The following is a 68,295-nucleotide window of genomic DNA, read 5'->3' as shown; positions in this document are numbered from 1 at the left end:
TTTATATATAGTATTTCTATACATCTAAAGTTTATACACCTAAAGTTTATAGACCCAAAGTTTATAAGTCAAAAGTTTACATACCCAATTCAAATTTGAATTTGAATTATATCCGATTCAAATTTGAATTTGAATTCAAATATTTTTTATATATAGTATTTTATACATCTAAAGTTTATACACCTAAAGTTTATAGAACCAAAGTTTATAAGTCAAAGTTTACATACCCGATTCAAATTTGAATTTGACTCCGCCCCTCACCAGCGACGTCCATTGCCGCCCGGAGCATGCCCCATATCATATCGCCAGTTGCTGTGGACGCTGCGCCCCCACGCGCGTCCTCCCTCGTCCAACTAAGGTTGTCGCTATCCTTTGCCTAGAGGACAATATTTTGGGACGAAGGGAGTAGCTCTTTGTTGCGGCGAAGTTTGATTGCTTACTCGCTTTTGAATCAAGAAAGCTAGCCGCCAATGGCGCAAGACGAGCGACATGCGAGGGAGCAAAACGACGGCGTCACCAACAAGGTGAACGACTCCTTGCTCCAAGAGAGATGGAGGGGATGACGTGTAGGGCCCACCTAATGTACATAAGGGCATTTTGGATGATATAAAAAAAATGCAGTGGCCTACATTTGAGACCAACTACGTTTAGAGTGTAGAAAATGTCGTCTCATATTTCAAAAGAATTGTAATGACATGGTTACTATCTATAAATAGGTGAATAATAATAGCATTTTTATGATATAGAGTAGCAAATTTACAATGGCATGGATCGTGAGGCCCCCGGTCCAAATTCAGTACTGTCATATTAGTGTATTACAATGCCACGGAGCACATCTATTACTTCCACTACTAATACTGAATATTAAGTATTGTCATATGCAAGAAAAATATTATCAGGGCCTAGACTTTTTTCAATATTAAAAGATGAGCGACCAAGCAACTTCAACGCTCATCTGGCAAAATCCAACATCAAGTGTGTCATGACTCCGTCCACATCTTACCGGGATAAACTCTTTATAAGAACATCTCATATTCTCACCACCACTCTGCCTTGCATGAACACCAACAGTCAGAACTCCGCCATTTCCTTCAACTGCAACTACACTGCGGGAGAAATTAATGGCTCCATCATGGGAGATAGCCACCATTTCTTCTCCAGAGTCCAGCAATATGACATCTTCCTTGATACTAGCAGTATGTGCAATGAACTTTCCACAGAAATCAGTTGAACCCCTAGTAATCCTGACCTTGATTGTAGCCTCCAATGCCAAAGGAATGTGTGCATACTTGAACTCCAATGTGCTGCGTGCTCCTGATAACATCATACTGCGGAGTGAGCCACATCTGAGTCTCTGAGCAATGCAGTTATACCCAAATGCTTCAGCGCTCAAGATCTTATCTTTGGAGGGACTTGTCCCCTTGACTCTTAGCTCAATTTCAAATTCAATAGGGTCAATCAATTGGACTGCACGGCTTGGACCAGTGAGAACCAGAGATGAATCCTACACACACTGATGACATTACTAAATATAAGAATAATAGTAATGATACGCAATCCACCACTTAGCTCTGCATGAAAACAATTGGAAAGGAATGGTAGCAACGATGTAACATAGCAAATATTTCCAAATTTATTGGATAAGATGAAACTAGCTAGACTGAAGGTGAACAAACGTGCATAACTCTATCGCGTTCTGTGTCCTAAGTTCCACTCAACAAAACAATATGAATGGCACATTTGAACTGTCAAAACAAAATAAAAACATGAGCATATAATTATGAATAGAAAAACATATGCGAGCCTGACAGCATGCTATGCATAACTCAACTTGGAATTTCTATTTTCCCTTTGCTCAAGAACACATTGATACGGCATAGGAAAATAAGCATATATATGATCTACATTAATATTTAATATATGTATTGACAACTTCATCTTTATTGCTTGAATCTTTAATGACCAGCACTCACAAATTAATATTGCACTGTTGTCACAGAAGTGTAGTATTAATACAATCATTATTCATTAACACTTTTTTTCAGGAGCTTTTCATAAAGAATATTCATAGTATGTCAAAATATCACAACAAATTGTAGTTTATTGTTGGGTAAACTGTACTCTTGGTGCTACCTTTTTTCCTCTACCCTAAAACATCTCAAAGAATTTCCTTTCTATCATCAATGGTGGATCACCATTGCATCTCCTTAGGCTCTTGGAAATTGGCATTAATAATGTTCAATATTCAACAATCCCATTAAATCATGATGGCTATTGCAATAAAGAAACGAAGATGGCTATGAGATAACAAATATTATATGTCTGCCAAACCTGAAACACAATTGATCACTTGCTGTTACTGTGACCTGCTTACAACCTTTCAGGTGTGTTCTCGCAGTGTTAATTACCCTTAAATATTTGCAAAATGTTTTCCCTTAGGCTCAAGCTGTACTGCAAGGAGATGAATCCATGCATGATTCGTCTTGCTGCAGTTAGGACAGTTGTACTACCGAGAGAGTAGCATCTCTTTTGACCATAGGAAAGTTCTTGACCCTCACTTTACCATTCACGCATTCATGAGGGGTGTGTTTAAATATCCTACTGGAATGATTGGCAAAAGAATACAGTTCTTGCAGACAAACTGAAGCAAGGAGCACAGATGTTGCAAGAAAAGATAGCCTCTGCAAGTTCATATGGGGAAAAACGCTAGTTTCTATGAATTAAATCAGAGTGGGGAAGTGCCCTTGCATGTGCTATCAATTGATGATTTGGTAGCCTTTTATTTTGAAGTACTAATTCAGCGCCTGCACACCGAATGTTTCTGTAGTTGTTTCTGTTAGCAACACACATGTTTGTGGTGCCCCTTATATATCATGAGAATTTGCTAAGCTCTGGTGTGTAGGGGAGTTTGAGATTGGAAAATTTGCTTGATTATGTTATCACAGGTTTTATGTTTTGCCTTTGGTAAAAAAGAAATGCCATTACATGATTCTAAATCATGAGCATTTGAATATTTCGGGTTGTTTACTAATATGCTTCTGTGATACAACTAGTACCAGACTATCACATATAATTTGTGAAATGGAACCATGATGTGCATATAAGTTTGGACTGTTCTAATCTGTTTAAGTAAACTAAAGAATACACCAGGGGTACAACTAGTTCAGACACATCCAATTTCTTAACGGAACTGCAGCAGACATCTCTAGATTGCAGTGCAGTGAAAAAGTACTGCACTAGTGCACCACAATTGTGAAATTGCAAAACTAACTAGCTGCCTGTATAAAAGTCAAAAGACTGATGACTTTGCGCTGTTATTTCCATGAAGCATAGAGGTACCTTTGCAGTGAGAGTCTGGCAGTAGTTCCTGGTGCGCTCAAAGATATAGTTGCGATTCCGGTCCAGCGATTCCGGTCCAGCGAGTCACGGACAGAGATGAGGCCAAACACATCTATTGGTCAGCTTAGAATACCTTTCAGCTCAGTCACCTCAAAAGAAAAAACCTCTAGTAAATCTTGGAGCTTTGCGAACGGGGGCACCGGTTCCTCCGTGTACCGCATGGGACCAAACTCAGCTGCATCCATCCAATAAACCACATCAATCAGTCAAGCATTACCATTTCTTTTTCCTTTGCAACATACCAAAGAGATGAGCCATTATATCACATTGATAGAAATTCATGTGAAAAATAGCAATCCCAACATTTTCCATGTTCATGTTTCCATCCCCCACAATTGTGCACCCCAGGCTCCCGCCTACCATAATCAGCGAGCGAGCATGTCGATTTGAGATGAAAACTAAAAACCTAACAAGAGCATGAGCGAATTCGTATTTACCATAAAATCATCTGTAAAACAAAACAAAAAAAAAGAAGCTTCCTCACTTCTTTTGGCGATGTCGCCGGAAACGTCGGACCACAGATCCGTCCAGTAGCGGCGGTAGCGGGAGAGGTCGGTGAGCAGCTCTTCCTCCTCCTCGCTGCCATCGCGTGGCCTCTTCGACTCCTCCTCCTCCTGCCCCGGCGCCGATCTCTTGTGGCAAGTCGTCGCCTCCCCCTCCCCCGCCGCCATCCCCCTCCGGCTTTGCCCTAGCCTGAACTTTCTCGGAGCGAGGAAATTTTTTTTTTTTTGGGTCGGGGTTACGATTCGTGGATGGGCTATTATTGTGCGCTTGGGCCGGGCTCCCTTCCTGTTCTTCCTCCCCTTTCGTTGACTTCTTCTCTAACTTCTGTCCTGGTGTGTGGGTTAACTGCCTTGGTGGACCTATAAGAATATGCAAATTTTGCTATAGGATATTAAAAAAATATGTAATTAGCTGTGGGATATTGCAAAACGTGAATTTGACCGAGGACACTCTAAAAGTGTGGTACTTTGCTGCAATACATTGGACGCATTAAAATATAATATCCATTAAATTGATGAGAGAGAAACCACATAAAATGATTGTTTTGCCCTTATCTTCTTCCCCGTTCTCTCAGGCCATTCGCGGCCTCCACCACCTGCAGGCCATCCCTGCTTCTATACCTTTGGACCTAAACCTCGCCGTCATGTGCAGATACTCGAGCGCGAAGAGAACTTTGGCGGCGTAAAACCTGGAGGGCGCGACGGGGAAGCGGCTATCAAGCAAGCGGTGGCAGAGCGAGTGGAGGTCGCCACCAGGGTAGAACTCCAGCTTGCCCTTCTTGGCGAGTGTGGCAACGGTCCACCACCTTCATGGCATACTCACACGACGACAGGTCAACAGCGATAGCGGGCTGCCGCCATGTTCCCCGTCAAGGCGGAGGAGGTAGACGGTCCGATATCCCCGGCGCCCACGCAGCGAACGAGGGTGAAGTCCCGCAGGCCAAGCGGCGCGGCGGCAGAGCCGATGGGCGCCCAGGCGACGCCAGCCACGCGGTGCGAGCGCGATGGGGAGGAGGAGGGCATGGAGGTGGCGACCGAGTCGAGCGAGAACGTGGACCAGCGGCGAGCGACGCTCGTCGTGCTGCTGCTGCTGCTGCTGCTGCTGCTGCTGCTACTACTACTACTGACGCAGATGCAGTAGGCGGGCGTATGTGGAGCGCGTAACGGAGATGGCGAGGGTGGAGCTGGAGCTCGCCAAGGAGTGCGGAAGGTAGTGGTGGAGGGCACGCAGAGGAGTGCCCGTTGTTGGTATTTCTTAACCTTACAGATAAAATCCGTAAGCGCACGAAAAATATCGATGTAACACTTCACCCGGGAGTAGTCTCAGGTATCGATTTCCACAGTGAACGTGTGTGTCAGCTCTTCACCAGGTTCTTCCAAAGACACAAAGCTAAGGATAGGCAAAGGATAGAGAGGATTCACCAGTGAGAAACAGTGTCTACGGAAAGCTTAACTTTAATCCTAACGCGATACTTCAGACACTGGCCAGCTCACCGCTCCCAGATATCGCTCTACTACGTACCCGGACAGAGAGGACTTTAGTGATCTTGAGGGCTGTCACCACCTCTACACCCACCTCACACCTACTGTGGGATACGGAGCAAACACCAGAGATCAACTACCTAGACACCGCATCTAAGCAATTACTCCCTCCATCCCAAAATATAAGGCACAGCCATTTTTCTCTCATGTCTCATAATATAAGGCGTGCATGCATACATACATTAACTAGCATCTCTTGGTCTTATAAAATTGATTTGTTTTAAATCTTATATCATCAAACCTCCCAATCACATTGCTTGCATGCATTAAGGTGATCCAACCAAGAAGGTGATTAAATATTTTCTTGGTCTTTGTGTTATGAGTGGTTATGTCTTATATTTTGGGATAGAGGAGTAATAACTTACTTTAATGTTAGCTACACACTAAAGCAATCACTATATTTTACTGGATTACACTGAATGATGATCGCACGCGCTGATTAGGAACTAACCTAAGAGATAATTCTCACCAAGCAAAACTAAATTACTCAAAAGATATTTCTATTAAAATCAGAGTAATTAACAGAGCAAAAGAAATAAGAAGAGTATTACCGACAGCTCCGGAACTCCTCCGACTTCTTCTACTCTACTCTCTCCCTAATCTAGTATACAATAAAGTACAATAGAGCCTCTTATAATTCAACTCAAGCTTGAAGTGTGTGTGTGAAGTGAAGAGGTGAAGTCTTTATATAGGGCAGTTATGACTGTTGGGAGAAGGCGAAATGTCCATTCTACCCTCCAACCGCCATTAGGGAGTCATCTGGACCATCCCTGCCAAGCCCCAGATCAGACTGCTGCGGGAGTGGTTCGACCGAACCCAGGCCTGGCCCAACAGTCCCACTTTTTGGCCTATTGCTCCTCCTCAGGCTCCCTTATCTATTTATTCGAGTGGAAGGCCCATTTGTTGAAGTTTTGTGTAGTTTTTGGTCCACTCGTTGTATGATAGGATTTCACCTCCACTTAAGTCTGATTTTCATCCCAACTTCGGTGGTTTATTACCTGCATGCGCATATACACCAACACTCGTGGAATATATTAGAATTAAACCTAATCACTATGTTGGATGCTTTATTCTTTATGTTTATGCAGGTATTGACGGCATAGAATTGGCATTTAATAGCCACCAATACCCGTGGCGGCGGTGATCGCCGATCGGGGGGGGCAGCAACAGGGACGACCTGCAAGCGGTGGAGGCCGCAAATGGCCCGAGAGATGGGGAAGAAGATAAGGGCAAGACTGTCATTTACATGGTTCCTCTCTCATCAATTCAATTGATATTATATTTTAATGCGTCCAGTGTCCTGTAACAAATTACCACACTTTTAGAGTGGCTTCGGGCAAATTCACATCTTTGCAGCATCCCACAGCTAATTATATATATTTTGGATGTCCTGTAGCAAATTTTACCTTTTTAATTTTTTTTCATATTTTTTTAAAAATAATACAAACGGTGAAACGTTGGATACATGAACCATTGAGACGGAGAGAGTAGTTTTTAATGCATGTAAAATAAGACAGGTAATTAACACATGACTAATGATTAATTGGGTATTAGTTATTATAAATTTAGGAAGTGGAATTATTTGATTTCGTGAGGAAATAAATAATATATATATATATATATATATATTATATATATATGGGGCAGCGCTAAACCGCACCCAGGCTGCGTAATAACTAAAATGCTCCCCTCACAACCTACCCCACCCCACCCCCTACCCCCCACCCCACCCCTGGTCGGCACTCCCACCCCACCTCCCTCTCGTCTGCTCCCACCCCCACTTCCCTCTCGTCTGCCAACCGCCACCCACCCCTTCCGTTCCCACCTTTTTTTTTATTCCCACTGCTTCTCTTCCCTTTTAGTAAATAAATTACTAATCAACATATTAATCTTGCCACGAATTTTCTGTTAGTAAATAAATTACTTATAATCAACATATTAATACTGCCATGAATTTTTCTTCGGTAAATAAATTATTTTCGATGGTTTATTTTTATTTTGTTGGCTGCCACGAAATTTTCTTCAGTAAAATAAATTACTTCTGGTTTATTTTGTTCCCCTCCTTTGTGTTGGCTTCTAGGTAAAGAAATTACTCCCGGTTTATTTTATTCCCCTCCTTGGTGGTTTTGGCTTCTAAGTATAGAAACATATTGATCCATTCCCCTCCTTGGTTTTGGCTTTTATGTAAAGAAATTACTATAGACATAACATATTGAATCTAGCAAGAATTCCGTTCCGATTCTGGTGGTCTTATGTCAGTAGATGAATTACTCTATGCGTAGACATAACTTATATCCCGCCTCCTATCAGTAAATTAATTACTCACAAGTTAGATTTAAAAAATTTTGATCGAGTAAATTAATTTCGGTATTACATCAATGATGTGATCACACGTGCAATGTGGTACATCGGTAGAATAAACAGAACTAATTAAAGATCACAACAGCTCCAGTAAAAAATTCACAACAGCAACACCACTGAAGGATACGGTGATGAAGATTGATGCCAAGACTAATACGACAATATAGATCAAGGCCAATGATCCATCTACGCATGCACGAATCCAACAAGCAAGACAACGCCAATAAAACAAATCAACGTTGAGCCGACGAAGTGCTGCAGATTCTCAAGTCCTCCCTGTCGACAGATATCTGTCACCACGGCTGTCTGGAGAGGCATTCTCATAGCCATCTGGATAAAAAAAAAATGAAGGTTACTTCTAAGTATCACAAATCAGCAAAATAAATATGATTTCACTTAAACCTAGTATTTCATAGCCATAAGATTGCTGTTGTGAATTGCTTTGCCATAAAAGAAAGCAAACATATTTTTTTCCATATAGAAAATAACTCTGAGAATCATCGAGATACTTAATTGAACCAATCTCCCCATCATACAGTTTAATGACCTTGTAAGATGCTAGCAGCAGCACTGCACTAGAAAGGAAAGCACAATCTGAAATTAATCATGCAAAAGGCTGAGATGCAGCATCCACCACCATGACAATGCATCAACAAAACATGAACCTCCATGAGCAAAGCAATACCAAGAAAACAAGAACCGGCACGAAGAAACCCAAGAAGCGAATGGATCCAACGATGATGAGCATATACAAGGACCTCCAGCAGACAATGGATGCGGACACTGGTAACGTGTGCACTACATATCTAACCAAAAAGAACTTTCACTGTAACAGGTTTAGCAATCTCAAGAAGCTCATGGTTCTGATTCAGTGACAGATAAGTAAATTGCTAACAAATCAGCTACTATGTAACATTATATTTGTGTGCAGGCACCAAAAATATAAATAGAAGGACAAATCTCCAAGCCTGAAACTTGACAATGCAGGCACCAAAAATATATATGGGTTGGGAACTAATGCATTATGTCCCATCATCACTCTGTTGTTATGTTGAACCAGGAAATTTCAGCGTACAGCTATCCAATGAATTCTCCATAGTTTGAGGAAGATGTGTACCGTTCGTTGGCAAAAAGTAAGATGCAAAATAAGAAAACTAGAACTATCCAACATCCCGAAGCGATAAATCTTCTTAGGAAAATTGCTCTGTTGAACAAAGCTCACATCTTTCTATTATATGATGAGTCTGGGAGCTCCAAAACCCCAGAATACTAATAACTAGCTCATCGAGCATTTCAAATAGTCTTAACAAAATCTATAACATGTGTCTGTATGGCTCAAAGTCAATAAGAAAACTCATCAACCCGCAGGCAATAATACATGGGAAAAAAAGACCAGGTCAATGCGTACCTGCTCCTGTGGATGTGTGAGGAAGGTTGGCGGCGTGGGCAGCGCCCATCCGGCCATCCCCACAGGCTTGGGCTCTCCTTGGGGTACCAATCAGGGAGCAACAGCTGAACATTCAATATTTATTTCTGACTAAAATTAGCACATGTTAGTAACAATGTGTGGTCAGGTAACATTCAAAAGCCTGATTGTCTAGTAAGTTCGCCATATACATCAGATGAGGAGTAGTAATTTTCAGTTCAGGCTAATACCTAATTAAGTGGGTTATCGTAGATCTCATCCTTCTTTACCCTGCAGGTTCACATCTTGGCGATGGGAATGATTCAACACCACAAGAACCATAGCAACTCAAATGAAGGCAAAAACAAATTTAATCGGTTCTAACTGCTGATGCAAAGCAAATCTGATTCACGGTGACCAAGAGAAGAGGTTAACCTTATATATTCCCTTAGGCAAAAAAGAAATAGAACAGCGCACAGCAAGATTGATTTTGCCATCGCCGCTTCCAGGATCGATTTGGAGGATTTCATTCCACATCATTGGAAGCGCCTCCTCGCCGCTGCCGATTCTTGACACCGCCGCCGTTCAGTTTCTACACCGAGCCACCAGATCCGGTGCCGGAGAGCCACGACAACGGCTTCACGCAGCCACCGGTGTCAGGGAGGGGTACCATCGGCTTCCTTCGTCCACCAACGTCGAGAGCTCCCTGGATTTCGCGGGTCAGGTAACGGAGTCGAAGAAGACGACCAGCGTGGACGACAGAAGCGGAAACGAGTGACGGCGCCGGAAGCACGGGGGGCGGCGGCGGCGACCGTCGCCACCTAGAGCGGAGGAATAGGAGGAGGAAATGGGTGACGGAATACGGGGCTAACCAGTGGCGGTGCTCCTTGGTGCGCGCAAAGGAAGCTGACGCCGGAGGTGGAGGCCCGGTGGGGGCGGTGGAGGTCGAAGCCGTGGCTGAGCGGAACGGGAGTACCGGCGGGGACGGACGAATGCCGGCGACAACCGCGTGAACGGGAGCGAAACCGTCCCCGCCTCCTCGCACGAACATGGACATGCCCGTTCTTGCCGCCTGACCCATTAGATCCAGCACGCCGTCGCCGTCGCCGGGCGCCTCACGCCATTGCCTCTCCTCCTCGTTGCCGCTTTGTGCCTGTGCCGCTGGATCCGAAAAATGTGGATCGAGTTGATGGTAAACAAATTATTGGCTGAGATTGGGGTGGGTTACGCTTACCGGGGGGGGGGGGGGGGGGGGGGGGGGGGGGGGGGGGGGGGGTGGGGTGGGGTGGGGTGGGGGTAGGATGTGAGGGGGAGTATTTTACTTATAATGCACCCCGGGTATATATGTGTGTATATATATATATCTAAAAAAATAAGAGGTGCTTTCATCGTAAAAAAAACCAGACGAAAAAACCAAATTTGTCAAAAAAAAAACCGGGCGGAATAAAAGAAAAAAACAAAACTGTCCGATTAAAAAGGGCGAAAAAACCAAATCTATCCGATCCACAAAAATTCGGATGAAAAAAAAAACCTAAACCTGTCCGACCGAAAAAAATGGGCGAAAAAAAAGAAAAAAAATCGGATCGGTACGAATCCGACACCGGGTAAAAAGGACGAAAATAATAATAAAAAAAAGAATATGTCCGATTCTGTCTAAAAAAATCCAACTCTATATCCGATTCCCCCTTAAAAACAAAAAATAAAGGGAGTAGCTATATTTATGGCACCATATTTTTCACCAAACAATAGTCAGCATGTATTTATATTGTAAGTTCTTAAATTACATATGTAATTATAGTGTAAGTGTCGTGTAAGTGAATGTAAGTGGGGTGTGGTTAGTGTATAAGTACTTCAAAATTCAATATTAATTTGTTTTGGCAAGAAAGTGAATGCCAATAGCGTGCTCAGTTGGTTAGGAGCTCTGTCTGCTACTCGAAGGTCTCCGTTCGACTCTCCGTAACGGCGCCTTAATGTAAATCGTACTGTCACAAAATTGACTATTTTTTTGACAAAAAATTGCTTGCACCTCTCCTCTAGGCGGATTTTTTTAGCAAATCTGAAAATAAAAGACATCTCTCCTCTAGGCGGATTGGAGATCTGTTTGCAAAAACAGAACCTACATGTCGAGAGCATTCTATTTTTATATGATTGCATTCTATTTTTATATGATTTTTATTTTTTGTATATATATATTACATAAAATGAACGGTATAGTAATTTGATAATAAAAACGAGAAAGCTACTCCCTCCGTTAAAAAAAACAACCTAGAAAAAAGAGAAAAAACTAGTGGACGGAATCTCGTGGGGACGGGATACACCCGAGATCCATTTCTTCTCCACCAGATCCGTTTCTCCTCCTCCTTTCTCTCCGATTCTTTCTCTCCATCTTCCACCTCCCTCCCTACTCCCCGGTCATGAGGGTCTCTCCCGGCAAAGGTGGGGGAGGCGGAGGTGGTTGTGGTGGTCTCGTGGGCGCCCTAGAGAAGCGTCCGGTTATGGGGGTGGTGGCGGAGGAGGAGGAGAAGGGAGCCAAGATTGTGAAGAGGGAGAAGGGAGCGACAACGACGTTGGAGACGAGGTGGCCACCATGGAAATAAGTCATTCTTGACTGGTATCAAGAGGTATCATGGCTGATACCAAGTATCATGCCTGGTACCTTAGGGAATCATGGCTGATACCCACAAGTATCAGGCCTGGTACCCAGGTACCAAGGTCTGATACCTAGGTACCAGCTGATACCCAATGTACCAGGTACCAGCCAGAACACTCATAGATACCAGGTGTAAGGAGGGAGGTATCATGGCTAATACCCACAAGTATCAGGCCTGGTACCCAGGTACCAAGGTCTGATACCTAGGTACTAGCTAGTACCCAAGGTACCAGGTACCAGCCAGAACACTCATAGGTACCAGGTGTGAGGAGGGAGGAATCATGGCTGATACCCACAAGTATTAGGCATGGTACCAGGTACCAAGGTCTGATATCTAGATACTAGCCGGTATCCAAGGTACCAGGTACCAGCCAGAACACCCATAGGTACCAGGTGTGAGGAGGGAGCGCATGCCATCGTCGTCGTGCCTGGCCAATGAACCTCTTGCTGCCATCTGCTATCCTCTCATTCCTTCCCCTCCTCAACGTGTTTCCTCCCTTTCCTTCTGTTGATCTGGCTAGCAAGACAAGGAGAAAAGACGTGCAAGCTCAGCTATACAGAGGAAAGAAAGGGGAGGAGTCACTTTAAGTATCCCGTCCTAACAGGATCCTGTCCTCTAGTCTCTCTCTGAAAAAAAGGTGGGATGTGACCTCTCCTAATGAATAGTTGTACTTATGTAAGTTGCCGAAAAGAACGGTGCCTGGCAGCAACAAGCTACTAGTAGTATTTCTAGTAGGGTGAATAGCTAATTTAGTCCCTCAAGTTTCACCGAAGGCTCTGAAAGTGCATCTAGGCTCCTAATGATTTTGATGATTGATTACAATGCGATTAGAGAGGACTAATATTTTTATTCAAGCAAATGTGAAGGTTGTTAAGTCCTCAACATGTTGTAATACAATGCATATCCCGTGAATGCGACATCGCGATGCAATGCGGCAATGATCAAATGGTATATTGTATCTTTTTCCTCGCATTGTGTCGTAGGAAAGCCGTACTATTAAGGGGGATGATGCATAGACATATAAGGAGTGATGCGTGTGCTCAAAATCAAATTTTCTTCGAAGCTTTTCTCTTTTGGAGTGTTCTGGAAATTTTCGGAAGTTCCGAAAATACACAGAAGCGTTCTGGAAATTTTCGGAAGTATTTTCGGAAGTTCCGAAAATGGGTGTTGACTTCGATTTTTCTCAGATCTGGAATTTTCGGAAGTTCCGAAAATTGTTTCGGAAGTTCCGAAAATCCCTTTTATTGCACTCCAACGGGTAGATTTGTGCTGTGGGTATAAATACCCACCTCCCCTCACTTGTGAGGGCTGCTGGTTCCATTCCAATTATTTGTGCCCTTGGCTTGCTCTCTCTCTCGTTCATTTGAGCCTTGCTTCCTCGATTCATCTCTCCACCCGTGTTTGATTTGGATTTGGTGTGTGTGTGAGAGTGTGGATTCGAGCTTGTGTGGGTGCTTCTTGTGGTCTTTGTGAAGATTTGTGAGCACTTGCATCATCTCCGGGAGATCTTTGCATCATCTTTTACTCTTGGAGGTTGAGGACTCCTAGACGGCTAGTGTCACTCCCGAGCCACCGATCTACTTGTGGTTGGCCGGGAGAAGTTTGTGAAGGCCGGATCTCGCCTCCGCAAGGGAAGAGATACTTCTTAGTGAAAGGAGGAGTGCTTAGTACAACCTCTTGAGGAAAGGGTTAGCTAAGACCCGGCTCTTAGTGAGCTCCTCAACGGAGAGTAGAATCCCCTCAAGGATTTGAACTCCGGGGAACAACTTTGGGAGCTACATCTTGGTGAAATTTCTTCATCCCTCTCCTCTAGCTTTGCTTGCTTGTGCCGCTATTGGTCTAGTTGCTGATTGTGCCTTGTATTTCCTGTTATAGTCTTGTAGATCTAGAGTTCTCATTTTGTGTGTGCGCTGCTCTGTGCATTTTCGGAAGTTCCGAAAATTCCCAGCCTAGCTCCGAAAATTACTGCTTCCGCATTTCTTAAGTTTTATATTAGCCTATTCACCCCCTTCTAGGCCTAATTGACCCTTTTAGGCTCAATTTGGTCCTTCACGTTTCATTTTGTCCACATAGCTCCTCCAAATATTTGTTTTGGCTTGAAATCATCCTTGGGCCCACTTAATATGTCATATGGCTATTTTTAGTCAATATTTCTATTAAAAAAATATCATTTTTGCCCTTAATTTGTATACAACTATATACTATAAAAGAGAAAGTCAACATGAATAAAAAACATTACAGATGTACTTCTCATTATTTCAACATATGCACATGAAACTTAAGCAATTGTTATCGTGTACACTTGCTACTACATAATTTATTTTTGTTTTACATAATATACTATGTATTATCTATAAAAAATCAAACATGTAATTTTTCTCTTATATATGTGAATGATTATGGGTATAAGTGTCATTTATAAATAGAGTTGTTAATTCAAGGATAAATTTGAACTAAAATGAAAACTTGTAGGATTAATATGGATAGATTGAAACATCAAGAACTAAACTGAGCTTTAGATAAAATTTGGAGGACCACTTTAACTATTCACCCTATTCTAGTAATAGCATAATTTCCTTTCATCTTTTGCCATTTTCGTTGATGGAGGCAACGCAACGCAAGCTGCATCTACCGCTTTCTTGGACTGTGTTCTCTCCTCTATCCTATTATCTATTCAATCTATTTATCTCCTTACCTGAGCTATAATGCCACTACTGCGTCTGCGTGGTAGCTAGCTCGCGAGCCAAGAAAGCCCCTACCTCAGCTAAGCTGCCAGCCCAGCCTCCCATGGCGCACTCCCTCGCCGCCGCCGCCTCGTCCTTCTCGCCGCCCGCCGCACGCCGGCGACTGCCCGGACAGGTTTGTGCCCTGCGCTAAGCCCACCACTTCTTTTAGTTGTAGCTGCTTTTTGATTTCTTGGGGTTCGTTCAGTACTTCAGCTTGCCTGGTGTATCATATGTATGCCCTGTTTCTTGATTTTTTTTTTTGCCCGGGGGGGGGGGGGTTTGTAATTTGTTCTGCTGTTCTGCAGATTTGTTGAGTTTTAGCCTGTGATTCATGAGGGTTTGAGGGGTGGTGAACTGGTTTCATTCTTTTGGATTGGTTCTTGGCTTGGATTGGCTTGATGTATGGATGATGATGATTTAGTGGCAGCTTCCGATTGGATTAGTTTCTCTGGGTAGCATTACTCGATTTCTTGATAGGTTCCTTCCCTGCTTGATGCAGATTGCAAAACTTGTAGTATTATCCTTCATGTCATATATTATTCCTATTGTGGGGAATCTGTCTATGATTAGTACATGTCAAAAACAGTATAGCATAGGCAGTGCTTAGCAGTAGGTTTTCGCGCAAGTGTGATTACAATTTACAATTGTGCAGGTTCAAATGCTTTACATAAGCTACAAGGTTAATTAGCCTTGGATTGAGATTGATGGAAGTTAAGCGTCATGGAAAAAAAGCTCAATTGCTCACATTTCCTCTTTATTTTAGTGCAAACTGCAAAGATTCCGAAATTGTCATAGTTAAAGTAACACGGGCACTGTAACTGGATTGGATCCCCCGTTGGACTTATTTTAAGACAAAATTTATGAATTCTAATGCAGCCTAGTTGGGAAGACACTGTAAAAGCTCTGAGAAACCACTTAAGGACAGCAAATGGCAGCACATGCTTTAGATCTTGCTGAAATTTAAAAAATATTCTTTATCAACACTTGGCTTCTCCACATCAATGTTGATGCATCAGTTGAATAGAAAAGTCCGTCCTTTCTTGTTACAAGTGTAGACTAGTATTTTCATGTGCATCTTGGTGGACCTGGAGTGTCCTGCTTCATGGGATTCCACATGTATACCTAGGTTTCAACACGTGAAACCAGAGGAGGTGATTGAAAAGTTTGGCATCCTTGTGTATTGTCCATGTTAAGTTATTTCTAACCGTAGACCAGATAAGTTCTGTTCACCAGAGATTTACAAGTGCTGGTTGCTTCCTAGGGGGCTAATGTCAAAAGTCAGTGATAATTCATGTTTTGTGCTGTAGATATATTGGCTTTGAGAGCTTAATTATGTTAATTTTTTTATTGTTTTCCAGCTTCGTGTCAGTGAGGTTAGCGAGCATTTAGATTCACAAATGAGCCTAGTTGCCAATCTACTCTCCTTTTTTATTGCTCATCCAGTAGGAGCACTTTTTTTTTTGGTGAGGACAGTGGGAGCATCCAGTAGAAAAAAACTTGAAGTAATCTGTTTAACAAAGGGTCTGAATGTATATTTGTCGCATTGCAATCTTGTGTTCAAGCACTCAAAAGTTTTGAGCGAACTAGCATTTGTTTGAGCAAAGTAAAAATTGTTAGTTTGATGTCATATGTTCATACTTTCCAGTTTCCACTGTAGTACCCTCATCATCTTCTGTGCATATGAATATTCCAGTTACACCAGCAATTTGTTGATGTGCATTTCAGGTGACTAATGTAATTTCGAGACGGAGCTCAGTTTCCTTCAACTGCCAGAGAATGAGTTTTATGTCCATTCGTTCAAGGCCAAGTCAGCTTCGTTTTAAGATTTGCTGCTCGGTATGCTAAGGTTTTCTCCTATTAGCAATTGTTCTACCAATGTATTGAGTTTATTTGCACATTTTTCTGTTATGCACATGTGTTCTTCAAGAACCTTCATAGGTGTCTGGAGCAATTGTTTACCTATTCCAAACTAGTTTAGATTTTGGAATATCTAGTGAATCGGCAGTAAATAGATAATTAAATAGGAGTTCATCTTGAGTTCTTGGCATGGTTCTTTTATTGTTCTATTGATGCATAGGCGCCTAGTTCATTTACACTTGATCAAGTGCTTTCTTGATGCCTAGATTCATCAAGGCTAACCCCACTCTATAAATACGAACCAGACACTTTGACATAGCTAAAGTTTTCATGTACAATGTGTGTTATCTAGTTAGTCAGATAAAGAGCGCAAATCTTCTACCATTTTTCCTGGAAACTAGTAATAATTTGCAATGCGTGAAATAATTTGCAATCTTGTGTTCACTGAAACTTGTTAGACAACACTAAAACAGTGAGAACCAATTTGGAATACTGTTGATATTCACCATTATGTTGAGCAGGCTAAGAAAGAGACAGTCGACAAGGTTTGCAACATAGTTAAGACACAGCTGGCACTCCCTGAGGGAACTGCTGTCACTGGTGAATCAAAATTCTCTGAACTCGGTGCTGATTCACTGGATACGGTAATCCCTGTCAGCCAAACAAAAGCAGCATTTCCGATAATACGGCGCAATTACAGTGATGCCAAATCTCCTTTGTAGGTTGAGATTGTGATGGGCCTCGAGGAGGAATTCAACATCACTGTCGACGAAACAAGTGCGCAGGACATCGCAACTGTTCAGGATGCAGCAAACCTGATCGAGAAGCTCGTGCTGGAGAAGGCTGCATAAAAACCATGCACCTCAATTCATCAGCCCTTTCGGAAACGCCAAAGGGCTGCTGCTATGTTTTGATCTCGCAATTGCGTTTCGGGAGAGAATACGTTCTTCTAAAATTTATGGCCAACTTTGCATTCTATCTGTATTGTATGTTCAGTCATTCCTGCTACCCCATTTATTCTTTCCTTGATCATTGAAGGTAGGGTTTTGTACTCCAAAGGCTACATGAGGGAAATTAATTGAGACCACTTGTTCTGTGCCACTTCCATTTCATGTACTGTATACTGCTGAAGAAAAATTAATACTAATAACTTGTCAAGAGTCACTGGTTCATCCCTCTTGGGTCTCTGAGGAGGCTTACAGGCTACAGCGTTTTCATGGTCTGAAACTATGAAAATCTGAATGAGATGATGTAATGGTAGATTTGTGGACAGGAAATGCAGCTCCTGAACTCATGGGTTTGTGTTTGATGTGGATGACAATCTTGTGGTAAGCAACCACCTATCCACCACACATCTGATTGAATGAAAATTAGAAAAATATTATGTTGGAGGAAACAAAATTGGCTTTTTTGAGGGCTAGATAGCTGAAATTGATGGATTTGGATAATCTAGATAGTTATTTGAGGGTATATGCGAATAAATTAACTACTACAAAGTTAAAAATTTGCTTTAGAGAGGTATTCCGTGAAAAATTTATATGGTAGTTTCTTTTGCACGAAACGCGACGTGTAGTAGCTTAGAAAACGTATAGTAGCTTAGGAAACGTGCAAACGAAAACAGAAAAGTGCATGGCCTAAATGCGGGAATTCCACATAATTTCCATTTGATCATACAAATTCAAGCAAATAAAACCAGAATGAATAGAAAAGTTTGGAAAACTACAGCCAAAACCTAAGCCAGAACATCTGAAAATGAAAATTGAAAAAAAAGGAGAAAATATCAGAGGCAGAATATCTGAACAACACAAACCTGCGAAAAGAAAAGGGAAAAAAATGTCATCTTCCACCTCCGTCCTTTCCCCTCTCCTCGCTCACGCTCATGGCCGCGCCTCTCCCACCTCAAGGGCGCAACCTCTCATCGCTTCCCGGCTCAACCTCGCCGGATTCTCGGCCTCCTCTCCACGACGGATTCTCCCGGCACCTCGCGCGAGCGGCGGCGGCGGCGGCGGGGAGGAGGAGGACAGCCGCGTGCAGGAGCTGAGGGTGCCCGGTTCTTGGCTCACCCCTGCAGGAGCAGCGCAGGTCCAGTCCAAGAACCCATCTCCTCGATTCTGTAGCTGACTTTGTGGGTGATTAGTGTGGTTTTCATCCTTTTCTTGGATATCGCTGCTGCTAATCTAGGGTTCAGTAATCGGTAGTAGGTTTAATTTTGAATTGCAAATTCATGCTTTCTGAAGGAACTTTAACATAATGTAGTTGTAGTGCCCTGTCAGATTACTTGCAGTTCAACTTGAAATGTTATGGTATTTCAGTGAACAAATGTGCACATGAATGTGTTATGCTAGTCCTGAAATCACAATGTGTTAATGTATGCGCTTTGTGAGCATCTGGTTGCTTACATTTATCTTCTGTTTGAATGCAACAATGCATTTTTTTTTCTGTCACTCTGTGGTCTCTGATTCAAGCTATGATGTCCTATGGCCTGTTCCGAAGAAATCGATGCTTAATTGGAAACTTTGCATTGTATGCATAAATAACGATGCTTGTGAATAACCTTTATATTATGATTTGAATAGGAAGTAGATCATATTAACACAAATGGCATTTATTCTTAGCTGAAACCCTGTTGTTTGATTCCACAGCTTGCTTGCCCTATACCGAATTATACAGATGATTTGTCCCTTGTGCCTATATGACAACTCCATTGCAGTTATGAAATCTTGGTGTTTACCATATGTGAGATTAACTTACTTCTCAACAGGAATCCGAATGGCTGAGGGAAACACTGCACAAGTGGCTCGACGACGAGTACTGCCCGGAGCCAGCCAATGTGGACATCAGCAACACCGCTGCGCGGTCATTCTATGAGTCCCTGACGGCGAAAGAGTCTGACCTGGGAGAGATCTTGCTGAAGATGGTGGGAGATCTGCAGAAGCTGTCATACAAGGAGAGCTTCCACGGCGCGTTCTCGGCTGCCAATGCCGCGGTGAGTTTGATATCGCAGAGGATGGAGTCATCATCTGATGACTGATCATTGCCAAGCAATTGCTAGATGGGTTTTGCTTTTGAACCATCCTAGCAGGGAATTGGCATCTCAGATCTTTCTCTACTGAATTGGGTTCATCAGGTTTCTTTGTGTGCCTGGGCGGGCGCTTTGTTGAGAAAATTGAAAGATGATGTGATCATGTAATTGTAACTTGTAAGTACTTGCAACAGTCACATGCGATTTTGAGTAAAATACGCTAATGGTTCTTAAACTTATTTTACGGGTGACATTTGATCGATAAACTCAAAAAATGCATTTTTAGACTGTGTTAACCCTAAAGCTGTGTTTGAATGTACCGTTTGGAAATTTCTCCCCTGCACACGGAAAATGGAGCGATTCATTTGCGCATAATTAATTATGTATTAACTTAAAAAAACTTTAAAGTGATTAATATGAATTTTTAAAACAACTTTCTTATAGAACATCTTTGGAAAAAAAAAACGCATCGTTTAGTCAGAAAGCGTGCATATGAAAAATGAGAAAGTAAAATTTGAAAAAGGAGAAGTATAGAACACGCCCGGGTGTGTTCGGCGCCTCTTTTTTCAACCCATCTCCCTCGTTTTTCGCGCGCACGCTTTTCAAACTACTAAACGGTGCGTTTTTTTAAAAAAAGTTTATATATGAAAGCTGCTTAAAAAAATCAAATTAATCCATTTTTGAAAAATAGCTAATACTTAATTAATCACACGTTAATAGACCGCTCCGTTTTTCGCGCGTACTCTTGCCCCGGTTGGTAACCTGTGCTATCAAACACACCCCTATGCACCATTTCTAAATGCAATATGGCATGACCTCTTTGTCTCCTTTTTCCTCCTTTTTCTCCTTCTTTTTCCTTTTATCCTTGTCAAGCCAGTCCTCTTCTCTCCCTTTCATCCACGTGTCTGGTCCTGTCCTTTTTATTCTGCCCTTGTATGTCCCCCTTCTTGCTCCTAGCCAGACACCCTTCATGATGAAAACTCGGGGTGGGGCACAAGAAAAGAATGGGAAAATGATAAGAGGGGAAAAAAAGAAGGAAAAAAAGTAAAAGAAATTAGTGAGATGTAATCGTGTGTTTGGTTTGATAGATGGGATGGGTTGAACCTTAAATCAAATTAGGTTGAATCTCCCCGCAAAAAAAAAAAATTAGGTTGAATCTATTTTTTAGTTTTGCAGTGTTGATGGATGCCATGCTAGAGGTCTTCAGGGAGAACATCTGCTTCACAAGTTGTTGCTCTGCTTCTCTATCTCTGGGATGCTTCGAGTCTCTAGCACTAGCACCCTCTTGATCGGTTGTTAGGATGAGGAAAAAAAAGAAATTGTGCTTAGTTTTATCTCTCATTAGCTGGATCTGGTAACCTCTATTTCTTTTTTTCAAAATACGCAAATGATTTACGTATTTTTTATTAAGATTAAAGGATATTGCCTCACAAAACCAACTCACAACCAAATACAAAAGAGAAACAAAGGAAAAGAATGGGGTACAGAGGGCTATTCCCGGCAGACGGAGCTCCTCTGACGTAAAGTCAGAGGGACGTGGGTCGCTGACAGGTGGGGCCCACCTTCATGGGGCTACACGTCAATGACCATGTCCCTCTGACTTTACGTCAGAGTAGCCTCTTCCGTTCCCGACAGCATGAAAAGAGCAACCATTCATTTTCTATTAATGGATGTAGGGATTTTCCCTTGCTATTTTTTTTGGACTTGTATCATGCATTTTTTAAGTTTATGGACAAGTAACATTTATGTACAAGTGTAACTCACATAAGAAAAAAAATATACTAAGTGGAAGTCGCATAAGAAAAATCGCTAGATGGTGTCATGGTACGTTTGGTTTAGCGTCATAATAATCACACACGAGAGAGGGTGAAGGAGGTTGCACTTGCACATGCTACGATCTAGATCAAGGGTGCCAACGCTAGTGGAAGCACCAAAATCGTGACGTCTATAGATGGCACATACTTTTCTTTCAGATGTTGTTCACCCTCTCTATCACCTTTGTGTCTCAAGGTGAGCTCTCCACGTAAAACCTAGTTCAGGATGGAATGCAATGACATCATCTTAGATGTCAGAACCTTCGTGGATGCCCCGTATTGAATATTCCCTTACTAGTGTGGCGTAGTCTTCATTAGATTGGCTTCGATGGCTATGACGGTGATAAGATTTGGACGCATGATTGATTTATAGGTCAATTACTCATATTTCAGGATGAAGGTAGTAACAGGTTAAAAAAAATAGCTTAGCTTGGCTGTGGGGTTAATTGGATAAGAAAATCATAGCCCACCTCTTTCCCTTCAAGGTAAGCATTAGGCAGCTGTAGTTCTACGAATATAAACAGCCACCAACAGAGATATTTTTAAAAACAATCCATCATGAAAGTTTTACTCTCAAAGTTAATAATAGAAAAATACTACAAATCTAATAACAATCGACACATTCAAACCTAGCTAGAATCATTATCTTTATAAAATTAGTTATCTTGTCTTACAATAAGTCAACAATGTGAATGTGATGGTTTTCACACCTCTATGATACATGAGCCTATTATGGTACTATGGTAAACATGCTCTCACAATGTCATCATCTGACGTGTCAACCTCTCCTATCCCACGTTGGATCTGGTGTGCTCCGTTGTCACATGCCACATCGAATTCGTGCCACACCGGTAGTGATGAATATAATTATTAAATACGGTAAAAAAAAATAAGAAAGCTATTAGTACATAATTAATTGAGTTTTTTACGATATCAATACCCCGTTTAGCAGTTTGAAAAAAAAACGCTAATGAAAACCGGCTTAAAAAAATGTCTAAAACCATCCAAAATCGAGAGAGTATAAAACCCCCATTCCCACCACACCACCAACCACCGTACTATAGCCGCCACACGACGCGGCCGTCCCTCCTCCTCCTCCTCCTGCTGCTCCGGCGATGTCGGCGTCGGCGATGGTGCCCCCGTCGGCGGCGGCGGCGGTGGCACGGGCCAGGACGCTGCTCTGCGTGCCGGCGACGGCGCGGGCGCCGCGGGAGATGGCGGCGGAGTTGGCGGCCGCCGCGGCGCTCGGCGCCGACGTGGCGGAGCTCCGGCTCGACCGCCTCGCCGGCTTCGCGCCCCGCCGGGACCTCCCCGTCCTCCTCGCGCAGCCGCGCCCGCTCCCCGCCCTCGTCACCTACAGGTGAGCCCCCTCCTCCCTCGCTCGAGGTTGGTGTGGTGTGGTGGGGAATTGCACTGCACATGTTAGAGAACTTCTCGGTGGATTCCAATTCGGAATTGCATCTTGGGAATTTAGATATTAATAGGTTTTATTCAGCAGAACTGAATGGAGAAGGAAGAATCTGTCATCATAAGACAGGCACTTGGGAATTGTATCATCTGGTTATTACTCCTGTGGACATTTCGGATTGTTTGCAGCATTTAAAAAGCTAAGCAATTTTTTTTGATTTTTCTTGTGTAGGCCGAAGTGGGAAGGAGGTGAATATGAAGGCGATGACGAGCCACGATTCGAGGCGCTTCTATTGGCAATGGAAATGGGGGCTGAATATGTTGATATTGAGCTTAAGGTTGGGTTTACCCTCACTCCATTTTCTCTGTGAACCATAAGATTATGTATATTCATGTGCGCAAACTTCTCAAAGAGATATTTGCGATTTGATTTAGTATTTGTCATTACTTTAAGCTAAATGGAATGAACAATGTAAGTCTGTCTAGTTTCTTACCCAGATCAAAAGTTCTTTTTCATTTGGTTGCAATACTGATACTTATTTATCTGCCAGTTTAAGCTTACAATGTCAAGTTCCTAAATCACTGAAATAAACTCTTATGTAAAATGATCAGTATTGAAAAAGCTGTACTTGTTAGCTGTGTATTCCAAACCAACAAATCAATTGATAGTAACCCTCTTGTTACGCAGGTCGCTGACAAATTTATGAAACTCATTTCTGGAAAGAAACCTGAAACATGTAAGCTTATTGTTTCATCCCATAACTTTGAGAACACTCCTTCAACAGAGGAGCTCGAAAATTTGGTGGCTCAGATACAAGCAACAGGAGCTGACATAGTGAAAATTGCAACCACCGCCACCGAAATTGTTGATGTGGCAAAAATGTTTCAAATACTTGTACATTGCCAAGTGAGTTTACCATCTGATTCTATTCAAGTTTTATATCCATAGGTGTTAGTGTCTTGGTATTTATTTCTTGTATTGAGAATATAATCCACTTATCTGTTTTCTGTTGCCTCGCTAGCTTGCAGTCTCTCGTTGGCCGTTAGCTTTATAAAGGCTAAGTTGTCGATGAGAATTATACTTTAGTTAAATCTGCACTATTATCAGCATATCCTCACTACAATAATTGGTAATGAACATGCTAACATTCTAAGGATTTCTTCATTCAAAAGCAGGTCGGTAAAATGGCTCTCTCGGTAATAAGGTGTGCCAGTATCCAGGGTTAGAATAGTTGCTACTTCTACACACAGATTATTAGTGCACAGTTGGACTGTAATGAAGGTGTAATTTCCCATACATAAGAAACATAAATCATCACGGGTGATTGAATCCTTGTCATCTAGTGTAAGGCATCTTTCTTTTATTTTTGTTAGCAAAAGTATACAGTAATATAACTTTTAAGACATGATAGAGTAGAGTAGCTAGTTAGGATAATGGACTTAAAATGCACAGCTTGTTGATTCAGGAGTTCTCACATTTGAGAAAAATATTATGCTATATGCCGATGCCCATGCTTCATTTCTCAAGTTCTTTAATATGATTCCTAATTCACAATATGTTTTATTTGAATAATGAATTAGGAAAAGCAGGTGCCAATCATTGGACTGGTGATGAATGATAGAGGTTTTATCTCTCGAGTGCTCTGCCCCAAATTTGGAGGATACCTTACTTTTGGCTCTCTTGAAAAAGGAAAAGAATCTGCGCCTGCTCAGCCCACAGTAACAGACTTGATTAATGTGTACAATATTAAACAGATTGGTCCAGATACTAAGGTGTATGGTATTATCGGAAAACCTGTTGGCCACAGTAAAAGCCCAATTTTGCATAATGAAGCTTTCAGATCAGTGGGTCTCAATGCTGTATATGTGCCCTTTTTGGTGGACGACCTGGCTAACTTTCTTAATACATACTCTTCACCAGAGTTTGCTGGTTTTAGGTACACAATTTCTGTTTCAGTTTTATTTCTTGACCCCATGCTCTAATACTCCATGTGTATAACCATTATCCATTTCATCTAATTATTTGGACTGCAGTTGCACAATTCCCCATAAGGAAGCTGCTGTTAGGTGCTGTGATGAAGTTGATCCTATCGCCAAGGTGATTTTATCTGCTTTTTTTTTTTTTTGCTTTTCCATTTAGGATATTCTTGAACCCTTCAATAAATCCAGAGTAACATTTGTAAGCAATAATTTTGTCCAGGACATTGGAGCTGTCAATACAATCATCAGAAAACCTAATGGAAAACTTGTAGGCTACAATACTGACTATGTTGGTGCAATTTCTGCTATTGAGGATGGAATAAGAGGTCTCTACACGCATAATACTTTATATTCCAGTATCTTGCTGATTAGTATTCATTGAAGTGTGTGCTAAATCAATTTTTAGCTTCGCAACCAACGGATACTACCACTTCACCATTGGCTGGGAGGCTTTTTGTTGTTATTGGAGCTGGTGGTGCAGGGAAAGCACTAGCTTATGGTGCAAAAGAGAAGGGAGCACGAGTTGTAATAGCAAACCGTACTTTTGGTATGCACATTTTCCATAACTTCATTTTATACTGATTTAAATTTAACCATAAACAGTGCCATTCCATTTGAATAATTTTGAGTGTGTTGTTTCTGTCCCGGCAAAAAAAAAGTGTGTTGTTTCTGAGAAGTATTCACTATTGAGAACCTTTCGTAGCAAGGTCATGTAAAAATGCTCAGACCTTTTGGGTCCAAAATTACTACCCTGGCTATAACTAGTACATGCTGACAAGATATCTAGCGCTCCATTGAACACGTTAGTTGGGGCTCCATACCAACCAAAACACGCGCAAATAGTCATAATAAGGATTTGAAAATAAAAATGGTAGCATAGAGTTTGATGTACTCCATCACTCCACAAAATTTAAAATTACACATCAGGAAATAAAAAGGAAAAATTCTGCTGAAAAATAAAAAGGGAAATTGTTCACTGAGGTTTGTCCCTTTTGTTTCTGGATTTTTTTTTCCTCGAACACACTTGATTTTGTTTCTGGATATGTAGATCCAATTCAAATTTGAATTTTATAACTGATGGAGAACATATGATTTTACACTAGTTTTTTTTTCTTCAAAAGCTCCCATGCCTATATTCATGTGTTGGTTGGTTTGGAGCAATCTAGTTGGGGTGCTCCACGGAACAGTTGATACCTTTGCACTACGGGCTTTTAATTGATATTTATTGTGTACTTAAGTTTGTTAGTGTTTCTTTTTCTTAAATTTGTATTTTCTGCCAAATGGTTTGTTAAGATAAAGGTGTGATAGGACAATGAGCATGATGTTCTGAACTCAACATATATTTATGCCTTCTATTTTCCAGCGCGTGCTCAAGAACTTGGCAACTTACTTGGTGCGCCTGCTCTGACTTTGGCGGAGTTGGAAAATTACCATCCAGAGGAAGGAATGATTCTTGCAAACACAACTGCAATTGGAATGCATCCAAATGTCAATGAAACTCCTTTATCCAAGGTTCTGAATTAGTCTTACTTGATGACATTTGTATTCAGTACCTTCTGCCTTCATAGCTACATGTAATGACAAATCATAATTTTGCAGCAAGCACTTAAATCTTATGCCGTTGTCTTCGACGCGGTGTATACACCAAAAGAGACCAGACTTCTCCGAGAGGCCGCAGAGTGTGGAGCCACAGTAGTTAGCGGTTTGGAGATGTTCATAAGGCAAGCAATGGGTCAATTTGAGCATTTTACAGGCATGCCAGGTATTTACATTTGTTTCTTCCTTTTCTTTATGCCAGCACACAAGCTCTCCTCTATAGTAGTATGTCTTACATTATTTTTCATATGCCTCGTCATACAGCTCCAGATAGCTTGATGCGTGATATTGTTCTGACAAAGATACAGTAAGGTTTGTCCAAAGAGCAACCTTCCCTTCGATCATAATGTCTACAAAATCGGTTCTAGTTCATCCTTAACTTTTAGAAACCGCTGTTTGTAAATCATGTCGGATATTGGTTCCATTTTATTGCAATTACCCTGTTGATTGTGAAGATTCAGTATCAGTATGTTCACATATTATACCATATTTCTGATTAGCTTGGTGTTCAACAAAGATACATTCTAGCGCAACCTTCGTAGAGAGATTATATGTTATCAAGGCTGCAAAACCTGTTAAATGCTTGTAATAATAATTTAACGGTTGCGAACATCTAACATTGCCAGTGGAGAGAAAAAAAACTGAAATGTCATCATCTTTATTTTTCAGTGGTTGATTGTAAATTCCGAGCACTGGCGAATTCCTTGGTCAATCCTGACGCAATGAAGGCAGCTGGGATCACAGCACACAAGGCTCGTTTGTGAGTCTCTGGTTGAGTTCACCGTTATATTTATGGGTAGATCGTGAGATGGTTTCAACTCAAACTTTGTCAAATTGTATTACATTTTTGTATTGGACAAGTTTCTTTTTTGCCCCTAGATGGTTGCATGAAAGATCGGTAAGGAAAGCTTGTTTGGAGATTGGTTGCATCAAAGATCAAATAAGGAAGCTTGTTTGGAGATTTCATGAGGGTAAATCATGAAATTTTGTCTAAACTTTCGAGAGTATTAAGTAGTACAAAATTAAACATGTGCCACCTGAATGGTACAAAAACCAACTTTCAGAGAACAAAGTTTGCTGCCTTCCATGTTAGCCTGTTTTGGTTCGCAGGAATAAAATATACCTTTTTTTCCCTAAAGAATATACCATGCCAGATGGCTACAGGGACAACCAAACCAGGGATTTGAACAACAGCAATAACAAAAAAAAAAAGGAAAAAAGAGAAAGAAGAGAAAGAAGAAGAAGCAGCAGCAGAAGAGGAGAGGGAAAAAAAAGCAATAGTTCTGGAAAAAAATTGAAGACAGAAAAAAGATAAGAGGAAGAAGGAAAAAAACGAACAGAAAAAAAGATAGAGGAAGAAACAAAAATAAAAGCAGAAAAAAGGGAGAGGAAAATGTAATGAAAAAAAAGAGCAATAATTCCGGACAAAAACTGAAAACAGAAAAAAGATAAGGGAAGAAGTGAAAAAAAAGGAAAAAGGATAGAGGAAGATAAAAAAGAAAAACAGAAAAATGGGAGAGAAAAACGCAATGAAAACAGAAAAAGACGAGAGGAAAGCGCAAGTGAAGAACGAAAAACAAGATTAAAAAAAACTAAAAGTAATAGGGGCATTCCGAGAATTGAACTCGGGACCTCTCGCACCCTAAGCGAGAATCATACCACTAGACCAAATGCCCTTCGATGTCAACATCGTAGAACAAAATTTATTTTCCTTTACAAAACGCATCGAATAATTCACTACCGCATCGCCATCGACGCAATCTCCCACAGGAAAAGAGAAGGGTGTGCGTGAATATCCCGCTCCGGGTTCGTTTCCTCGCATTCTCCACGCGAATAGGAGCAGAATTTGCCACCGCAATCTTCTTCTCCTTCTTCTTCTTCTCACCTTTTTCTGTTCTTGAATCCCAGTTTCTTGCTCCTCTGAATCTTCGATCTTTGATTCCTTCCTTCTCCTCCAATCCTTTGCTTCTTGGACTAAGATTATCCCGTCCAATCTTTTTTTTCTTCTTTTCTTCGCTTCTTGAAACTATCTCTCGCGTCGATCGATTCCTCCTCCCTCATTCCCTGCCTCGCGTGGTCGAGAGCTAAGAAAACAAAATTCTCCTCTTTTTTTTTTTCTACTTTCTCGCCGATCTTTTTTTCCTTCCAGGGCGAATTGATTGAATTCCATCCGAGATCAGGAAGAGGAATGCAGCCGGGGCACGGCGGCGCGCTGTACCACTTCGGCACCAGCGGCGCCGCCGTCGCCGCCGCCACCGCCGTCACGCACCCGCTCGGTCAGTCTCAGTCAGCCCCCACCTACTTTCTCTTTGCACGCTACTCCTAGTTGTTCTTGTGTTAGGTTGGGGATGGAAATGGGGAAACCCTAGGAGGAGGAGGAGATGTGGAGCATTGGAGCTTAATTAGCTAGGTTTTTTATGCCATGTTTAATCAGCTCTTGGAAGTGTGAGGTATAGTAGTAGTAGTGTGGGATTGGGGAATGGGAGCAAGGAGATTGGCTTGCAAAATTGGGGTGCTGATGATTCAGGTTTAGTTTCATCCATCAGATGTAAGCGATGTTAATTTGTGGAGTAGATTGTGTGGAGTGAACCAGGAAAAAAGAAGAACTGGTTTTGGTTGGTTTTGGGGTGGTATAGTAATCTTATTCCAACTGAAACAAGGTGAAATGAGTACTGGAGAAAGGATGGATGTAATTTAGTGTGAAATATTGAGTGTTCCCGTGCAATTTTCTTGGCAAGTTGATGCTTATCGCACTGAAGGAATTGTGCTCTTGATTCAGATTCTAATTTCCAACCAAGTGAGCTTCCAATGTTCAAACACATTTCATAGCTTGTTGCTTTTTTGAGAGAAAAAAATGATGAATGAAGAATGTGACAGACCGGTTTCATCTACTATACCGAGTAACTGTCATGCATCACAGACAAAAGTGGTACAAATGTTGAGTTAAAGTAAGTTATAATATTAACTAAAATGGAAGAGAGGTAGAGAACACACAAGCAAATTCGTTATTCATCTTGCAGAACCACGGACATATTTCTGAATTAAATCGAGGCAATTTGCTTATAACTGCGCCGATGCTGATAATATAGCAAAGAAATGGTTTTTCTTCTTTGCATATATTTGTTTCTCTGGGACATAAGTAACTCCTTATATATCATTTTTTTTTTCTGCAGATGTTATCAAAGTTAGGCTCCAAATGCAGCTTGCTGGGCAAAGAGGAAACTTAGTTGGAATGGTACTCAGTCTCACACTACATAATCCTATATATAACGTTTGCTATGCTAAATTTATTTCCAACTATGTTAATACTATGAAACACTGCAACCTGTCAGGGGACAATATTTACACAAATGGTACAAGTGGAAGGGCCTCGATCACTCTACCTGGGACTGGCACCAGCATTGACTAGATCTGTCATCTACGGTGGCCTTCGATTAGGGTTATATGAGCCCTGCAAATATGTCTGCAATTATGCATTTGGATCAACAAACTTCGCTTTTAAGTTTGCATCTGGAGTAATTGCGGGCGCCCTAGCAACTGCGTTGACAAATCCAACAGAGGTTTTGAAGGTATGCTATTGAGGTATGTACTTCATTAGAAAAAACTCCATGACTTGTTATATGAACTTGATATGGATTAAACACATTGTATAGGTGAGATCGCAAATGAGTCCAAGCAGAACCAGTACAATCGGGGTGCTTAAGAAAATCGTAGCAGAGGAAGGGGTCAAAGCACTTTGGAAAGGAGTTGGCCCAGCAATGGCAAGGGCGGGCTGCCTCACGGCATCACAGATGGCTACTTATGATGAGGCTAAGCAGGTATGCACCGTTCTGGTACGTCTTCTGCCAGCCGTTTAAATAGCTCTGCTTATGTTTTTTCTCCTCTATTTGCTTTAGGCATTGCTGAAGTGGACGCCACTTGAAGAAGGTCCCCAATTACATCTCATGTACTGTGAATTCTTTTCCTGCATTTCCATGACTATCCTTCAATGAAATAAATTGACAGCTATTTTCTGTCTGATCAAAGGTCGAGTTGCGTAGCGGGAACAGCTAGTACTCTTGTGACTGCACCTATAGACATGATCAAAACAAGGTTAATGTTGCAGCGTGAGTGCAAAGGTGCCAGAGTATACAGGAATGGCTTCCATTGTGGTTATCAGGTATTCGTCCTGATCTTATGTTTCTGTTGTGAAATTAGGAACTGTTAGCAAACTTTGCCCTCACCCAAAATAAGGAACTGCTAGCAAAATGCTAAAATTCATCACTAAAAGCAGCATCAGATTGAGATACTACCTCTGTTTCCAAATATATGACGTTGATTAGTTCAATTTTGAACTAACCCACATCAAACAAAAGAAATGGAGAGATATTAGTTAGCAGGGGCGCAATAGAAGAGGTGGTTGCTACAAATTGTCGGATGATGTGCAGTGCATATGCTGTGAATAATTTATGTTTGAAATGAAGGATAAAAAGTTTCATCATATGCCCATTTCCTTTAATTATAGATCTAAAACACCTAATTAAATCTTCAACTTTGGTTTATGTGACCTTTTTTTAATCCGTCAGCTAATGTATTTCATACACATTCGATGTTCTTCTGATATCTCAGCCTTTCTTGGTTTACAGGTTGTGGTGACAGAGGGTGTAACGTCGCTTTATAAAGGGTGGGTTCCCCGCATAGCATGCTAATAATTTTTTAATCAATTTAAGCTTAGAAAGGATAAATCCATGGTAGCTTTATTCGCATACTTATAGAAAATTTTGCAGATTATCAGTGGCATCTCTTTATTCATTACTACCCAAATCTCTGTTTATGTATGCATATCCATCGATTTAAAGCTTTGGAGCATTAAAAGTTAGAAATTTAAAGTTCTGTTTGTCAATACATACATGTTATACATGAATTAATCATCCCCACTAATCATATAGTATGTTCTTTTACCAATATTTCCTGACAAGTTCTCTCATTTTTCAGTGGGTTTGCCACCTTTGCAAGATTAGGTCCTCAGACAGCAATCACCTTCGTTGTGTGTGAGAAGCTTCGTGAACTCGCAGGAATGACTGCTATTTAGTACTAGTACTCCATGACTAGGAAGATGCAGACCAATAGATGTTTAGTCGGAGGGCATTTTTTTTTTCCCTTTAATTCAAGGCATTATTTTCCGCATTCATTATCAGAAAAATTCATCGATGGGGATTCCATCTGAACTTTTAACTCCTCTCAGAATTTTTGTTCTTGCAATTCAATGATGTAATTCTATTTGTTACAAAAGTTTAGTTACACACTTTCTTGTCAAATAACAATTATTTGACATACAAGGTATATGGAGAAAGCAGACATGATAATTTCAGTTAGTTTAATACATGAAATTGTTCTGAATAAATCTTCCAAAACTCTTGTATGTTCAATCTCCTGTCTGAAGTCTGAACATGAACATACTGTCATACAGATTCTAAATCTGCTCAAATAAAGAAAAATAAGAGCTGCAAAATGGCTGTTTGTTTTGTTTTTCTGTATATTAGTTTGATTCAAAATTGAGCACCGTCTTATTATCGTTACAGTCATGGCGTGCGGATGATGCTAAATTGCTTAGAAACTTTGATCTCAGCAGATTACAAGGATCATCAGGAAACTGATAAAATTTTCTCCATATATCAACACACTTTTGAATGAATGTACAGACGAAAATGGTCAAACAATCAATGTCTGGTCGAACACGTGAACTAGCTCTATTTCATCTCAACTCAACTTTCAGTTTATTTTGCACCTCTTCTCTGACATTCCACTGCAACCAAATTGTAGACATGTTCAGTATAAAAACCAAGGAATATCATCTAAAATCATAGATGTCGTCGAATGTAACCTGCATGTCGTTGATCTCCTCATCGGTAAGTGAACGTTCCATTGACCTATAGGCTATCCTGTAGCAATGGCTCGTCATTCCTTTCTTGTTGGTGAAATTGTCAATTAGTTTTACCTGCAAACGAACAACACTTTAGCCTGATAAAATTATGACGAGCACAATAAATTCCAGTGTATCATCATACTGGTAATGTTAGACGCACAAAGTTAGGCACCTAGATTCATCAGTTAGATGCTAATATTATGACGAGCATCATAATGAGCTAAAGGCGCATAATATTAGCAATAGAAATATAAATAACACAAAATTATCAGCTTGTTAAGACCAGCAGATATACAGCCTCATCTTTTCGCTTATGCTTATGTTTATCAGCCAAAATTTGCATTTTCAACCATAAATTTGAAGTTGACCTTATCTTTTCACTTATGATTATGCTTATCAGCCAAAATTTGAATTTTCAACCTTAAATTTGAAGTTGATTTTGGGGTTTTTTCATCAAGGATTATTTTTCAGACTTTGCTTTTAGATCGCTAAGAATACGTATATAAAAGTTTTATTCACAAATTATTTTTCGTTTGCAAATATGTCATTTCGCTTATTCCCCGAATAAACAAATACTTCACCAAATCAGGAGCCTTAATACCTTAGTGTTAATGCTATTGTTTGAAGTACAGTACCACTTATTATTGCAAATACAATGTACAGTAGGCAAGAAGTGAGGGATCATACAATGAAACAAACTTGAAATGACTAAATTAAAGTCAAGTGTCGCAAGTTAAATGTATAGCTATGTACCAAATTTACTGGGCGCATACCTCCTCTACAAGATCTCCAGCAATTCCTCTGACAACCTCACATAAATTGTTCTCTGTAAACTCTTCATTGATCCAAAAACTCATATCCTTGTAGCAAGGTGGAAACTGTAGAACAGCAGAAAAAGGAAAAGGGAAAAAAGTCAGAGGGCAATTTATATACAAAAATAAACATGTAAAAAATTATTGGTGGATATGCTTGATGCAACTTCATAAAATGTAAACATATATTTATGGTAACTGATGTTAACCAATCTAGCCATCCACAGGAACTAGATGCGTTACAACTCAACATTACAGATGTATTTTACAGGTCATACATTTCTAGTATTGAACCATTGAAGGGAACAGGTCATTATGTAGCAATGAAATGATTAAGAGAGAGAAACAACTTAGGTGGCAGATAGCATCCTCTAAACATAATCACTAATTCCAGCAGCTAACAGCTAACAGGCAAAAGATTGATAACCTGCTGGAATTACTGACAATAAGTGTTAGATACTATCTCTCTCTTCCTAAGAGAACTTGTGCTCTTTCTAATCTTCTCTTTTGGTTATTACTTTTTCTACATGGCATGTATATTGGATACGATCCTCAAAGATTCAATATAAGCAATATAAAACATGCTGAAATTTATTTCTAATGTTGGTTATGTTGAGGTGTAGTTGGAGTAGAGCTCCAGGAGCCCATGGAGGGTTGGGGTGTTACAAATGCAAATCATAATGTACAAGATTTCATATTTGAATGCCTCATTATTAACTACATTTCTCTGCTAGATTTTCCAAATAATGTAGGGCACACTTTTTCAGGACATTTTTTTGGTTTAATCAAGCACAGAAAAAAAATGGTTTAATCTGTTCCAGTGAACATGCTTTCTTTCATATTCAAAGGAGTCCAGCCCAATAGGAGCTGTTATCTCCAGTATTATAGTTATTTAAATATGTAGCCTTTTCCAAAGCAGATGAAGAACCACTTGCCATATCAAACAGAACTATTCTACAAAAGATTATGTATAGGTAATAAATTACACATAAGGTAAAGGAAAGTTGTGATTACATACCTTTGAGAATGGCTTAAACTTGACACCAAGTTTGCCTTCTGAAAACTGAAAGATAATAATATGCACATTTTAGCCATAAAATTGTATAACAATACTCACATCTTAGCCATAAAGTTATAAGAGTAAATGCAATGAAGGCAGGACAGACTTGCCAATCCCAAGTTAGGTCAACAAAGCTATGAATTACTAACTAGATCCTGTAACAAATATTGCTGCAGACACTTAAAAATAGGGGTGATTCAGACACTGAAAAGTTCACCCTACCGGCCCATCCCCTATATGCCACTGATGTCAATATGTCATAATAAGTGGTATACAAGAAGTTGGTTCTTAAAAATATGATAAATTAAGTAATTAACTAAAGAAGGTATTTAAATTGTTGAGCATAGGGTAAAACAAAAACCATCATTTATTACTAGTGAACTATATCAGGACAAAAGAACATATATTTCACCAAATCATTCTAAGAAAGATTCCAAGGCCACAGAACCTTAATGTCAGCAACAGGTTTACACATCATTGCAAGAAAGATGGAAGGTCATAGTAGTCAACTTGATATAAACAATTTTTCGCAGATACATTCATGATTTTGCATTCTTTACTGAATCTAAACTAGCGCAGAATAGATTACCCAAATAGATGGATAACTAATAGTAGCAATACCTGGGATGTGAATCGCTTATCATTTGACCAAAAGAGTCGAATATCTGGAATATCAAACAGGACCATTGCTAAGCGCTCCAAACCTAGTCCAAAGGCCCATGCCACATTATCTGTCCTGCCGTTGTTTTTCAAAATTTCCTGCTCAGTGACTCCACATCCCAGAACTTCCAACCAATCATCCTGCAAAGGTGAGAGAGTTCTTCAAACAACAATCATGCCAACATAAGTTGTGCAACAAGCTTTACTTGGCATCAGGCCATAAAGAATAGGTAGATCCACTTGTATAGCGACCTGAAAATATATCTCGAGTTCAAAGGACGGGTTAGTGAATGGGAAGTATGTGTCAACCCATCGCATTTCCACAGCACCTGCACACATGTTTCTTTATATTTAAACCAATGCATATATATTTGATAAATTTCTTTGGTGACAAAGACAGAACTAACTATAACTAGTTTACCAAAGAGATGTTTTGCCAAGCCTTCCAGTGTTTTCTTGAGGTCTGCAGCTGCATATGCTGTCCCATCCATGCCAGAATCTGACCATTCATCTGGAGAGAAGACACGGAAGCCCTCCATCTGCATGTACAAAAAATCATCAACACAAACCTTTCTTTGGAAACATTTCAAGTGATATGGCTTTACATTTACCTGATGGAAGCAAGGATAGTGAGTTGAATCAATAGAATCCCTACGATAAACATCCCCAGTTACAAGGAAATGTGTGTGTCCATCCCTTAGCAGCTCTGCTTGATGAGCGCTGGTATGACACCGCAAGACAGTTTGAGCATCAACATAGTATGTGTCATTGTAACTCCGACTCACATGATCAGCAGGGACCAGGACATCATCAAAATTCTGCAGCAAGCATGACCTTGGGGTCAGCAATAATCATATGGTTCAAAGTACACTGTTACACAAGGTGTGCGAGAATCTGAAAAAAAAGAAAAACAAGCGCACAAAGCGAAATTCACTAGCCCAGTGGAAATCAGCACAAAAGGGAAGGAATAAGCAGTTGAACACATCAGGCCAACTGCTAACTCATACCTGCTTGATAGAAACAAGAGGGCAGAGGTCATCGAACTTGTTAAAGTTCCCAGAGAAATTCTTGTCAAAGTAGTTGTAAATAGTGTTCTTCAGAATCCCTAGAGGGTGATTATCCCTCCTGTGCAGCTGCAGGCCAATCTTTGAGTAGATCGTGTCCGGAACGTTGTTTGTTGGGTCCTCCTCCTTCACGACATCTACAATTGCCATAAAAATGAGTCACTTCAAAAAAAGAAAAAAAAAATCAGCAGCAGTTAACTTCACACACATCGTAGCTCAATTCCCACCAGAGTTTCGACAGTTTTGACATATTCAATTCAGGCCATATAATGTGATGCTTTGAACGATGCAGCTAAAGTACCGCCAAGATCAAGAAGCTACCTGCCCATAAACTCAAAACCATTCTGGGATTTGGACCATCATAAGGATAGCAATTCACGCACGCACGAGCTACAGGTGCCTTGATTCCCGGACGCGACGACAATAGTAAACCCCCCACTAAAACCACACTGATCTTGAGCAATGCACACGCTACAGATACCAAGCTTCACGGACGCAGCGACTACGCAAACCCACCACACTATCTTCAGCAAATGCGTTCAGCACGAGCGTACTACCCAACTAAAATCTACACCGCCGAGTGACAATTCACAATTCGCTGTCCCAAGATCCCCGCCATTTATGCCGGTATCCAGGCGATGACTCACCCTCCCGCGCGATCTTGACGCCGCCCACCTCCACGGCGGCCGCGGCCGCGGCAACGGCAGCCGAGGTCCGGAGAGGCCTCGCCCGGAGCAGCGCCTGCGGCGGGGTCGGCGGAAGGAAGCGGGGGAGCGGGAGGCGAGGAGGAGGAGGGCGCGCGAGGTTGGAGGAGGGGGAGAAGCGCGCGGCGGAGGGCGTGGCCATGGCGCGGGCGCGAGCGCGGAGGAGGCGGGAGGAGGCGCTCCGGATAAGCGAGCGCATGGCTGCGGGGGGGTTTGGGGGGTGGGGGCTCGTCGGGGAGTGAAACCGTGAAAGCGAAAGGAGGGCGATGAGACGAGATGACGGTGGAGGAGAGAGAGGGGGTTAAGAGGAGAAATCTAGTTTAGCCAAAGAGATGTTAAGATGATTTGAAATGAACTGAAAAAGAACACCCATATATCTCACAAAAATTTAGGAATGTTTTAGAAGGATAATTCAATAATAAAACTATACATTTAAAAGAGATTAAATTACACCTTAGATCTTTTTTCTTATCTACGTTTCATTATAGACCTGATGCTAACAAATAATTTCACTTAAAGTGGATAGATATTCTTACTAAATCTTTCGTATTAGACTAGTGACTCATATGTCAGTTGCTAACTAAAGTCTTTCCTCTCATCTTATTCTCTCCCACTAACACCTTACCTAAGGAGGCCAAGCTCATAGACTGAACTCGAGCTATAGATCGAAAGGCATGGGTCAAGGGGTTGGTCGCCATTTGCGGAGGAGAGGAACTTACTAACCCCTTCCCTGAAACCTTTAGCGCTTCGACATCGACCATGTTCGAGCTTGCCAACCCCTTCCTTGAGACCTTCGGTGCCTTAGCATGTTGGCGCCCACGCTATCGTTACCATTCCACCGGAAACCGCCACTGCTGAAGCTAAGCATATTAAGAAGTAAAGTTCGATGGACAAGCTTTGTGCTGGTTCCATGCCTCTACATCCACTGTGCTCAAGTTAACGATCTAACATCCTATCTCTATTTGGATAAGAGAGGATAAGAGTTCATTGGCGAGAGGCGAGGAGATCGTCAATGTGTCATGTTTGCTCCGGAGGATGGATGAACAAGACACAACCAAAATGCAAAAAAGTTGATGACAAAACATGGTTTAAAGTGAAAAGGAGTGCTAATGCCTAATCCAACATAAAACTTAAATAATAAAATATAATTGGGAGTAAAATTCACCGAACAACAATGCTAAAGAACAAACAACTAGGACTAAAAACTATGTATCTAGCATAGATTTTTTCGACCAAACATAACTTTTGAGCACTAGCATTACTATCTCAAACTTGATTGCTTAAAAATGAACTTATTTCGAGATAAATGAGAGGTTGAAAAAAACAAACTTATTTTGTAAAAGAGGAAGTAATAGGTTAGATATGAAGTATTAAAGTAACTTTATTGCTAAATATTGCATCCATTCCAAAATATAAGCACTTATGCACAATAATTCAAAATATATCTATGCATCTCTCTGTCTAGATATATTTCGAAAAATATGTAATTTTTTATATGTAAATATAATTATATTTTTGAATGGAGGGGACACACGACAGTATGATTTTCACGGTAAATATAGTCTTGCACCTTAAAAGGACTTATATGGGAACAAACATACATTTAAGATGTAAAACTTTGAGCATAGGCTGCGTAACTCAACTGAATAGGATTCTGGTGATGGAACTAACATATCCGTGTTTAAGTCTAGACTTGGCACAAACGATCGTATTTATGGCTAATTATTATTTCAGTGGTAGACGATTTAACTCTCGACAACGATACATCTACGATAACTTCGTGAATCTCAAAATATGCTGGCATGTGTTTACCATGTTTTGAAAATAATGAAAAGATTTGAGATTTGAGAACATTCAATATTTGCCATTTCGTTGAATTTTTTGTATCGATCTCACTCTCTCTCTCTCAGTAGCAACAACAACAGCCCACTAGGAAAAAAAAGAAACTGGGCCTAGCAGAGGCTGTCAGATCGGCCTGTGGGCTGCCCATAGTATACCCACTACCACGCACGTGCTCCCCGGTTGCTACGGCGCGCGCGGTTTTCCTTCTCTCTCCCAACGCTCGAGTCCGGCCGCCGCCTAGGGTTTAGGGTTTTGCGCCGCCGCCGCCGCCGCCGCCGCCGGGATGGAGGCGCTCCGGGAGGCGGAGGCCGAGCTGACGGTGTACGTGCACCCCTCCAACGCCGCCGACGTCCGCCGCGCCGTCTCCCGCCAGCTCAGCACCACCCTCTTCTCGTGAGTCCCCGCCCCTCCCTCTCCCCATCTCCTCCCATCCCTCTGGCCTCGCGTGAGCTAGTGAAGAGTTCGACTCGGCCGTATATGTCGCTAGATCGGGTGAGAATCTTCGATTAGAGGAGACAGATTGCGTGGCTTCCTGTTGCTCATGAGTTGTGTAGTTTGGAGCTGAATCGAATCGATTTGCGGTCCGCATTCTGCTGCTAGTGATGTGAGGAAGCAGTTTGATGCAGCTAAACTAGACTAGAAGTTTCAGGGAGATGGTGTACTGGGTTATGGAAGATGTACACCCTCAAACCATGCTTCTTGTGCTCTCAAGCTATTGCAAGATTCAATCTTATTGTTTTCCTTTCTTTGTTTTGGGAGTTTTGGTATATGTATGTGAGCCATTTGGGTGACTTGGTAGAAATCCTACACAGGTATGAAGATCGCTTTGAAGGCGTTTTGCTAGCTCATGAGGTTGTTGTGAATGGTGATCGAGCGAAGATTTTGAATGGTTTGGTACCATATTTCGGTGTACCGGTCCATGCGAATCTGCTGCTCTATTCTCCCCAACCAGACATGATCCTTGGTAAGTTGGATTGTTGGTGGAATCCATCATCCCTGCCGAATAGCATTTCTCTTGTCAGTTCATATAATCATGTTATACTAATTATATGAAATTGCAGCATCTTGAAGAGATCAATGTTGTTTGTATTGTTTTGTAATATCTTTGAGACCGTTACATTTCTATTAGCTGAAAATATGGTAAAAATTCAAACCATTCTGATGTTTAAATGTTTTCTAACTTTAGAAGGGAAGGTTGAACTGCTTGGGAAGGAATCAATTCATGCCATTGTGCTAGGGGTTTTCTCAGCCGCCATCATGGCAGATGATATTAATGAGAAGTTCAAGTTCAAAAGAGTAAGACCAGCTTTTCTCTTAACAAGGAGGGGGGATAAACTTCTGATTAATTGATAGGGAAAAGCTATTCATGTTATCCTGTACAAAGAAATTGTTTTTTTTTATGGATACAAAGAAATGGTTGAGACTGTAAACATTAGTGGTTTGGTGGCTAGCAAACTTTTTCTTTCCTGTATAAATCTGAATGAACATCACTTATATTTCAAATTGAACAATCTTTTTCTTTCCTGTTCAAATATGTTTAATCATATTTGATATCCTCTTTTATTTAGAAAGGAGATGGAGGAAAATTCATAAGCCGGTCGGACAGACATCATGTGATTAGAAAGGGAAGCATGATACGGTTTTCTGTAAAAAGGTATAGGCTTATACAATCCCTTTTTGTCAGATTCAAATTGATAGAATATTTTCATATATATGTATTTTGCCTATGTTAGTTGTATTAACTGTATATTGCTCATATACATGTGTACTGTTCTGGCATATCAATATGTTCCCCCTATTGCACTGATGAGGGATTTAGGGGTACCCCAAAACCAGCAATTGTGTCTGAATTAGTACAACCTGAAATGATGGGTGTCAGGTGTAGTTGATAATATGGATAAGGTTCTGTATTCCTGGAATGCATGCCACCGCGTATTGAGATATCTAGTGAGCACAGAGCAATAGCTTTTTTAGCTTCTTGATTAATGTATTGGAGGTGACCTGAAGCACATTCCTGGGATACATTAAGATGTAGGGAGTAAATAAGAATTGCTGTGGTTGGACATAGTTAATGTGACTGTCCACATTCTGGATCACATAAATTAATCATGTCCATTCTTCTGATTTTCAATTGTAGGGTGGATACAGAAATGAATTGTCACATAACTGGATCTTTGCTCCCACCACATACTGGATCCATGCCTTGGCTATCAACTCATGATGCTGAATATGCATCAGAAATCAGCAGGTACTACCTTCTTCCATGTTACTTGTCAAACTATATTTTATCCCACTCAACATTTTCAAGCTTTTGAGTAATACATGTGCTGCTAAAAAAAAATCCAGTGGTACAAGGAGACCAAGCAATGTTGGGATTAAAATTAAGAATGAACAAGATCACAAAACATCGGACAATGAAGATAGCGTCATAAATTCGGAACGGCCACACAAAAAGTCCCGAAAGAGGGCTTTGGAAGAATGATGCCATTCTAAAGTTTACAAGAACTTCATTGAAATGCAAAGTTTTTGCTCTTAGTTTGGTGCATAGTAAGCTACAATGAAGAGCACTGGCTTGTTTTGGGGACATGCAATTGCTCGTGCTGCCTGGGGATACTCACTGGAGAGAAGACGACGCCGATGCTCCATTTCAGTAGGTAGTTCTTTTGCCTGGTTGGTTCAGAAGCTATGATCCCCAACTGTAATCGACCAGATAAAAGTTGTCATTTTTTTGCCAACAGATGAATTCATGATGTAGTGTTTACACCAGCAAAGAACATCCTGATTCCTGATTCCTGATTTCTGATGTACAAAACAATGATAAGTGCAAGAAAACTTGGGTACTACTACATCACAAGTCTGTTCATTTGGCAAATCCAAAGTCTTCAAGCAGAAAATATGCTCGTGCACGTTGCACCATTTGACATGGTAACGGCACTAAGCAAAGTCAACTTGAGCCTGATTCAACCATGAGGTTGACTATACGTGTATTCACTATCCAGGTCAACTTCTACGTGCTTTTCTGTTTTTTTTTTGTTTGTTTCGTTTCTTCAGGCAAGGCAGAACAGTCTGAAGTTCTGGAAGAGGCAGAATGGTAAAAGCAACAATTATTTTTGTATATGTGTTCTTAACGATCTAAAAGCAAATGCTGAAAAATAAACTTCGATGAAAAATTCCCAAATCAACTTCAAATTTAAAGTTAAAAATTTAAATTTTGGCTCATAAGTATAAGTGAGGTTGTAAGTTGGCTACGGTCATTCGTACCAGCAACTCATCAATGTTGTGGGATCTTGCCTTGGTCAACATAATGTGCTACTCCCCCTACTTTTAAATTTTAAATGACTTTTATCGGAACTGTTTACCTTTGAGCTTTAACCACTCATTTATTTTTTTTATAAAAATATGAATACTTAAAATTGTCGGATCAAACAAGAAACAACTATATTGCATCTTAAACACAAGCACGGAGCTTTCAGGCATCGCAGTCTAACCATTTGAGAGTTATTTCAAAACGGAGGAGTATATGATTTTGGTGCTTTTAGGTCCACCACTGGTTACTATCGAAGAAGCTTCATATAAACATTACATATAAATTCCTTATTGACTTTAGAACACGGAGAAATTGGAAAGCAAGTAGGTACATCTTTTGTTGAGACGATTACTTCCACACGTAGTATCAACGGTGAAAAATTTTCCATGGAAAATATAGGACATTTAGTTTGTTCACTTTCAACCTTGCTAAAATTTGATATTGCTAAATTTTGATAGGATAACAAACTAAACACACTTAAAGCATTACAACCTACCTTACCAAGTTTTGACCGTTCTATAAGCCTCCTCTATTAAAACTCTAATAAAATTTGACAAAGACATCAAACCAAACAAAAACCAATTCTACCAGAACTTGTAATAATGCTAAAATATGTTAAAGTTTGGTAAGAAAACAATATGTTAAAATTCTGCCATTTATGTTAACTGTGATTTTGCTAAAATTTGTTAAAAATAAATTAATATGATTTTTTAAAGCAACTTTCGTATATAAAATTTTTTAGAAAAAAGATCTTTTATCACTCTATCCATCAAAAAAAACAGATATCCTAGAAACGGATGTGACATCAGGTTGTCTTTTTTTTTCAAGGATGGAGGGAGTAGTTTCTAAAGCGGGTGCTCGGAAAATGAGAATGATGAGTCGGGAACTCTTTCAAAAAAACGCAGCCAGTAAGTGCACAAGCCGTTGCCATCCCCGTGGAACGGGCTGGGCCGCGTGGGCCAAAGCATCGGCCCGGCCCGGCCCAGACCAGCCCGGCCCATCCACCCACTTGATCTCGTCGCTCTCTCAGCCTTCGCCGCCGCACCACCAAAAAAAGCGTTCTTTCCTTCTTTTCATTGCAAAAGGAGTAAAAGCCGCAGCAGCAGAAAAACCCCTTCTTGCCCCCGCCCTCCGCCGCCGCCGCCGCCGAGGAGCCGGCCGTCCGCCGTCTCCCTCTCGCCCGTGGGCGTCAGACGGCGGCGGAGGCGGCCCCCCCTCCTTCTGCTGCTGCTGGGATGGCCTCGAGCGCCGGAGGGGACCCGCCGCCGCCGGGGCTCTTCGCTGCTGGTGAGACCCTAAGCTACTAAAGCTTGCTGCTTCGATTCTTTCTTATTATTCTAATTATTATTATTATTCTGCTCCATCCATCCATCCGAGATCCATGGATCGATCCAGTTCTTCTTCTTCCTCCTCCTCCTCTTATTCCCCATGCGATGCGATGGCAACAGCTAGCCTGTGTCCTTATTATAGGTAGTAGTACTAGTATTTCTGCTTTCTTGGGAGCTGTTGCGCTGCTGAAAATGATAAATCTTTTCAGCCAAGGGCGCTTTACACTTGATTTGATCTTTTTTTTTTTGGGGGGGGGGGGGGGGGGAAGCGTGTAAACACATTGATGTACAATTCATTCTAGGTTGGTAGGTTAATGGTTGGGTTGGAGTCAAATTTGTGGAATCCTTTTTGATTCCAACAGTATGAACTCATATCCAGTTGGTCGATCGTGGTACTTACAAGGGTTGCGCAGATAGATATAGGTGTGCAAGGATATAGCGCTTTGTAGGTGAATACACCGGCGGCATATTAGTTTCTGATTGTAGTGGAAATCGGCGAATCTTGCCTCAAAGAAGAAAGCATCATTGGAGTTAGAGTGCAAAAGACTATTGGGGGTTGAGCAGCTGAGTCATGCAATAATGTCTTGGGGTATCATATTGTGGAATATGTATGCATCTTTGGATGAGACTATTGGTTCGTTGGAGCATCATCAAGCATTCAAGCTACTGCATTTCCCTTTCTTGATGGGGTCATGTAGAGAACTATTCCCTCATGGCCTAAATTCTGTCTGATTAACAGTACTTGTTTAACTTGGGGCCACTTTGGATTGATGCCAAAATGTGCCATGCCAATTTTTTTGGTAGTTTGAATAGTAAATATGATGGTTTGGTTTGAAGCCAAATGGATGGTAATGCCCATCCTTAATTTGGTATAATTCTAGAACTTTCTTCACTATAATAGTAAATATGATGGTTTGGTTTGGCCTTCTGAGGTTAACTTTTGCACGTATGTTAAGTGGACAACTAACGGTTAATTATCAGAAAGGCATGGAAGATATATCACTACTAGAAATCTCCATGTTCCCTACCATTTAATTGTTTCCCTACTACTGGCTCCCAATTGGTATCAATCCAAACACATTATTTAAAATTCTACCCTACCAAATTATTGGTAGTGCCAAAACATGCCTAGGTTTTGGCACTACCAATATTTTGGTATGGCACTAAACCAAACAAGCCTTTGGTTTTGTGTGCAAATGATAGGCTTTCGAAGTACTTAGTGCTTTCTTAAATGTGTGATGGTTTCCTTGTGTGGCTACAATCTGAACCTGAACTATGTTCTTGTTGATGATTACTATGTTCTTGTTGATGATTCAGGTTGTTCATGTCCATACTAATGAACCTTTTTGTGTTTTTGTCTCTTGCCATGCCAGCCTTACACGCTTGTAGTGGTGCAAGCGCACTTGAAGAACATATACATGCTGATGATAGCAACACCATTTCAGATAATACCCTGGAACAGTTGGGTTTTCTAGACCAAGAGTCAAATGATGCAAGCGTTAACACAGAAAAGATACAATCAAGCACACCAAAATGCAAATCAGTGGAAGACATACCAATAGCACCAGCTGCAAAGAGATGTAAGAACATGGATTCCAAGAAACTTGTCCCAAACAGCAATAACAATTCATGTCTCACTGGTAGCCAGGCTCCCAGAAAGCTTCCCAGAAAGGGGGACTACCCTGTTCAACTATGTCGGAATGAAACATTTCAGGATACAAAGCCTCCCAGCACTTGGATATGTAAAAATGCGGCCTGCAAAGCTGTGTTGACCGCTGACAATACATTCTGTAAGCGGTGCTCATGCTGTATTTGTCATCTTTTCGATGACAACAAAGATCCTAGCCTTTGGCTGGTCTGCTCATCGGAAACTGGTGACAGGGATTGCTGTGAGTCATCGTGCCACATTGAATGCGCACTCCAGCATCAGAAGGTAGGATGCGTCGATCTTGGTCAATCTATGCAGCTCGATGGTAATTATTGCTGTGCTGCATGCGGAAAGGTTATTGGAATACTTGGGTGAGTGGTTCTGCATCTAGCTATCTACCTTAATATCCTAATTTTCTTTATGTAAATATTCCTAGGCACACTTGCTTTAAGCATTCATGCTACGTGATGGCTTATGCCTAGAGAATTGTTGATTTTATCAGTTGATGCTAGATTTTTTAAAACATTAATCCTCTCATTAGATAGCTGATCCTAAACCCATGTGGTTAATTTATTTTGCGTTTCATTACTTTGTTTGGGTATTCCTCAATATTTGCAAACCTCTTTGTACTCTAAATATCCAAGTTGAAGCATACATCAGAAAGACATGATAGTTATTTAAAGCACCATGATGTGTTTTAATGGTTAACTAACAGCAACAATAGAGTTATGTTATGTTGAATACTCATACATGTGTATTTTTTCCATCTGTATTGGTTAATTTAAGGTTCTTTTGAATTATTTGATGTAGGTTCTGGAAAAGGCAGCTGATGGTTGCTAAAGATGCTCGGCGTGTTGATATCCTTTGTTCCCGCATTTACTTGAGCCATAGACTATTGGATGGCACAACGCGTTTTAAAGAATTTCATAAGATTGTAGAGGATGCAAAAGCAAAGCTGGAAACTGAGGTTGGCCCCCTTGATGGTACATCTTCAAAGATGGCCCGTGGCATTGTTGGCCGGCTGCCTGTTGCTGCTGATGTGCAGAAACTTTGCTCTTTAGCAATTGATATGGCAGATGCGTGGCTGAAGTCAAACTGTAAAGCAGAAACAAAACAAATTGGTAATGATTTCAAACTTTTTTAATGTAATTTTTTTACCTATATCTGGTGAATGCAACATGGAATTAATAGTTGTGTTAATATTTTTCCATGGTGCAGATACACTTCCTGCTGCCTGCAGATTTAGATTTGAAGATATTACAACTTCATCATTAGTTGTGGTACTGAAAGAAGCTGCTTCTTCACAGTATCATGCTATCAAAGGCTATAAACTCTGGTATTGGAATAGCAGAGAACAGCCTTCCACTAGGGTGCCTGCAATTTTCCCCAAAGACCAAAGAAGGATACTGGTTTCCAATTTGCAGCCTTGCACGGAGTATGCTTTCCGGATCATTTCATTTACTGAGTATGGTGATCTGGGCCACTCTGAATGCAAGTGTTTTACCAAGAGCGTGGAAATCATTCACAAGAACATGGAACATGGTGCAGAAGGTTGCTCATCTACTGCCAAGCGGGACAGCAAGAGTCGAAATGGCTGGTCATCAGGCTTCCAGGTGCACCAGCTGGGTAAAGTCCTGAGGAAAGCTTGGGCTGAGGAGAATGGTTGCCCCAGTGAGGCCTGCAAAGATGAGATTGAAGATTCCTGCTGTCAAAGTGATTCAGCTTTACACGATAAGGATCAAGCTGCACATGTTGTTTCCCACGAGCTTGATCTTAATGAATCCTCAGTCCCTGACCTAAACGCTGAGGTGGTGATGCCTACAGAGAGCTTCCGGAACGAGAATATATGTAGTCCAGGAAAGAATGGATTGAGAAAGTCGAATGGTTCCAGTGATTCTGATATTTGTGCTGAGGGGCTTGTTGGAGAGGCACCGGCCATGGAATCCCGATCACAAAGTCGTAAACAGACATCAGATTTAGAGCAGGAAACTTATTTAGAGCAGGAAACTGGTGCTGATGATAGCACTTTGCTCATCAGCCCACCCAAGCACTTCTCCCGTAGGTTAGGTCAGTTAGATGATAACTACGAATACTGCGTCAAGGTTATACGGTGGTTGGAATGTTCTGGACACATCGAAAAGGACTTTAGGATGAAATTTCTAACTTGGTTTAGCTTGAGATCGACGGAGCAGGAACGGAGGGTTGTGATCACTTTTATCCGCACCCTTGCTGATGATCCCAGTAGCTTGGCAGGACAGCTCCTGGATTCCTTCGAAGAAATTGTATCCAGTAAGAAGCCGAGAACTGGTTTCTGCAGTAAGTTATGGCACTAATCCAGCCAGGTGAAAGCCGAAATCGCTATCGTATATTCTTGCAAGGGGAAAAGTTGACGGGGCCACAATTTTCCGCTTTGCTGAAATACTACTTTTAACTACTGATAAATGTATATGTAGTTTAGTTTTGATGCTGTGCTTGGCGCCCAGCCAGCCATTACCCATGATGATATATTGGAACTTGAATGTCTGTATCTGGTTTACTGGGAAATGAATACCCTTATCATAGTTAAAAATCATTATCTTCCTTCCATTATAACAAGAAAAATGTCTGAGATGAAGTTCTTAGTAGAGCACAGTCGCCAGCTGAGTCTAGACATTCTCATTTTGAACCTGGCACTGCAAATTATGCATTTGGTAATGCTCGTGTTCAGATTTTCCATATGAATTCTAGTAGTCCTAGTACTTGCTGATACATATTATTTGTACGGGAAAATTTGGTTTGTTACAACTTACAACAATTTAAATCATCACTTGGAGATTCAAGACATTGATGCAGATATGCAACAAACAACATTCCCAGATCGCACGAAACTACGCTTAGGCATAGTAACATTGACATACACGCTAATTGTCACCCACATCCAAGGATAAAAAGATCAGCTAAGTTTACATGATGCACTACAGTCAACAACCATTGGGCACTACACTCAACCATATGTTGAGAAAACAATCTAGCACAGTAAATCATGAGATCTAGAAGCTCAAAAAACACATGAACTTCATCATTGCAAAGACCCTGCACCTTCTTCCTTCTGTGTGTTCCCTGCTGCTTTGGCTTCAACTTTCAGCTCAGCTTGAACATCCTTCACAGCCATGATCTCTGAACTTATTTCGTGCTGCTTTTTCGCGCTCTCCTCTCGTTTATCCGCTTCGAGATCGTGTTCGAGCTGTCTCAAGAACCCTTCTTCGACGTCGCTCAGAGGATCGACGCCTTCTTGCTCGCTGTCGAAGCAGGTGTTGTACCTCACCAGAAAATCCACCTGTCGACCAGACCTGCTGATCTCGCTATGCATATCACTCATTTCACAGCTTCTGTCCATGTCTCTCTCACTGCCATAGTACTCAGCATCGTTTTGCTGACTGGATGAAGCTGGAGATGAGTATGGAGTGTAATCTCCGCTAGCTGCATCGTCACGCTCTCGAAGTGTCCTCAAGATCAATGTCTTGAGGAAGTTCATGACTTGGACAGCATGCATTAGGGCTGTCAAAGGATCTGACATCTAGCATAGAACCCAAAAACAAAAGAGCAAACCTCAGTCAGGTTCTTTTGTAGGGAAAGTACTGAAGAATCACCTACGTATCACCTGATCCCCTGCAAAATTACAGAAATGGAGATTACCTGAGTCATGTTGGGGGCAAACACCATGGCTATGTTCCTAGCATTCATCTTGTTCAGCTCCTCCTCTTCGACAACGTCAGCCATCAGTTCAACAGCCCAATTGAGGAGCGCTGCCTGAGTCGGGCGCAATAGCGTCACGAGCTCTAGGAATTCTTCTTCAGAATTGCACTGTAGCACTTGTTCAGGGGAGAGACTATCAAGCACACCTTCTGGAAGTTCCCTGAACCATGCCTGGACAAACACATAGAGGAGGTTTCAGTTCTTTTCTTTTGCAAAACCAGCATAGAATTGCCATGCAACTTTTCGGGAGCAGAGAGTACATGATAAAATATTGCCTGAGAGAAATATGGTTACATGAACATGATTTTCCCAGAGTTTTGATAGGAGGATAATTGTACCTTAATCAGGCTTGCCAAACAGTGAACATCAATGTCCTCAGGGACAACTCCTTTGTTCAGCTGGTCCCTCACATGCTCCTCTTGGTCATTTTCCGGGTTTATGCGAAAGATTCCTTCAGCCTGAAAAGGCAAAACTCAGAATGCGCCGCAAATCCATAACTGTAAATGCATATCAAACAGAGTCAAAGGAACAAGTGAACTTGTGATGCCTGACCTTTAGGCCTCCCTGAGCATACAACCTCTCCTGCATGTGCAGCAGTATAGTGGGGACTGAGTTTCCCTTCCCATCGTAGGTGCACTGCATCGATTCAGCCGAGACACCAAAAACACTAGCACTGCAGTTGAAAGAGAACTAATTTAAGCATCTTTAGTCATAATTCATCAAATCGATCCAGTTCAAACATCAAAAGAATCCGTTCAGATTTCCATTCGGTTTCGTTACAATTACATTTTACTACTTGGTTGGATATCATTGGGTAGGTTGCAAGTTCCAGTGGCCTTAATAAGATAAATCCTGCAAAGATGTAGCAAAGTTGCAAACAATGATAAATGTCCTGGAAAAAAAGATTAGGTACAAATGTACTACAATCAGCTAGTACTCCAGTAAGTCAAGCATCCTATTGCACTCTCATAAGCGTTATCTTATCCCGTTAATAAATCCTACATTTATTGAGCTTCTTGTGCAATCTGTACTTCTATTTGAACGCCTTTTCTTCAAAGCAAAGATATCAATGACGCCAAAGTCAGTTCAGTTCAACAACCGAATTGAAACGGATTGAAAGTTTGAAACTCCATCCGCATTTCCAGATCTACCTCTTTAATGCCCAATTCTGCTTAATCTTTTAGAACTCACAATAGCAAGAACTGAAAAAAGTGTTAAAATTTGATGTAGAAGTGCTACCATGAATCACCATCGAATTTTTCTGAACAGTGGAGAGTCCACAAAGAGCAAGAACTGATTTTTTTTTTTTTGAAATTTGAGGCAAACATGCTAGTTCATTTATGGCAATTCACCACGAATCACCATCGATTTTTGCTCAACAATGAAGAATCCACAAGACAAGAGCAGGAACCGAAAAAAGGTCTAAAATCCGAGAGAAAAAGATGCTAGATTTTTATTGCAATCTACCTGGTATCCCCAAGGAGAAGCCTTAAATTCTGAGGTAAAAATGCTACTCCGGTTCATTTATGGCAATTTACAATGAATCACCATCGATTTTGTTTTTCTGAACAGTGAAGAGTCCACAACCACAAGAGCAGGAACTGAAAAAGAAGTTCTAAAATCTGAGAAAAAAACTGCTACTAGTAGATTTTATATTGCAGTTTGCTGAGAAATCCCCAAGGGATTCAAAAGGAGAAGCTTGGAACTCAACCATGGAGATCAGGAGATGTAATGGTGGGTGGGGGATTTGGTTTACCTAGCGCTGGGGACGCGGCATGGCATCTCGACCTCGAACTCGACGGGGAGGCCGAGGAAGCCATGGAAGCGGTCGAAGGTGACGTGCGCCACGTGGCGCACGTCCGTCGGCCACCCGATCTCCATCTCCCCCACCTCCGCCGCCGCGTCCCCCTCCTCCGCCTCCGCCTCACCCTCCTCCCCCCACCCGCCGCCGCCCTCCCGCTCCACCCTGCACGCCACCACCGACCTCCTCACCGCCGCGAGCAGCACCTCCAGCACCGACAGCTGCTGCCTCTCCCTCTCCCTCTCCTCCTCCCCGCTTCCCCTCTTCTTCCCCACCCCTCCTCCTCCTCCGCCGCCCTTGCATCCCGACGGCGACACCACCACCACCCCCGTCATCTCCTCCTCAAACTCACAGAACAACCAATCTCGCGGACATGGAGGTCTCCGATTCTTGGACGCACTTCGAAATCGAAACAACTTGAGAAAAAAAATCTCGAACGAACTCAAGAAATCGGGGCCAAATCTCACGGATCGAAGCTTCTCTCCCTCTCTCTCTCTCGCTCTCTCTCTCTCTCTCTCTCTCTCTCTCTCTCTCTCTCTTCGCTTCTCGGGAGGTGGAGATACGAAATCCTTCTCTCTCTCTCTCTCTCCACCAATCAATGGCGTTTCTCTTCTTGGAGCGAGCAGAGCTGATGAGCTGAGAGAGAGCGGCATTAATGAGGGGGGAGAGGAGGGGAGGAAAAGGACCTGAATGTAAATATTTTTGAAAGGGAAGGGGGTGGATCGGAAAAGTGTTCTCAGGATTCAAACTCTGACCCGACCGCGCCCTTTTGGCCGCAGCAGAAACTGAAAAGCGTATGACTGCGGCAGTCTGAGTTTTTTTTTTTTTTTTTTTTTTTTTTGCCTTTTACCCTCCCTTTGTGCCTTTTTTTTTATGTCACCAACAAAAACTTTTGAAAATTTTTGTACTTTCGTGTTTCTAAATGCAAATTCTTCGCCTAGCATATGTGTTGGGAACTTGCAATGGAGGTGCTTGTATCTCGATTTGAGATGGAAATACTGTTAGAGCAAGTTTAATAGTATAGCCAACTACTAGCTACAAATCATCTATAGCCAATTCATACAAGTCCCACCTATTATACACACATTACGTCTTGGAGTCCGTGCTGCAGCTGACTATAAATCTGTAGCCCGCTGCTTTTCTCTCTCTTCATTTATCTCTTTAAAATATGTTTATAGCTGGCTTATAGCCTGCTATTGTACATGCTCTTATGAATTGTTTATTTGATTAGCATGATAAAATATTTTTTTAAAAAAAATTCACATATACTATGTAAAATAGAATTTTTTTTTAGAAATTGTTTCTTAGAAACATGGAACAAATAATCCATGGAAAACATATTGAAAAAAAAAATCTAATATCACTACGGTTTGAAATTTGAATATTGGATTATCGGAGGATAGCACCATAATAAAGATGGAGAAAATTTTCCATTTGTTATTTTTGGATGGAAAATCTGAATATTGGAGAATAATCTTAATATTGGATTTTTGATAAGGAAAAAAACTACACATAAAAAAAATCCATCTAAACCCCCCCCTTTTTTGTTGTGAATTCGAAAACATGTCAAGCTCCAAGTGGCCACGGGCCCACGGTACTCTTTTTTGTTATGATTATATGAGCACAGCTTGAAGACCCACGGTACTCTTAAAAAGACAGATCGTCAGACTTTTTAGGATGTAAAGGCAGATAAGAATCTGTAATGATTTAGAGTAGATAAACACTGTAGTAAGCATTGTTGTCCCAATCCATGTGCATCACATATTGTAGCGCATTAAATCGTCCCATCCGTTGCAAATTGGATGGCTAAGGCCCTTTTTAGTTCCTTAAAAAAAAAAACTTTTCACACTGTCACATCGAATATTTGGACACATATATGGAATTAAATATAGAAAAAAAAACTAATTACATAGATTATGTGTAAATTGTGAGACAAATCTTTTAAGCCTAATTGCGTGATGATTTGACAATGTAGCGCTACAGTAAATATTTGCTAATGACGGATTAATTAAGCTTAATAAATTCGTCTCGCAGTTTACATGTGAAATCTATAATTTGTTTGGCAAATTTTGCTACAGGATATTGCAATTGTGTGATTTTAGCTCAGGGACACCGCGAAAGTAAAGTTTTGGGGAAAGACATTCCATAATCGTTGATATTTGCCGATGGACACCGCGTCGTCTAAAGGAAACTCGCTGTGCTGACGTGGCGGACGGGAGGCCGTTTTTTGACGCGGTTGGACCTAAATGCCCCTGCGCGTTATCTCCTTATGTCCCTCAACAGCGTGAACCTCGCCGGCGGCCGCACGTCCGTGTTGAGCATGGCCGCCGAGATGTCCTGCCACCCGTTCACCTGCCTCTGCATCGCGGCGGTGATGGCGCTGCTCTTGCTCGTCATCCCCTGTCTCCTAGCTGGCGGGCTCCTCCCTGTCGGCCGGCGGCGGTGGTGGCGAGGCCACGACGGTGCCGAGCACGTCGACCATCGTGCTCGAGATGGCGACGGGGTCGCACGTGCTCACCGTCGACGGCTACTCCGGCACTAAGGGATTCGCCGTCGGCTCTGGAGTAGCCGTCAACGAGCACGTCAAGTTCGGCACGTTCGTCGCCGGCGGCCATAGCTGGTACATCAAGTACCTTCCCAACATCACCGCCGTCGTCACCGAGTGGGTCTCCGTCTTCATCTGCCTCAACGGCAAGTCTGACGCGGCGAAGAAGAAGGACACCGCCGTGACCATGAAGGCGCGGTGCAAGCTGACCTTGCTCGACGGCCGCGACGGGAAGGCACCATTGCTGCCGCCGCGCTCACCAAGAGCAGCGAGCTCCAGACCTTCTCCTCCGGCAAGGGCGTCGCCGCAACTGCTCCACCGTCGCCCTCCCACCGCTGCCGCTGTCTTCATTGCGGTGGTGATGGCGCCGCTTTTGCTCGCCACCTTGGGGTGTATGAACCCGGCGACTAGCCTTGACACGGTCTGGAACCGCACGGCCTCGTGCACCATCAGGAGCAGCGCCGCGACAACATCCCTGGTGCGCTGCTGCGCCGCGCCGTTGGTGAGGTCGGCCGGCGTGCGTGCGGCGAGCGCGTTCAAGGCCTGCATCTTCTGCTACGGGCCGAGCGTGACGCCGGTGAGCCTGTCTGTGTCGCCGAGGTCGCCGTACGAGCCGACGTAGGCATAGGGGCATTTAGGTCCGATCGCGTCAAAAAAGGCCTCCCGTCCGCCACGTCAGCACGGCAAGTTTCCTTTAGACGGCGCCGGCAAATATCCACGATTATGGAATGTCTTCCCCCAAAACTTTGTTTTTGCGGTGTCCCTGAGCTAAAACCATACAATTGCGATATCCTGTAGTAAACTTTGCCAAATTTGCCAATTTATTTTGTTATTATACTACGTTTAATAATTCAAATGTGTGTCCTATCTTTTTAGTCGTTAATCTAAACCTCCAAAAGTTATGGATGTACTACTAGTATATCCTGACTTTATTCTGCAATAGGGCCTGCATCTATAGTCTGCTTCGTTTGTCACGAGAGCTTCTACCTTGTTTTTTACGAGCATACTCCGTATTTCTTAAACCCATTAAACGGTGTGTTTTTAAATATTTTTCATATATTTTTTTTTCTAAAAAAACAATAATTTTACCTTTTTTTTTATTTTGTAATAGCTGATACTCAATTAATAATACGGGGAATGACTCATTGCTTTAACATGCCAGCTGAAAAGCTCTGCTCATAAGCTAAAACAATCGGAGCCTTAAAGTGGGTTCGTCATACAACCTAATTTTATTCATAATGTTTTCCAGGTCTCCATCGAGTTCAATGTTGAGCTCATCATGATAACGAGACGACGATAATAATAATAATAATAATAATAATAATAATAATAATAATAATAATAATAACCACCTTATATACGCGAACGAAAATCTGCTCAGTCTTTCGAAGTATCCTTAACATTGAAATCATACATCTAATCGTACACTTTTAAATACATTTCCCCTTCTAATTCTCTTCAGATTTTTTTTTAGATAATGGATGAAGTCCAACATTTGTTTCAACAGAAGCATCAACAACTTTTTACATCGTTTTCAACAAAAAGCCAAACATAGAAGTACCTAACAAATAATAATGAGTTGACAAATTTAACCAACAAAAGGGAAGAGATACAACTTTGTCATTGATCCTATTAGTAATCTCCATTCAAAGTTAACAAATATTTACATGTCCATTGTCTCCAAATTCTTGTATGCAATATGAACATCACACCTTTATAGTTTGAACAGAAAAATCAAGGCCAATTTATTATCCTAAAAATTATGATGGCTTTGTATAATGATTTTATCTAAGCGACTTACGGCCCCATCGTTTGGCTAGGCATATTTGTAAATAAAAAGTAATTTGTGAATAAAAATTTGGACAATTGCATCTATACCCCTACTTTGAAAGCCAATTGCTGTTTTACCCTTATTTTTTAGGGTTTGCAGATTTACCCCCACTTTTTAATCTAAACCAGTCGTCTACCCTCACCTGTGACAGCCGTTTAGTGGATCCCACGTTTTTGTGTTAAAAAATAAAAAAAATAAAAAAATGTTTTAGGAAATATGAAATTACCTTTGTACCCTTGAGGGAATGGATAGGATGAGTCTATCCTCCCACCGTGCGTTGGTTTCATGGCGAAACCCTAGCGCCGACTTCCACGAGCGGCGGCGGTGGCGAGGGCGTGCGTCCGGCGCGGAGGCTGCAGAGAGGGCATGTGCGGTGAGGAGGCGGCAGCCGCGGGCGCGCGCGATGCCCGCAGTAGCCGTACGTGCTGCAGTGGTGAGCTTCCCGGTTGGCCACCCACACCACGGTGCGGTCGGTGATGTTGTACCATATGCCGATGTACTGTCTCCGGTGTGGAATTGGACGGCGAGAAGAAGCCAAACACGAAGGCGCCGCCATCCGAAGCTCTTGTTTGCCCCGGCAAAAGTTGCTCGCCGAGCTCTATCTTGTCGTCGGCCCATGAACACAACCGCGGCAAGAGGAGGAGGAAGACGACGATGGTAGTAGAAGCTGTACTATCCATCAACCAAGATTTGTATTCCCTTCTGTACTCTACAGAATTACAGAATCAGGAGGAGGAGCAGCATCAAGGTGCAGAATCAGATACATAAAGTCTGAAATTTACAGTCTGAATGAAATTTCATTGGGCGAGGTTTTTTTTTTTTCAGCATCAAGAGTTTTCAGACAACGTCTAAGTCTGACTAACTACATGGCGACGTTGTGCCAAGTAGATTAGCAAATGGATGGAAGAAATAGTCTCCTCTGTTACGCACAATGCAATCTTCAACAACAATAACAATATGATAGTTGGTAAAATTTTGTAATTGCCTAGTATTTGTGATTTTTATTTGTTAAAGTACACACAAGCTGAAATCACACATTTGAAATGCTCACATTTGAATTATTTATAACAATCACACAAGCTGAAATCACAAAATAGGGATAAAATCACACAAAGTTGAAAAAAACGGGGGCAAAAATGCAATAACCACCGAGGGTATATATGCCATTTTCTCTGCAACTAATACCGTTAAAACCGGCTGTTAGAAGTGGGGGTACACAGCTGATTTAGATTAAAAAGTGGGGGCAAAACTGTAAACCCTAAAAAGTGAGGGTAAAACAGCAATTGGCTTTCAAAGTGGGGGCATAGATGCAATTGCCCCATAAAAATTATATATATATATATATATATATATATATATATATATATATATATATATATATATATATATATATATATATATATATATATATATATGTGTTGACAGAAAACACGACGCCTAGGAGATCTGCTTAACTCCAGTGCAGGTCCAAAGCTCGTCTTCGGGTGTGCTAGCGTGCCAGTTGATTTGATCATGTAATCAACAAGAAATAGAAGTAAAGAAACCGCGGTTAAATCTATAAATGATAGCCGATCGGCTAGGTGCCGATGACGTATCATTTATCTTTGAGCCGATGTCATATGTGAATCGATCGGCAGTAGATATTAACAATATATACTCCTTATATTGATATGTACTTAAATCAAGTGATTGGGATAGATCGGTTGCCATGTCGAGACAGTATAAATCACTTAGACCGAAATATATATTAATAACAGGACTATATATGTTTATAGCATAGCCGATCAGATAGATCTAGCATGTATTGGCTAATACTCCGATACTACTTTATATCAGGATATTAAAACAAGTATAGAATATCAAGCAAATGCTTAATATATTTAGATACAACAATATCTTGACATAAATGGCAGATTTAACATGTCAATAAAGCATATAGAGCAAATATAGTTAAATCAGATAAGATCGGCTGAAACTCCGATGCTATCCTAATCGGCAACCAGCAGGCAGGCTAGAGGTTGATATTCTAAGTATAACTTAATAGATTAAACTCAACTGATGCAGCATTAAGTATGAAAAGAAGAACAATATCTAGACAATCAAGCCGCTGGAAGTTTCATATAGTGGTAGATATCTTATATAATCTGAGTCAACGTCAGAATCTAACCTAATCGGCTGCCTTCTTCGATAGATGTTAGCCGATTGTAGGTTAGATAGCGATATTGCCAGGGATTATGTAAGATATATGATAACTCGACGAATCACATAAACAAGATTAGAGTATCATAAAGATGTAAGCACTAATCTCAAGAATGCAAGCCGTCATAATAAGTTTTACCTCTTGTTGAAGATCGAAACCGATGCAGCTCAACCCGAAAGTAAGAACTCGTCGAAACAAAACTAAAGTAAAAGAGTGGCGATGCGCCGAAATTGTATTGAACGTGTGTGTTAAAAGTTACATAGGGCTCGGGTCTATTTATACCCGAGAATTACAAGATACGTCCATAACGGACACGACTATTATCTCTAACAAACTCTAAAATACCATAAGTCTTTACGGCAGACTTTTGCCCAAACATATCTTTAAGGAAATTACATAAAACATCCTAATTAATAGATACAATTGCCTCCTAAGGACTCTATCCATGTGCGGCAATCATCTTGAAGCACTTCAATTCAACCCGACATCACACATCAAGTTGTATCGCCGGGATTGGCTACATCGGCTTACCTAGTCCGACTCAGACTCAGCCGATCTTATCGTAGCCAATCTGGACTCCAGCCGATTCCTGCTCTGTTTTCGAATTCGATTTCCGCATCCGACTTCGCTTCGATCTAATCTTCTTTTCCGATGCCAATATTACCAAATTTGGTTGTTAACAATATGTTTTTAACGATCTAAAAGCAAAGGCTAAAAAAGTAAACTTCGATGAAAAAAAACCCTAAAATCAGCTTTAAATTTAAGGTTGAATATTCAAACTTTGGCTGATAAGTATAAGCATAAGTGAAAAGATGAGGCCTAAAATGCATAGTTTGGCGGTTCAAGAAGCATGAGCCTGGAAAATGAGTAGTTTCATCCCTCGAAACGAATTAAAAAATCTCGATCGGAAGCTGACATGGGCGACTGGCCCGCACGTGCCCAGCGATCTCGTTTCGGTCCAACCATCACGAGCCGCACATGTACTCCAGTTCCGGGCCATAAATTATGGGTCACACGTACAACACACTACACATTGACTTCTCGGCCCATATAATACGAGCCCAGCTAACCCACATTCCTTATCACGCTGGGACCATCTATACAATTGTCGATAAATTTTCAACTAAAATTTTGACAGATGTAATTATAGTCAATCAGTGTAATTACACTATAACTTATATGTAATTACACTGTAACTTGCATGCAACTACAGTGTAACTTATATGTAAGTTTCACATAATTTTGAATCGTTAGATCTATTATAAGATTTGTTCTGGTGAGGAAGAAAAAAATCACATCACACATATGTGAAAGGATTTGTTCCCACGACTTTCATTTTACCGAAATAACATGTTACGGAGAGATTTTTGAAAGTTACATACAAGTTACATTATAGTTACAATGTAATTACATGTAAATTACAGTATAATTACACTACGATTATACTATAATTACACCTGTCAAATTTTTGGGAGAAAATTTGTCGACAAATATATAGCAAAATTGGCCCAGGAATCAGACACATTTGGCAAGTCATTTACGAGGCCCATCAAGGCCCATCAGTTGGCCTTCTGAGGTTAACTTTTGCACGTATGTTAAGTGGACAACTAACGGTTAATTATCAGAAAGGCATGGAAGATATATCACTACTAGAAATCTCCATGTTCCCTACCATTTAATTGTTTCCCTACTAGTGTGTGGGGAGGCCAAGGGAAATAAAAATACCCCTACCGGATCATTCCATGAACGTAGGGAAATTTTTGTTCCCTAGGATTTTACAAAATTTGTAGGGAGCAAACAACTGGAGGGCCCACCATGCTCTGCCCTTTTCTTTGTTAGCAGGGAGAAAGATCCTAGGTGGCAATGTTTCTCTACGACAAGATTGAAAACCATAAGGAACTAACCCAATAAAATTTAGCTCTAAAATAAATTGCCTCCAAAAAAAATTGGTGTCCCCGCCATTTTTTCGTTTCCCTCCACTACCCAGGTCTCCACTCTATTGTTTTTCACTATTCTATTTTTCCTACTACTCCTATCTATTCTCCACTCTCTCCTCTCCACAGGCACAGCTGCTCCTGCCCAAGCCTCTCCCATCTCCGGCGAAATCAGCAGCCGCCACCAAATCTCTCCCTTCTCCGGCGAAATCAGCGGCCATGCTCCACCACCTGCCATCAGTTGAGGTCGTCCCTGCTTCCCGCAGCTCCCCTCCATCAAATCCCTAAACTTTCCACCCAAAAATCACTTTCGATCTGTACCCCTAAATCCTCTCTTCACCATCCCCATATCCCCTCCCATCCACTAAGCGTATAGGCAAAATCCAAATCAACAACTAGTAGCAGGTTTCTTGTGCAATCCCTTAGGTCCCCAAGCAAATCCAGGAGGAGACAGCACGTACGAGGGAAGAGAAGGTCTTGCTGGTCTGCAGGCTGCAGCATACTGCCTCTCCAAAAAGAAGAGGTGAAGAAATCCAAGAGAAGAGAAGACACAGTAGATAGTCAACAACAGATTAATCTAAGCTCTGCACCAACCGAACCTTGAAGTAAGTATGCATCCACTGAAATATTTATTGTTTTTTTATCGAAACTGAAATATTTTCTGTGATCTCCATTGTCATATTTTATTTGCTCTATGCTTGGGTCTGATGAAGTTGGTAAATAATTATTCTTTGGGATTGCAGTGAGTCTCTTTTTAAAAAGAAGTAATGTTTTGCCTAGTACAAGTTGTTGATAGAATAATAGCTGGCACATGTTGATTTCTGTGTACACAACTAAATTTTTTTTAATAATCTGTCTTTCCCATAATCTTTAAAAAAATATGTCTTGTTTATGGCACATGTAGCTAAAAAATATTTTTTTCCAGTTTGTTGCTGTAAAATTAATCATGTCAATGGGAGTTGAAGATCGTAGTTGGATGTATAGTGGATGGAATGATAATGGTTGCCATTCTGAAGAGTGGGTGCGCAACACAAATGCTTTTGTTGATCGTGCTTTTGGCAGAGTACAAAATGCAGAAAAATTTGGAGTAGAGTGTCCTTGTTCAATTTGCCGTAATAGAATTAGAAGAAAGAAAGAAGTGATGAGTATGCATCTCTGTCAAAGAGGATTCATGCCTGATTACACTAGATGGATCAAGCATGGAGAGCATCCTGTGAGGTTGTTTGAACCAGAGGAGACTTATAACATAGCTGACCCCCTAGGTGACATGCTAGGCAATTTTGGTGATGCAATGGATACAGATTTTTCAGAGGACGAACCAACAGCAGATGCCAAGGCATTCTATGCCATGCTGGCTGCTTCACAAGAGCAACTCCATAGTTTCACTCAAGTGTCACGCCTAACAGCAGTCACACGCCTGATGGGAATTAAATCACAGCATAATATATCTTCAGAGTGCATGAATAATTTGCTTAGTCTCATTGGTGATATAATGCCATCAGGTCACAAGATGCCAGCCAACTTGTATGAGTGCAAGAATCTTCTTAGTGGATTAAAAATGCCATATGTCAAAATAGATGTTTGCATAAATAACTGCATGATATACTACAAAGAGGATGCACTTAAAGAAAAATGTGATATTTGTAATGAAAATCGTTATGTAGCTATTGAAGAGGAACATAAAGGGAGAAAACGGAAACCAGTGCCACGCAAAGTTATGCGTTATCTGCCATTTATACCACGATTGCAGCGGATGTACATGGAACCCGGAACAGCCAAGCACATGCGGTTTCACAAGGATGGTACTCGTGCCAATCCTAACACCATGGTACACCCATCTGATGGTGAAGCATGGAAATACTTTGATAGACACAATCCAAATTTTGCACTAGATGCTAGAAATGTTCGTCTTGCAGTAGCTACAGATGGATTCAATCCATTTGGATTTGGGGCCCAATATTCTTGTTGGCCAGTTTTTATTATACCCTTGAATTTACCCCCAACCCTCTGTATGAAGGATGAGAACATCTTTTTAAGCTTAGTGATCCCAGGGCCAAACCATCCTGGTAAGAACTTGAATGTTTTCATGCGCCCCTTAGTTGATGAGTTCAAGCAAGCATGGCAAGGAGTAGTCACTTATGACAGTTCTGTGAAGCAGAATTTTAACATGAGGGCAGCCTACCATACTTCAATCCATGACGGTCCAGCATTGGCCATGTTCTCTGGATGGTCAACACATGGTGGTTTGTCATGTCAAGAATGTATGGCAGATATTCATACAACTTGGTTACATAATGGGCACAAGTATAGCTGGTTTGATTGTCATAGAAGATTCCTCCCACCCAATCATCCATTTAGAGGTCAAAGGAATGCATTTAGTAAGGATAAGTAATGCATGACCTCCCTCCACGTAGATTGACAGGGGAAGAGGTCGAAGCTTACATTAAGAATACATTTGATAATTACTTTGAAGGTTATGGGACTACACACAATTGGACTCACATGTCGATCTGGTGGGAGTTGCCATATTTCTCAACAATTCTAGTACGCCATAACATTGATGTCATGCATAATGAAAAAAATGTCGCTGAAGCTATTTGGAGTACTTGTCTTGACATTAGTGACAAGACTAAGGATAATGTGAAGGCTCGCCTTGACCAAGAATTAATGTGCAGTAGGGTTCACCTCAACCTTGTTGAGAAGCCAAATGGTAAATGGGAGAAACCTAGAGCACCGTATTGCTTGACAAGAGCCCAAAAAAAGGAAATCATGCAGTGGTTTATGGGGATCAAATTTCCGGATGGGTATGTAGCAAACATAAGACGAGGGGTCAACATGGAGCAACTGAAAATACATGGGCTTAAGAGTCACGACTACCATATATTTATTGAGCGGCTGCTGCCTGTGATGATCCGGGGATTTGTCAATCAGGACGTGTGGGAAGCATTAGCTGAGCTAAGCTATTTTTATAGGGTACTTTGTGCTAAAGAGGTCGATCCAACTCAAATGCTTCAGATGGAAAAAAATATCCCAATTCTAATATGCAAACTAGAGAAATTATTTCCACCAGGCTTCTTTAATTATATGGAGCATCTAATCATACATCTGCCATACCAATCAAGAGTAGGAGGTCCTGTAAAGTATCGTTGGATGTATATAATTGAGAGGTAACTAAAATTCCACATGTTGTCAATTTAAAGTCATATTTTATCTTAGGTGACAAACTAACATGTCATGTTATGTAGATTTATTAAAAAACTGAAGCAAAAGGTTTGCAACAAGGCTCGTGTTGAAGGGTCAATAGTGGAGGCTTATCTTGTAGAGGAGATCTCGCACTTCACATCACTGTTCTTACCTGATCTCATTGCTAGCTCACGCAATCGTCCACATCGGTATGCTCAAGTTGGCCCTGCTAGTGAAAGCAACCTTAGCCTGTTTCAAGTTCAAGGGTGGAAGACCGGTAGAGGAATTTCTCGAACTTTAACTTTTGAAGAACAAAAGAAAGCAATGATATACATATACACAAACATGAGTGAAATTGATGGATTTGTTGAGTAAGTATTCTAAATTTGTAAATAAGATATTAATTCTGCTATAAAATGTGTTTCGTAATGCATCATTATTAGGAAGTTTGAACAAGAACAGTGGATGTGCTCAAGACCACCAAATCAGAAGGAGCTAGATAAATTAATATGGAACGGAGTTGGTAATGGAAAACCAAACTTATTGGACTGGTTCAAAAAATTGGTAACCTATCGATACACATTTACAACTTACAACTAAGATAAAGTCAGGTTTTTTACTTTTTGTTTGTAATTTTGCAGTGTTCCAAGGACGCTAGTATACATAATGATTTGCGTCGTTTATCACGTGGATTTGGCCTAAAGGTCAAGTCATATGATATTTATGAAGTTAATGGGTATAAATTTCGGTCTGAAAAGTATGAGAAATCCAAAGGAAATCTAACTACTGTCAACACAGGGGTGCTAGCTGTTGGAATCGATGATAACACAGGCAAAGAGCTAGAGTACTATGGCATTATAATGGACATTATTGAATTGAAATTTGATGGTGATGAAAATTTCAAGCTTGTTTTATTTGATTGCCATTGGTTTCATCCTGTCAATGGAGTACGCCGTTTAGAAAAATTTGGATTAGTCGAGGTTGCACATGCATCATGCAATCCCGCGGATGAACCTTTTGTACTTGCTAGTCAAGTATCACAGGTGTATTATGTTCCATACGCATGTACAACTGGTCCTAATCTCAATGCATGGTGGGTTGCATACAAAGTAAGACCCCTAGGAAGCTTGCCTATTACCTCGTTGGATGATTATAACAGCAGTGACCCATCTTGTGTTGATATCTTCCAAGAAGATGGCTTAGAAGGTGAATTCATCATAGACATTGGCCAAGGTCTGGATAATATTGTCATTACTGATGTAGATGAGATCACTGATCAACAAGACCTGTCAACAATAAATAATCGGAGTACTGATATGAGTGAAGACAATGACCTAGTATCTGAAGACGAAGAAAGTGAAGACGACAATGAATCAATTCCTGAAATGAATGATTACTATTACCGACAAGAAGAAGCTGATGGTTTCTAAGTTTGCTGTATATATATATATAAATAAATAAATAAATAGGTATATGTATACAGTGTTATATTCCATTTCCCAATTCTAATTGCATGATTATTATGTGCGCTTTTGTTCTTTTGTTTTATGACATTTATTTACAGAAGTTATTTATGAGTAATATTTTTAAAATACACAGGATGACACTTTCAAATACAAGAAGCTCAAGAAGAAGCCGATCATCTTCCAATAGTCCTGCAATTTCAAATGAGAACGATGATCCCAATTTAGATGAAGTGGAAGATGAGATGAATTTTCACTTGCGAGGTTGTTCAGAACTTCCACCTATTATCCCCAACATAGAAGACCATCCACTGATTGAACCTGAAGGGAAAACGTGAGGTTTCATCATGCAATGTGTTTTCTGGAACATAGCTTTATCTCTGCTGTTTAAACAAAAGTTATTTTGCTTTTGTAGACAATGGCATGAAATTCCAACATTAGGAAAGGGAAGAAGGCCAGCAAGTGTTCTATCCTGCCTACTAAAGAAGAACTATCCTGGCATAGTCCAATATAAAGGCAAGTCAGTGATTGCTACAACTTGGAATCACTACAAAGCAGACAAGGACTCAAATGGGAGAAGCAAAGCTGATGTGGTTGAAGAAGGTTTTTGGGTATTATTATATTTCTTCTCTATTTGTTACTCCTACTATCTTCTCATTACTGTTTTAAACATATGCAGACAATTTCGTTTTAAAATAATATGTAGACAGCAGACTTGTCATAAAAAAAATGTCCTGCAGGATAGTATATCATTTATGGCTGTATAGGTTCCTCTTTCAAAGTTTCTGCATTTTTGTATGCATGCAAGATTTAGCTAAAACATGTTCTAAGGTTTGGTGCTTCTATATTTGTCTTGTTTCAGCTAAGGTTCAAACATCAACCAAGCCAAGATCAGGCGCGTGCTGCAAAAGTGCATGTTCGTAAGTGTTGCGGTGTGTTGTTGGGATGGCTTAAGTATTATGCTCGAATTCAAGCCATAATGGATCACTGTCGTAAGGTTGAAGGAGTGCAGATCTGTGACAAGAGAGCAGGGCTAAGATACCTCTCAAAGGAAGAATACTTGGCACATCAACCTGAGTGGTGTGATCAAATGGCTTGGGATGCAATGGCTACTGTTTGGGTTGATCCTGAATGGATCAAAAAATCTAAAACAAACCGAGCCAACCGCAAGACCCCTAAATTTAAGCCTCATAGAGGAGGATCCAACTCTATTGCTACAGTACGACAAAAACTGGTAACTTTTAAACTTTTATTCATTTTATGATGGTGGGTTTTTTATGCATTATACACTGATACCTTGATTATGAAGTCCAAAAAATTTGGGAGAGAAGTATCTGCAATTGAGGCATGGGTTCATACACACAGGGGATCAAATCCTGAAGATACTAACACACTGAACACAGAAGAAGCCACTTTATGCTTGGTAATTTTCTGAAATTTTCAATAGTTTCCACATTTACAGTCTAATATTTTAAAAACTGATGGTTACCTGAACAGGAGCGATATAAAACCAAGGCAACGGAGTTGAATGGTCCAGACTTTGATTGGATGAACTCCCCTGTTGACTCAAGGGCCTTATATGAATGTTCTTGCGGTAGACCACATGGAAAATGGGCAACATTTAATGGGATGGTTGATGATAGCGAGGCCATGGCTGAGATCAAGAGAAGATCTACATCTTCAACAGCTAACAAGCGTCGACGACAAGAAGAAGATGACCATGAAAGAGCAAGGCTGATCGAGGATGCTCGTATAGCAAAGGAATATGCACAACGAGTGCTGGAGTGGAGTAGTGGCCAAGACAGCTACAACAACACTATAAAACTTATTCTTGAGGTGCAATCTGTCATATACCTATCATTTTTATTAGCATAATTCTAAAGCATTAGTTTTTAATTTTGTGTGCTAAATATTTGAATTGTAGAGTGTTATCCAGCATACTGGAATGCCTCTACTTGTTGCAATTCCACATCCACCGCCGCCGCCGCCACCACCTACATACGGAGTTTATCATTCTGCAGATCAATCTACGGTGAATGTATGTGATCATGTTTCTATTAATATTGCATATGTGTCCTAGAGATAGATTTTTGTTTACTTGCAATATCCAGCAATTTCAATGTCATTTTAGTGTTGTTTACTATACATATGCAACCATTCAAGTGTAGCAGTGTCATATTTATCAATTGATACTAATAGTGTAATGTCTCAGTGGTCTTTATGCTCATCGTCTAGTTTATTCTATACTTACTACTGCAAATCAATGTTTTGTTCAATACCATTTGTTACAATTACATGAAAACCATTAAATTTCATCCATTGTGCTTTCAAATTTCTGTGTTGGATAGGCTCGTAGCAGTGGCTCAGTTGTTGGAGCTGGAGAAGAGAATCATGCTGGGACTGCAACTGTTGGAGCCGGAGAAGAGAATCATGGTTGGATTGCAGCTAGAGAGGAGAATAATGGTGGTATTGCAGTTGGCGAAGATAATCCAGAAGAAACTTTGGCCAAAATTTCTCTAGGCATGTTTGGAGGGCATATTAATGCATCTGGCAGTGCAGGTGGAAACTACTCTTCTCCTTTGGAAGAGCTTGGCCCATTTTGATTTTAGAATGTTTAGAAGAATTGCACTGAAGTGTGAACCTTGATGCAAGTGTTGAATGCAGCTTCTTTGTTCTTGGATAGTTTTGTTTCATATTAGCTAGCTGCAAGCCCTCTATTTTGGAACCTGATGGAGGCTATGACTTCTTATGTATTGAATTTCTATGAAACTATGACTCTATTTTCCATGAATTTGGTTATGTGGCATGTGACTTATCAAAGTAATAGTTATTCATGGAAAATTTGTGTGAGCTTGGGTTGATTTGGTTTCTCAGATTAGTGATCTACATTACCCATTTAATTATTTCAAATTTGAGTGGATTGCCTATTTAATTTAAATTCAGATATTGCATATAAACGAATATCCCTACTATTATAACATTTTGAAGGGAAATAATTGTGATATGGCACAAATAAGAAATTTATATTAAACAATATATCCCTACAGTTTTAGAAACCTAGGGGAAGTTACTTTACATACTGGATACAATGCCATGTCAGCCAAGTTCCCTACCATTTCAAATCCTAGGGATCCTTTTCGTTCTCTGTGCTTTTACAATTGAAATCGTAGGGCACATCTAGTTCCCGGCGAATAATTTCCCATGGAAGTTTTCCCTACGAAAAGGCCTAGGGAACTTGTTTTCCTACTAGTTTCAGCTCATTCCCTACTAGAAAAAACAATAGGGGACATGGTGAGTTCTAGTAGTGTATTGTAATCAAAATTCGGGGTATACAAATGAGTGGGCAAAACTCAGAAGCCCATAAAGAATTAGCTAAAATTTTGAGGGCATACCACGAATTTCTCAAATTATAAGTATACTTGGTATGTAAATACTATACCAATGGGAACTATGCTTCAATGCATTTCATACAATACTAGCTATGTAGGTATCGATAAAATACTTTATAAGCAACTAGCGATCAAAGCATAATTTCTTGACATTTTGAAATACATCTTATAAATCAATAAAAAGGTGAGAACACATACTATCTTCGTCTAAAAGAGTGTCACTGTTTGTCCAGATTCATATTAAAAAACACACTTGGACATACAGTTAATGCTTCTTTTACTGAGGTTATAGAAAAATACAACAAAATCTATATTAACAAGTAAACACACAAGATATTTTTTATGATCGATTTAATGAAACTGATTTGATGTTATAGATGATGATGTATTTTCTATTAATTCTGTAAACAAAGTTTGACTTAGAAAAAATTAAAACGATTTAATATGGAACGAGAGTAATCATTGTTGGCGCAAGTCAAGCTATGCTTCTTTTGCCCTCTTTTTTTCTTGCAACTAGTCTGACCTCCTAAACGACCATAAAATTTCTCCTTGTTGAAAGTAATGAAGTGCTTCTTTGTTCTGACTAATCAGGCTAACCTATAGATTTGTTCCTAGCTAGGAATATATATGTTTAACACCCAATACTATTACTTCTGATGTTAAGCACCCAAGCAAAGAATTTTCTTCAGGATTATATATATGATGCATGCAATAGAAGAGCTGCTTTAACCTACTTTCAGAATAACTATTGATATATATATATCCTCTGACGTTGGAATTTGCACAGCTCAGATCTACTCATCCCTTTGGTGCTTATAAATTCTATGCTGCAGAGTTCATACCATAACATGTCCCCTACCTTCTCATACTCTCATCACGTAGATGTATAATAGAATTTGGCATCACATCCCATTACTCAATTACTCCCACTAATTAATTCATGGTCGATAGTTGAAACATGAACATGATCATTGCATGGGAAGGAACATCCATGATTTTAAGCCTTGCTGCATGTATAGGATTGGAAGTTATCAGGATTCAGGAGCGTGATGTATGCACAAAACAAAGCACGACTAATCACTCCTCAGCTTGTACCACCGGTGGTAGCTCAGTTGAAACACAGAGCAACAGTACAAAACAGCGAGAAAAACGCTTTGCCAAGATGTAGTGCAGTAGTTTGGAAGAACTCAAGAACTTCATGCGCTGCATTGCTCCAACTCAGTGCAGCATATCACCCTACCTGTCTGCCATCAACTAAATGGCGCTCGATCGTCCCAATTCGATCAAATGCGATAGTTGAGCTCCCGGTTAGCTGAGAATATACATGTTGTGTATCATGTACAGTTTCCCCTCCTGTTAATACAAAGCTAAGCCATCAAAAGCTGGACACATTTCATGAAAAAGTTAGCTGTCCATACTATTGTTGTCATGGCATTGCAAATGCTTGCACATACCACAGTTTTTGTTTTCTTTTTATGTTGAGTACTGAAGCACACTCTTCAGAATAATGCAATAACTTATTTCACCTACTTAGAATATATATCCTTATGACCATATCCTGTGACCTGTGTAGTCTGAATTTGCAAGAGAGATTTTATAGCTTCAAACTTCAAAGCCTGTT

The 68,295-nt window shown here is 40.9% G+C and overlaps 9 protein-coding genes, 1 non-coding gene and 1 pseudogene across 26 annotated transcripts; 6 read left to right on the top strand and 5 right to left on the bottom strand.

Moving 5' to 3' along the window:
* Positions 1–713: 713 nt before the first annotated feature.
* LOC127757433 (uncharacterized) lies at positions 714–4,136 on the bottom strand (annotated as a pseudogene).
* A 3,637-nt stretch (positions 4,137–7,773) lies between these two features.
* On the bottom strand, positions 7,774–10,444 carry LOC127757796 (uncharacterized). 13 transcript variants are annotated; one of them, XM_052283377.1, is made up of 4 exons: positions 9,646–10,444; positions 9,462–9,515; positions 9,214–9,342; positions 7,774–8,135 (listed from the first exon to the last, which is right to left on the bottom strand). In XM_052283377.1, the coding sequence occupies exon 1, from the start codon at positions 10,289–10,291 to the stop codon at positions 9,803–9,805; it is 489 nt and encodes a 162-aa protein (XP_052139337.1). In that variant the 5' UTR covers positions 10,292–10,444; the 3' UTR covers positions 7,774–8,135; positions 9,214–9,342; positions 9,462–9,515; positions 9,646–9,802. The 13 variants fall into 13 exon arrangements, 12 of the variants coding, with proteins under 12 accessions (XP_052139337.1, XP_052139341.1, XP_052139343.1 ...); XM_052283381.1 differs by having other exon boundaries at positions 9,214–9,338; XM_052283383.1 differs by having other exon boundaries at positions 9,214–9,317.
* Positions 10,445–14,547: 4,103 nt separating this feature from the next.
* Positions 14,548–17,604, top strand: LOC127757924 (acyl carrier protein 1, chloroplastic-like). Its single transcript, XM_052283514.1, has 4 exons — positions 14,548–14,720; positions 16,313–16,423; positions 16,966–17,088; positions 17,167–17,604. The coding sequence occupies exons 1-4, from the start codon at positions 14,649–14,651 to the stop codon at positions 17,293–17,295; spliced, it is 435 nt and encodes a 144-aa protein (XP_052139474.1). The 5' UTR covers positions 14,548–14,648; the 3' UTR covers positions 17,296–17,604.
* Positions 17,605–18,204: 600 nt separating this feature from the next.
* Positions 18,205–19,758, top strand: LOC127757923 (uncharacterized). Its single transcript, XM_052283513.1, has 2 exons — positions 18,205–18,526; positions 19,206–19,758. Exons 1-2 carry the CDS (start codon positions 18,278–18,280, stop codon positions 19,473–19,475), a joined length of 519 nt encoding a protein of 172 aa, XP_052139473.1. The 5' UTR covers positions 18,205–18,277; the 3' UTR covers positions 19,476–19,758.
* A 2,587-nt stretch (positions 19,759–22,345) lies between these two features.
* On the top strand, positions 22,346–27,181 carry LOC127757173 (bifunctional 3-dehydroquinate dehydratase/shikimate dehydrogenase, chloroplastic-like). Of its 4 annotated transcripts, none has more exons than XM_052282620.1 (11): positions 22,347–22,640; positions 22,920–23,025; positions 23,376–23,594; positions 24,278–24,624; positions 24,722–24,785; positions 24,888–24,993; positions 25,074–25,214; positions 26,031–26,179; positions 26,267–26,429; positions 26,528–26,575; positions 26,933–27,181. In XM_052282620.1, the coding sequence occupies exons 1-10, from the start codon at positions 22,396–22,398 to the stop codon at positions 26,572–26,574; spliced, it is 1,587 nt and encodes a 528-aa protein (XP_052138580.1). In that variant the 5' UTR covers positions 22,347–22,395; the 3' UTR covers position 26,575; positions 26,933–27,181. The 4 variants fall into 4 exon arrangements, with proteins under 4 accessions (XP_052138577.1, XP_052138580.1, XP_052138576.1 ...); XM_052282618.1 differs by having other exon boundaries at positions 22,349–22,640; positions 24,269–24,624; XM_052282617.1 differs by lacking the exon at positions 26,528–26,575 and having other exon boundaries at positions 22,346–22,640.
* Positions 27,182–27,338: 157 nt separating this feature from the next.
* LOC127757176 (uncharacterized) lies at positions 27,339–31,595 on the top strand. The gene is made up of 8 exons (XM_052282625.1): positions 27,339–28,539; positions 29,437–29,498; positions 29,596–29,832; positions 29,917–30,081; positions 30,160–30,209; positions 30,290–30,422; positions 30,889–30,926; positions 31,238–31,595. The coding sequence occupies exons 1-8, from the start codon at positions 28,452–28,454 to the stop codon at positions 31,332–31,334; spliced, it is 870 nt and encodes a 289-aa protein (XP_052138585.1). The 5' UTR covers positions 27,339–28,451; the 3' UTR covers positions 31,335–31,595.
* On the bottom strand, positions 27,868–27,939 carry TRNAP-AGG (transfer RNA proline (anticodon AGG)). Its single transcript has one exon. It is a non-coding gene; the product is annotated as a tRNA-Pro (tRNA).
* A 145-nt stretch (positions 31,596–31,740) lies between the features above and the next one.
* LOC127757175 (phenylalanine--tRNA ligase, chloroplastic/mitochondrial) lies at positions 31,741–36,693 on the bottom strand. The gene is made up of 10 exons (XM_052282623.1): positions 36,412–36,693; positions 35,708–35,901; positions 35,312–35,518; positions 35,122–35,239; positions 34,953–35,029; positions 34,662–34,841; positions 33,999–34,043; positions 32,942–33,046; positions 32,127–32,240; positions 31,741–32,048 (listed from the first exon to the last, which is right to left on the bottom strand). The coding sequence occupies exons 1-10, from the start codon at positions 36,665–36,667 to the stop codon at positions 31,998–32,000; spliced, it is 1,347 nt and encodes a 448-aa protein (XP_052138583.1). The 5' UTR covers positions 36,668–36,693; the 3' UTR covers positions 31,741–31,997.
* Positions 36,694–38,508: 1,815 nt separating this feature from the next.
* On the top strand, positions 38,509–41,428 carry LOC127757177 (DNA-directed RNA polymerase I subunit rpa43-like). The gene is made up of 6 exons (XM_052282626.1): positions 38,509–38,703; positions 39,123–39,274; positions 39,497–39,606; positions 39,879–39,964; positions 40,448–40,558; positions 40,657–41,428. The coding sequence occupies exons 1-6, from the start codon at positions 38,594–38,596 to the stop codon at positions 40,790–40,792; spliced, it is 705 nt and encodes a 234-aa protein (XP_052138586.1). The 5' UTR covers positions 38,509–38,593; the 3' UTR covers positions 40,793–41,428.
* Positions 41,429–42,679: 1,251 nt separating this feature from the next.
* Positions 42,680–47,114, top strand: LOC127757172 (VIN3-like protein 1). The gene is made up of 4 exons (XM_052282615.1): positions 42,680–42,904; positions 44,319–44,964; positions 45,404–45,714; positions 45,812–47,114. Exons 1-4 carry the CDS (start codon positions 42,853–42,855, stop codon positions 46,924–46,926), a joined length of 2,124 nt encoding a protein of 707 aa, XP_052138575.1. The 5' UTR covers positions 42,680–42,852; the 3' UTR covers positions 46,927–47,114.
* A 188-nt stretch (positions 47,115–47,302) lies between these two features.
* On the bottom strand, positions 47,303–50,764 carry LOC127757174 (rho GTPase-activating protein 2). Of its 2 annotated transcripts, XM_052282622.1 has the most exons (6): positions 50,085–50,252; positions 49,115–49,180; positions 48,881–49,001; positions 48,667–48,786; positions 48,269–48,499; positions 47,303–48,149 (listed from the first exon to the last, which is right to left on the bottom strand). In XM_052282622.1, the coding sequence occupies exons 1-6, from the start codon at positions 50,207–50,209 to the stop codon at positions 47,652–47,654; spliced, it is 1,161 nt and encodes a 386-aa protein (XP_052138582.1). In that variant the 5' UTR covers positions 50,210–50,252; the 3' UTR covers positions 47,303–47,651. The 2 variants fall into 2 exon arrangements, with proteins under 2 accessions (XP_052138582.1, XP_052138581.1); XM_052282621.1 differs by lacking the exon at positions 49,115–49,180 and having other exon boundaries at positions 50,085–50,764.
* Positions 50,765–68,295: the final 17,531 nt, after the last annotated feature.

Source organism: Oryza glaberrima, chromosome 12 (assembly GCF_000147395.1).
Source record: "Oryza glaberrima chromosome 12, OglaRS2, whole genome shotgun sequence".
Lineage (NCBI taxonomy): Eukaryota > Viridiplantae > Streptophyta > Magnoliopsida > Poales > Poaceae > Oryza > Oryza glaberrima.
This window is presented reverse-complemented; position numbering and strand designations above follow the sequence as displayed.

Bases quoted from the DNA above. Each gene is read 5' to 3' on its own strand.
- LOC127757796 (XM_052283372.1), bottom strand. From the start codon at position 10,291: ATGGGTCAGGCGGCAAGAACGGGCATGTCCATGTTCGTGCGAGGAGGC.
- LOC127757924 (XM_052283514.1), top strand. From the start codon at position 14,649: ATGGCGCACTCCCTCGCCGCCGCCGCCTCGTCCTTCTCGCCGCCCGCC. The intron at 16,424-16,965 runs GTATGCTAAGGT...TATGTTGAGCAG, and splicing joins GTTTTAAGATTTGCTGCTCG to GCTAAGAAAGAGACAGTCGA. The intron at 17,089-17,166 runs GTAATCCCTGTC...TCTCCTTTGTAG, and splicing joins GTGCTGATTCACTGGATACG to GTTGAGATTGTGATGGGCCT.
- LOC127757923 (XM_052283513.1), top strand. From the start codon at position 18,278: ATGTCATCTTCCACCTCCGTCCTTTCCCCTCTCCTCGCTCACGCTCAT. The intron at 18,527-19,205 runs GTCCAGTCCAAG...ACTTCTCAACAG, and splicing joins CCCCTGCAGGAGCAGCGCAG to GAATCCGAATGGCTGAGGGA.
- LOC127757173 (XM_052282616.1), top strand. From the start codon at position 22,396: ATGTCGGCGTCGGCGATGGTGCCCCCGTCGGCGGCGGCGGCGGTGGCA. The intron at 23,026-23,375 runs GTTGGGTTTACC...CTTGTTACGCAG, and splicing joins ATGTTGATATTGAGCTTAAG to GTCGCTGACAAATTTATGAA. The intron at 26,430-26,932 runs GTATTTACATTT...TTTATTTTTCAG, and splicing joins GCATTTTACAGGCATGCCAG to TGGTTGATTGTAAATTCCGA.
- LOC127757176 (XM_052282625.1), top strand. From the start codon at position 28,452: ATGCAGCCGGGGCACGGCGGCGCGCTGTACCACTTCGGCACCAGCGGC. The intron at 28,540-29,436 runs GTCAGTCTCAGT...TTTTTTCTGCAG, and splicing joins CGCCGTCACGCACCCGCTCG to ATGTTATCAAAGTTAGGCTC. The intron at 30,423-30,888 runs GTATTCGTCCTG...CTTGGTTTACAG, and splicing joins GCTTCCATTGTGGTTATCAG to GTTGTGGTGACAGAGGGTGT.
- LOC127757175 (XM_052282623.1), bottom strand. From the start codon at position 36,667: ATGCGCTCGCTTATCCGGAGCGCCTCCTCCCGCCTCCTCCGCGCTCGC. The intron at 35,902-36,411 runs GTGAGTCATCGC...TGGCAATTGTAG, and splicing joins CGTCAAGATCGCGCGGGAGG to ATGTCGTGAAGGAGGAGGAC. The intron at 35,030-35,121 runs GTAAACTAGTTA...ACATGTGTGCAG, and splicing joins CTTGGCAAAACATCTCTTTG to GTGCTGTGGAAATGCGATGG.
- LOC127757177 (XM_052282626.1), top strand. From the start codon at position 38,594: ATGGAGGCGCTCCGGGAGGCGGAGGCCGAGCTGACGGTGTACGTGCAC. The intron at 38,704-39,122 runs GTGAGTCCCCGC...AATCCTACACAG, and splicing joins CTCAGCACCACCCTCTTCTC to GTATGAAGATCGCTTTGAAG. The intron at 39,275-39,496 runs GTAAGTTGGATT...TTCTAACTTTAG, and splicing joins CCAACCAGACATGATCCTTG to AAGGGAAGGTTGAACTGCTT.
- LOC127757172 (XM_052282615.1), top strand. From the start codon at position 42,853: ATGGCCTCGAGCGCCGGAGGGGACCCGCCGCCGCCGGGGCTCTTCGCT. The intron at 42,905-44,318 runs GTGAGACCCTAA...TTGCCATGCCAG, and splicing joins GCCGGGGCTCTTCGCTGCTG to CCTTACACGCTTGTAGTGGT. The intron at 44,965-45,403 runs GTGAGTGGTTCT...TATTTGATGTAG, and splicing joins AAGGTTATTGGAATACTTGG to GTTCTGGAAAAGGCAGCTGA.
- LOC127757174 (XM_052282621.1), bottom strand. From the start codon at position 50,464: ATGACGGGGGTGGTGGTGGTGTCGCCGTCGGGATGCAAGGGCGGCGGA. The intron at 48,787-48,880 runs GTCAGGCATCAC...TTGCCTTTTCAG, and splicing joins ATGCTCAGGGAGGCCTAAAG to GCTGAAGGAATCTTTCGCAT. The intron at 48,150-48,268 runs GTAATCTCCATT...GTTCTATGCTAG, and splicing joins TTGCCCCCAACATGACTCAG to ATGTCAGATCCTTTGACAGC.